Raw genomic sequence first — 72089 nt, 5'->3', positions numbered from 1 at the left:
TGGTGTATAGGAATCCAACTGATTTTTGTATATTTGTCTTGTATCATGCTACTCTGCTGAATCTTTCTATTAGTTCCAGTAGTTTTCTTGTGGAGTCTTTTGGGTTTTCTATATATAGTATATATCATCTGCAAAGAGGGACAGTTGTATTTCTTCATTATCAATTTGGATGCCCTTTATTTTCTTTTTCTTGCCTTATTGCTCTAGCTAGACTTCCAACACAACGTTAAATATGAGTGATGATAAAGGGCATCCTTGTCTTCTTCCTGTTCTCAGGGAATGTTTTCAGCCTCTCTCCCTTAAGAATGCTGTTGGCTGTTTGTTTTCTATAGGTGCCCTTTATTACGTTGAGAAATTTCCCTTTATACTATTTTGTTGAGAGTTTTATCAGAAATGGTGTTGGAATTTGTTGAATGCCTTTTTTTGTGTCCATTGAGGTGATCATGTGACTCTTTGTGTGGTGTAATACGTTGATTAACTTTCTAATATTGAACCATCCTTGCACGCCTGTTACGAATTCTACTTGGTCATGGAGTATTATTTTTTTACATATGATGCTGAATTCTATTAGTTAGAATTTTGTGGAGAACTTTTGCATCTATGTTCATGAGAGATATTGGTCTGCAATTTTCTTTTTTTGTGGTGTCTTTGCCTGGTTTTGGTATCAGGGTTATGCTGGCTTCATCAGATGAATTTGGAACTATACCTTCCTTTTCTCTGTTCTGAAATAATTTGAATAGTATTGGTATAAGTTCTTTGAATGTTTGGTAGAATTCTTCAGTGAAGCCATCTGGGCCAGGCTTTGTTTGTTTGTAGTTTTTGTTTTGTTTTTTAGCCTTTTCAATCTCTTCTGTTGATATGGGTCTGTTCAGATTTTCAACATAGATTTGTGATAGTTTGGGTAAACAATGTGTTTCTAGAAATTTGTCCATTTACTCTAGATTTTCAAATTTGTTGGAGTATGTTTTTTCATAATACTCTGTTAAAATTCTTTTAATTTCTTTTGGGTCTGTTGAAATGTTCTCCATTTCATTTCTTATTTGGGATATTTGCATCCTCTCCTGTTTTTCTTTTGTCAGTTTGGCCAGTGGTTTGTTGATTTTGTTGATCCTTTTGAAGAGCCAACTTTTAGTTTTGTTGATTCTTTCTATTGTTTTTCCATTCTCTATTTCATTTATTTCTGCTCTGATCTTCATTATTTCTGGCTTTATCTATCACTTCTGGCTTCTTTTGCTGTCCTCTTTCTATGCGTTCAAGTTGTGTAGTTAATGCTTTGATTTTTTCCCTTTCTTCTTTTTTGTGATGTGTGCTCCCATTGCTATAAATTTACCTCTGATCACTGCCAAAGGTTTTGGTATGATGTGTTATCATTGTCATTTAATTCTAGAATTTTTTAATTCCATCTTTGATTTCTTCTATTACCCAGTGGTTTTTAAGCAACTTGTTATTTAGTTTCTATGTAATGGATTTCGTTTACTTGATCGTCACATTGTTAATTTCTACTTTGATGAAATTGCAATCTGAGAATATACTTTGTATTATCTCAATGTTTTAGATTTTGTTGAGGGTTGCTCTGTGGCCTACTATGTTGTCTATTCTGAAGAATGTTCCTTGTACGTTGGAAAAGAGTGTGTACTTTGCAGCTGATGGGTGGGCTGTTCTGTATATGTCATGAGTTCAAGTTGGCTGATTGCAGCCTTTAGATCTTCTGTATCTTTGAGTGTCTTTCTAGATGTTCTGTTCTTTACCAAGAGTGGTGTGTTGAAGTCTTCTGCTTTTATAGTGGAACTGTTAATTTCTCTTTTCAATGACATTAGTTTGTTTTATGTATTTTAGAGCCCAGTCATTGTGTGTGTAGACATTTATTATGATTATGTTTTCATGATGGATTGTCCCTTTAATCATTATATAGGGCCCTTATTTGCCCTCTGTGGTAGATCTTGTTTTAAAGTCTATTTTACCTGAGATTAGTATTGTACTCCTGCTCTTTTTTGGTGGCTCTTTGCTTGGTATTTTTTTTTGCAACCTTGATTTGTAATACATTTATGTCTTTGTTTCTATGGCATCTCTCTTGTAGACAGTATATTGATGGATGCTGGGTTTTTTTTTTTTTTTAATCCATTCTGTCACCCTCCGTCTCTTTATAGGTCAATTTAGGCCATTTGGAAACCTTGATGGCACAGTGGTTAAGAGCTATGGCTGCTAACCAAAAGGTTAGCAGTTCAAATCCACCAGGTGGTCCTTAGAAACCCCATGACGCAGTTCTACCCTGTCCTATAAGGTTGCTATCAGTCAGAATCTACTGGACAGCAATGAGTTTGGTTTGTTTTTAGGCCATTTATGTTCAGTGTAATAATTGATACATATGACTTTATTGTTGTCAGTTTGTAGTACTTTTTGTGGTGCTGAGAATTTCTTTGTTACTCTTACACTCCTGCACTAAATTCCTTTTTTTTGTGGTTTTTTAAAATTATTTTTATTGTGCTTTAAGTGAAAGTTTACAAATCAAGTCAGTCTCTCACACAAAAACTTACATACACCTTGCTACATACTCCCAATTGCTCTCCCCCAGTGAGACAGCCCATTCCCTCCTTCCAATCTCCCTTTTCATGTCCATCGCACCAGCCTTTTAACCCCCTCATCTCCCCTCTAGGCAGGAGATGCCAACACAGACTCAAGTGTCCACCTGATCCAAGAAGCTCACTCCTCACCAGTATCCGTTTCCAACCCATTGTCCAGTCCAATCCCTGTGTGAAGAGTTGGCTTTGAGAATGGCTCCTGTCCTGGGCCAAAAGAAGGTCTGGGGGCGATGATCACTGGGGTCTTTCTAGTCTCACGCCATTAAGTCTGGTCTTTTTATGAGAATTTGGGGTCTGCATACCACTGCTCTCCTGCTCCCTCAGGGGTTCTCTGTTGTGTTCCCTTTCAGGGCAGTCATTGGATGTAGCCAGGCTCCATCTAGTTCTCCTGGTCACAGGCTGATGTGGTCTTTGGTTTATGTGGCTCTTTCTGTCTCTTGGGCTTGTAATTACCTTGTGTCCTTGGTGTTCTTCATTCTCCTTTGATCCAGGTGGGTTGAGACCAATTGATACATATTAGATAGCCGCTTGCTGGCATTTAAGACCCCAGATGCCACTCTCCAAAGTGGGATACAGAATGCTTTCTTAATAGATTTTATTTTACCAGTTGACTTAGATGTGCCCTGAAACCATGGTTCCCAAACCCCAACCCCTGCTACGCTGGCCTTCAAAGCATTTGGTTTATTCAGGAAACTTCTTTGCTTATGGTTTAGTCCAGTTGTGCTGACATTGCCTGTATTGTCGTCTTTCCCATTACCTAAAGTAATTCTTATCTTCTATCTAATTAGTAAATACCTCACTCCCACCCTCCCTCCTCCCCCCTTTCATAACCATCAAAGAATATTTTCTTCTCTGTTTAAGCTCTTTCTCAAGTTCTTATACTAATGGCCTTATACAATATTTGTCCTTTTGCAAATGACTAATTTCACTTAACATAATGCCTTCCAGATTCCTCCATGTTACGAAATGTTTCACAGATTCATCACTGCTCTTTATCAATGCATCATATTCCATTGTGTGAATATGTCATAATTTATTTATTCATTCATCCCTTGATGGGCACTTTGGTTGCTTCCATCCTTTTGCTATTGTAAACAGTGATGCGATGAACATGGGTGTGCATGTATCTGTGTAAAGGCTCTTATTTCTCTAGGATATAGTCCAAGGAGTGGGATCACTGGATCTTATGGTAGTCTATTTCTAGCTTTTTAAGGAAGTGCCAAGTCAATTTCCAAAGTGGTTGTACCACTTTACATTCCCACCAGCAATGTATAAGTGTTCCAATCTCTCCATAGTCTCTCCAACATTTATTATTTTGTATTTTTTGGATTAATGCCAGCCTTGTTGGAGTGAGATGGAATCTCATTGTAGTTTTGATTTGTATTTCTCTAATGGCTAATGATCATGAGCATTTCCTCATGTATCTGTTAGCTACCTGAAGGTCTTTGTTAGTGAAGTGCCTGTTCATATCGTTTGCCCATTTTTTTAAATTGTATTATTTGTCTTTTTTTAGTTGAGTTTTTGCAGTATCATATAGGTTTTAGGGATTAGGGCTGATTGGAAATGTCATACCTAAAAAATTTTTCCCAATCTGTAGGTAATCTTTTTACTCTTTTGCTGAAGTCTTTTGATGAGCATAGGTGTGTGATTTTTAGGAGCTCCCAGTTACCTAGTTTCTCTTCTGCATTGTTAATAATGTTTTGTATACTGTTGACACCATGCATTAGGGCTCCTAACGTTGTTTCTTCCATGATCTTTATTGTTTTAGATTTATATTTAGGCCTTTGATAAATTTTGAGTTCATTTTTGTGCATGGTGTGAGGTATGGGTCTTGTTTCATTTTTTTGCAGATGGATATCCAGTTGTGCCAGCACCATTTTTTAAAGAGACTGTATTCTCCCCATTTAACTGACTTTGGGCCTTTGTCAAATACCAACTGCTCACGTGTGGATGGATTTATGTCTGGATTCTCAATTCTGTTTTATTGGTCTATGTATCTGTTGTTGTACAACTACCAGGCTGTTTTGACTACTGTGGCTGTATAATAGGTTCTAAAATCAGGTAGGGTAAGACCTCCCACTTTGTTCGTCTTTTTCAGTAATGCTTTGCTTAGCCGGAGCCTCTTTTCCTTCCATATGAACTTGGCGATTTGTTTCTCCGTCTCATTAAAAAAAGTCATTGGAATTTGGATCAGAATTCCATTATACCTGTATATCACTTTTGGTAGAATAGATATTTTTACAATGCTGTGTCTTCCTATTCATGAGCAAGGTATGTTTTTCCACTCATGTAGGTCTCTTTTGGTTTCTTGCAGTAGTGTTTTGTAGTTTTACTTGTATAAGTCTTTTACATCTCTGGCTAGATTTTTCTTCCTAAGTATTTTATCTTCTTGGGGGCTACTGTAAATGGTATCGATTTGGTGATTTCCTCTTCAATGTCCTTTTTGTTGGTGTACAGGAATCGAACCAATTTTTGTATGTTTATCTTGTAACCCCAATACTCTGCTGAACTCTTCTATGAATTTCAGTAGTTTTCTAGAGGATTCTTTAGGGTTTTCTGAGTATAAGATCATGTCAACTGCAAATAGAGATACTTTTACTTCTTCCTTGTCAATCTGGATGCCATTTATTTCTTTATATGCCTTTTTGCTCTGCCTAGGAACTCTAACACAATGTTGAATAAGAGTGGTGATAAAGAGCATTCTTGTCTGGTTCCCATTCTCAAGGGGAATGCTTTCAGACTCTCTCCATTTAGGATGATGTTGGATGTTGCCTTCATATAACTGCTCTTTATTATGTTGAGGAATTTCCCTTCTATTCCTATTTTGCTGAGAGTTTTTATCATGATTGGGTGTTGAACTTTGTCAAATACCTTTTCTGCATCAATTGATAAAATCATGTGATTCTTGTCTTTTATTTATATGATGAATTATATAAATTGTTTTTCTAATGTTGAACCACCCCTGCATACCTGGTATAAATCCCACTTAGTCATGGTGGATTATTTTTTTGATATGTTGTTGAATTCTGTTGGCTAGAATTTTGTTGAGGATTTTTGCATCTAAGTTCATGAGGGATATAGGTCTGTTATTTCCTTTTTTGTGGTGTATTTATCTGGATTTGGTTTCAGGGATATGCTGGCCTCATAGAATGAGTTAGGTAGTATCCCATCCTTTTCTATGCTTGAAATACCTTTAGCAGTAGTGGTGTTAACTCTTCTCAGAAAGTTTGATAGAACTCTGCAGTGAAGCCATCCGGGCAAGGGCTTTATTTTTTGGGGGGAGTTTTTTCATTACCTTTTCAACCTCTTCTTTTATTATGGGTCTATTAGGTTGTTCAACCTCTGTGTTAGTTTCAGTAGGTAATGTGTTTCTAGGAATTCATCCATTTCTTCTAGGTTTTCAATTTTGTTAGAGTACAATTTTTCATAGTAATCTGATATGACTCTTTTAATTTCACTTGGGTTTGTTGTAATATCGCCCATCTCATTTCTTACTCAGGTTGTTTGCTTCCTCTGCTGTTTCTCTTTTGTCAGTTTGGCCAACGGTTTATCAATTTTCTTTTCTGTTTTCTATTTCATTTAATTTTGCTCTAATTTTTTATTATTTGCTTTCTTCGGGTTCCTGAGAGTTTCTTTCATTGCTCTCTATTTGTTCAATTTGTAGGGATAATTCTTTTGATTTTGGCCCTGTCTACTTTTTGCATGAGTGCATTTATTGATACAAATTGACCTCTGAGCACTGCTTTTGCTGTGTCCTCAAGGTTCATATAGGAAATGTTTTCATTCTCCTTGGATTCTATAAATTTCTTTATTCCATAATGTGTTCTATAACCCAGTCTTTTTTGAGCAGGGTATTGTTCAGTTTCCAAGTGTTTGATTTCTTTTCCCTGCTTTTTCTGTTTTTGATTACTACTTATGGTCAGAGAAGATACTCTGTAATAATTCAATGTTTTGGGTTTTGCTAAGGCTTGGTTTACGACCTAATATATGTCTATTCTAGAGAATGCTCCATGTGCACTAGAAAAGAAAGTATATTTGGTTGTTGTTGGGTGGGTTGTTCTTTATATGTCTATAAGGTCAAGTTGGTTGTTGTGGCATTTAGATCTTCCGTGTCTTTATTGAGCTTCTTTTTGGATGTCCTGTACTTCACCAAAAATGGTGTGTTGACATCTCCTACAGTGATTGTGCAGCTGTCTATCTCACTTTTCAATGCTGACACATGTTGTTTTATGTATCTTGCAGCCTTGTCATTGGGTGAATAAATATTTAATATGGTTATATTCTCCTGGTTTATTGTGCTCTTATCATTATATAGTGTCCATCTGTATCCTTTGTGGTGGGTTTAAAGTCTATTTTGTCACTAATTAATACTGCCACTCTAAGAAACAGGTGAGCCTGGCCTTCTCAGATGGCCTGGAGGCCCCAGACAATCAGCTCTGGCACTACTCTTACCATCTTCGCTCTGGCTCTATGCTGAGCCACCTCAAAAGCTGCTTGGCACCATCCTCAAGAGGCTTGTGCCACCCAACCAGGGAACCCACCATACATCTCAACCCTCGCTTCAGAGAAAAACACTGCTTTCTTCAAGGAGAAGGCCCATTTCATTAAAATAGTTTGTAGGGTATCAAATCCCTGTATTGTCATTTGTTTTTTTTATAGGTTGTGCAAAGCACAGCCCAAATATATCTCTAAGCAAAGATACCTACCTGCTTGCTCCTTCTTGTCTCCTTGTGATATGTTAAAGGGTTAGTGGGGAGGTGTATAGTCTTTTCTATTAGAGAATAACCTTCAACCCACAGTTCAGAAATGTTAGCGTTGCACATAATTCTTCCCAGCCGAATCCTGGACTGTGGATAAAGGGACTTGAGTAGAGAAGGCAAGGTCATTGTCTAAGGTACGCTGAGGGTAAAGGTCAGGCTGGAATTCAGTCATGGCTTCCCATGATGATCCTGAACCCCATGACAACAGTACTGAAAAGAAGGAGTGGCCTGGAAATCAGTGCATAGTTGGCCCTCCCAGAGGCAAAAATGATTAATTGATGACTGATACATACATATGCCTGCAATCTGGAAGAAGGTTTTTAGGGGAGTGCCACAGTGCTCCATCCTTGAAGAGATGCTTTTGTGATTGGCAAAAGCAGTTTGTATGAAACAGGTCAAAACCAAAACACAGAAACTCCCCTCTCTGCTCCCTGGTTGGTAATAAGATCTTTCAAACAATCTGGGAGTCTGCTGTGGCCCTGTTGCCTGTTTCCCATCTCCAGTGCCTCTCAGCTACATGGAAGGAATGCCTCCTAGAATGAAGATCAGAATAGAAGGTAGAGAGGTTTGTCCCCCAGCCCTAAGACTGGCAGGGAAGGAAGCCAGTAGGGAAAGAATGTAAATGGTAGTATGAATACCTGGGACAGCACACCATGCTCCTGACCAGGGCATGATAATGGAGAAAAGCTGGGTTTTTCAGCATTAAAAAAAGTCCAGAGCTAGAAAGTCAACCCACAGCCTAAGTGCTCTTGGTGGAGGGAGGTAAGCAAACTCTGAGATTTATGAGCCTGACAAAGAACATGGGCCTAGCAATGCAGAAAGAGGGCAGATGTGGCATCCTAGCCTTCAGTGACCAGTGAGGTTTGGGGCCAGGAAGAAAGAACTGGGAAACAAAAAGACAAAGAGGTTGCCCTGAGCATGTGGGATGGACTACTATTTTGGCAACCACCTAGTACCCTTCGAAGGGTATCGTCCCTGCATCCTCCTCTGACCTACCGCACAGAAGCCAAGAGCTGGAGAAAGAGCAGGAAATGTGGCTTCTTGATGATGTGGTACAGGGGACTGTGGGATACCCCTGCCTCACTGGTTCCTAAGGATATCCAGGATCACTCACCATCCCGTCAAATCAGGAGGAAGTGGTGGCTGGACTCACTTCCTCTATAGGATTCCAATGCTTAGCACAAGGTATCCACTGAGAGGATGCAGGAAAAACAGGATGGGAAGAAGCATGGATGTATCCCTGTTGAGAATGGTGATTCTGTGCCTAAAGGGTGGGGACCCAGCCCCTACTGTGGCCACGAGAGGAGGTAGGATTGTGTGGTTGTCCTCCATTGTGTGATCTGATGTAATTACCTGTGTATGTGTTATAAATCCTAACCTCCATGATGTTAATGAGGTAGGACACAATCTACAGTGCTCGGTCGTATCTTGAGTCAATCTCTTTTGAGATATAAAAGAGAGAAGCAACCAGAGAGGAGGGGGACCTCATCGCCATCAAGCAAGAAGAGCAGGAGGGAAGCACGTTCTTTGCACCCAGAGTCCCTGCACTGAGAAGCTCCTAGTCCAGGGGAAGATTTATAACAAGGACCTTCTCCGAAGCCAACAGAGAGAGAAAGCCTTCCCCTGGAGCTGGCACCCTGAATATGGACTTCTAGCCTCCTAAACTGTGAGAGAATAAATTTCTTTTTGTTAAAGCCATCCACTTGTGATATTTCTCTTATAGCACCACTAGATAACCAAGACAGGCACTCACCAAAAACTTGAAAATGTATTCCCTCTGTCTGTCCTGGATTACATCTGGAAGAATGTAGCACAAGCACCACTTGTATATAAGGGTAAAAGTTTCCAAGGTAGCAGACAACTGGCTTCTAGAAGCATAGGCCTCAGGAATAGCAACTTCATCTAACACAGATGACCAAGGGGCTTTGTGAAATCAGAATAATGGGAACCTCTAAAAAATTTAGCATACATACACACACATTCTGAGAGCACAGTGCACATCTGGGTGATTCAGATCAGATGAAGCTACAAGTGTGGCCAGTTTATCCAAAGGTCATGGACAAACTAATTTCGTAGAGTAACGGCAGGGGGACTAAGAATGTGGCTGCTGGAAGAAGGAAAAACAGTAACTGATTGTCAGGGTCACCTTTGTAAAGGCATAAAACCAAAAAAGCAAACCAGTGGCCATCAAGTGGATTCCCACTTATGGTGACCCTATGTTTTCAGAGTAGAACTGTACTCCATAGGGTTTTCAAAGACTGTGACCTTGCAGGAGGACATCGCCAGATCTTTCTTCTGAGGTGCCTCTAGGTGGATTTGAACCACCAACCTTTCAGTTAGTACCTGAGTGTTTAACCATTTGAGCCACCCAACTGGTTGCCGTTGATTCTGACTCATAGTGACCCTATAGAATACAGTAGAACCGCCCCATAGGGTTTCCGAGAAGCAGCTGATGGATTTGAACTGCCCACCTTTTGGTTAGCAGTCGAGCCCTTACCCACTGCACCACCAGGGTCCTTGAGCCACCCAGAGACTCCATAATGTATGTTGACTCCTCTAAGTACACTGCAAAGCTGTAATTTTCCCCTTAGGGCTCAATAACTGGCGGTATACGAACTCAAGAAGTTGTAATGGGAAAGATGATCATGTCTCCAGCTGGACACTGATGGTCTTGGTTCCTTGGTCTAAAGCTTGTGAGCAATTTCTGACAGAACTTGGCCATTGAGATCGAATCGTGGAGTGGATAATGATATTCCTATTTGAAATGAGAGCAAATCAATCTGGGAAATGGGGATACCAGAAAGCAAGCAGCTCTGCTTGAAGACAGACATGTAAGACTGGGAGATAAAAGATTCTGAAACTGAAGAGAAAAGAAACTTTTTGCATAAATAAGATCCATTTAGGGGCCGTTATTAGGAAAAAAAAAAAAAAAACGTGAAGAGTGCAGAAATGGGCCTAGGGAGGACCTCTCGTCTATGATTGCAGGGGAGGGTGTCATATATACATGTGATGAAGTAGAATAAGAATGTAATTAGAGAATATGTGGAAGATCAGAAGCTGAAAAATCCAGGCAGTAAGGATATTGGTCAGTTTTGAAACGAATATATTCAAATGGAACTGGGGTGAGCTATTCTCTCCACATTTATTTCCTTTTCAGAGAGCGTTTTTGAGAAGATTGACAGCAAACTGCTGACATCCTTCACTTCCATGATGGAACTATTTGCAGAAATTTTGTGATTGGGCTAGAACTAAACTGTTTTCTTAAGATCTGTATGATCTTAATATTCACCTAACAGACCGGGCTTTGTTTTTCCTCTCACTGCTTAATCCCGGAAGGCCACTGCTCCTAAGGAGGGTGTATTAGTTATCTAATGCTGCTTATGAAATTGCCCCAAAACTTAGTAGTCTAAAACAACAAATAGTATGTGAGTCAGGAATTTGGGAGTGGCTTAGAAGGGTGCTTCTGACATTAATGAGGTTGCATTCAAGACATCTGCCCACCTTTTGATTAGCAGTCGAGCCCTTACCCACTGCACTACCAGGGTCCTTGAGCCACCCAAGGACTCCATAATATACGTTAACTCCTATTAAGTACACTGCAAAGCTGTAATTTTCCTCATAGGGCTCAATAACTGGCGGTATATGAACTCAAGAGCATAAAACATTTATTTATTTAGCATAGTGCCTGGCAATTTGGTAGCGGTCATCTGAAAGCTTGACTGGAGCTACAGGGTCTGCTTCCAAGTTCATTCATATGGCTTATGGCCAGAGGCTTCAGGACCCCAACACGTGAGCCTATCCATTGAAAAAAACTGAATATCCTCACAACTGGGCACTCTCTTCCATAGAGGCCAGTCCAGAGACCGCCCTTGGGGGTCCACAGTTACACTGAGGAGCCCAAGGGGACAAATAACAGAGACTCCTGGGGAGGCTCCGTTCACACAGGGGTGCTCCATGGGGGCGGCTCTCCACACCTCCTCAGGAACTCTGTGGAGGGGCCAGAGGCAGCAGACACTTAGGATCATTCTCCTACACAGGGGCACCTTGGGGGCGGCTCCCACACAAACACCTCAGAGTCCCCGGAGGGCCGCCCGCCGCCCTACCCCTTGGGGTGCCCGCCAGGTCCCCGCTGTCCTCGCTCCGCCTTACCCGGACGTCCGGGCGTGGGACGCGGCTAGCGGGTTGGCGGGCTGTACACCACGCGTTTCGCGGCACCCTTTGCAGCTTGGCAGGCCTGCGTACTGGGTCCCAACGCCGGGAGCAGAGGGCGCAGGCGGAGCTGCAAGCTGAAGGGGCGGTGGCGTCGGCGCGCGCGCCCGCAGCACTCCCGCGCTCCCCGGCCCTGGCCGCCAGCCGCTGCGGCGCGCACGGCACCCCCATCCCCCGTCCAGCTGGCCACTGGCGCTGGGGAGCTAGCTGCGGAGGGACTGCTGGTGGGTGGCGGTCTGGCCAGGCTTCGGCGTCAGGCTACCTTGAGTCCTCGGCCCAGGTGCCAATGGGCGTCCCCCGCCAGCGCCCGGCACTGCGGCGGGGGAACTGAGCCAGCCGGGCCGCCCGCGGCGAGGTCAGTGTGAGTCCTGAGAAGGTGGCCTAGGAGGGGGGCGTCGCAGGGGGCCGAGGCCGCTCACAGCTCCTGCCCGCGCCAAGGCTAGGGCGGGGGTCCGGTGAGTCCTGTCTCAGGCATCTGCCTGAGGGGGCGAAAATGACTCTGTCAGCCGCCCCAGCCAGGACCCTACTTCCCCCACCAGGCTGTGCTGCCCACCCAGGCTTCCGTGCCCCTGCTCCTGGGGCGCTTAACTTCCCAGTATGCCACCACCCCTCTGAGTGCCCAAGAATTCGCTGTTTTCTGAGACTGTTGGTTTTCCATCTCCAGCAGTAAAGCCATACCCTATTGTAACCCACTTTTTGCTGCGGCAACCTTGTGCGTCTGACTATCCAGTCGGCAGTTCTGAGAGCTATAAAGTGCATTACATTAAACTAGATGCTTTGTAAAAAACTGAGGGTAACAAAAACAATATTAAAAGTCTTAAGCCCCTAATACTAATTATAAAGCTTTAAGTGGGGTTTTTAAGTGAAGAAATACAGATGATATGCTGAGGACTTTTTTATTAAAATTACATTCATCCTCAGGTTTATAGCAATGGTCATATCTGTTTATCCATTCTAACAGAAGACTGGTCCCCAGTGCTCTCAGTCCAATCAGTTTGTCTCAGCATTATTAGCATGCTTTCCAGCTGCAAAGAAGAGAGACGACCACCAGATAATTTTTATGTTTGAACATGTAACAAGAATCCAAAGAAAACAAAGTGGTGGTATCGTGGTGACACTTGTTGATGGCACTGTTATCATCCTCCTAGTAGAAGACAGTCCCACTGAGAAAATGAGCACTTTGATCATTCAGTCTTTGAACTTTAACCTTTGACTGAAAGTGACCTATAGGCAATGAAGACTACTTCCTTTTACTGCATTTTTAGTTGCGTGCATTCTGGGCGCATGTTGATCGCTGGTTCAGTTCAGGCAACTGACATGCTTTTATTAGTCATACAGTATTAATGAAGGTGTCAGGAAATGTCAAATATAATTCCATTTTTTATTATTATTTTTTTTAAGCTTTTCGAAAAGTTCCAGGTCCTCGCGTATTGTGTAGTAACGACAACTTCCTTGGCAGTTTTGGGACATTCATTGCCGGCAATGGACGTTGTAAAAGGAAAAGTTTTCACTTACTCCTGCCACCAAATGATTAATGCATGATAAGGGCCTATGAAATGAACTTATTGGTTATAATGGGATTATAAATAAAGTGAGGTGCTGGGAGCCAGGCTGCAAGGGCGGCCCCTCTGCACCCACTGCCCCCAGCATAAACATCGAAGAATTCCTGAAAAGTCAGGAGGAGCCAGGCTGCAAGGGCGGCCCCTCTGCACCCACTGCCCCCAGCATAAACATCGAAGAATTCCTGAAAAGTCAGGAATATCTCTGTCATCTGTGTTATGTTTCTGTTTCATTTTCAGCCTGTGTATAGCAGAATGTATAAGCATAAAATTCCATTATAGATTTAGGGACCTTTGGAGGGGGGCGTCCTACTCATAATCCCCTGGTGAAATCCCGGGTAGGGACAGCCCGTGTATTACCTGGGGATCAACATGAAGTTGTCTTAGGGGGAAAACGAATAGCTCAACTATGGAAAACAAAAACAGGATGGTGGAATCCTGGTATTTACCAAGGCCCTTTTTGTGATTAAACCACCACCCACACATGATCCCATAAAAGTGGAAAAACAAAAGGCAGTGAGTTCTCTCAGCCAATTTCTCAGCCAATTACAGGTCAACCTTCTCGTCTACCCCGCTCACTGCTGCGCTTGACTGGTCTTTGGGTATAGAGATTGGGCTAATTGTCCTTGGCATAATCGTGGACAAGATGACGTAACCCAAAGTGTCTGGACTTCAAAAATTTGGCCACCCTGGACAAAATAGACAAAGCCTATGTGGCAATGGTTTTGCAAAAAGATTAATTATTATAAAAACTGTGGAAGGAATTGCAAGATTAAGCATAAAGTGTAAAGCAGTATGAAGTCAATTGTTACTTTGTGTAAAAATAAATCAACAAAATATTCTCTTCAATTAAACAAAAACTCATTGTACTTGTGTGTGTATGCGGAACTGTACTATGTGTCACTTGGAAAATTATGTCTCTGGGAAATGATGTTTATGATTATATCTTGTACTGCCCCTTTATTGATCATGCGATCTTATGCTTTTGTAAGCTTATGATATAAAAGACCATGTAAAAAATAAAGAAGAGGCTTCTTTTTCTGCAAAATGAAAATATAAGACACACTACCTCTCATTCTTTTTCGCCGAACTCTACCCCTCCTCTGGTAACCCTGTTCATTGCTGAGGCTGGCCCCCGGCAGTGAGGGATCAAACATCACTTTGAAAGTTACTCCAACTGTTTATATTTAGAGTCTATGGACTGTGATTCTATGGTTAGCAACATGAATTAACATGCATCTTAAAGGACTATAATGAAAGATCATTGCATATTTATTGAATTGTTTATATGTGCTGCCAAATTGTTTTGACATGGAAGGTTTCCAGTAGCATTGGCAGAGAGGTACAATCTGTTATCCCTATGGTGAAAATAAACTCATTTGTTGTATATACTTCCTCGAATCTCTAAAGTAAAGGTATGAGTAATATAGGGTATGAATGGTCTAATCAAGGCTTTATTTTGGAAGTTAAAAAAAACGGCAGTGATGATTGAATTGCTGCAGTCCATAATTTGGGCTTGTAATGTGTACAATGAAGATTTTTCCAAGTAGATTACACCCTGTTACTTCCTGCTAGCCATCAGCATAAGCCCTACTCCCTAAACAGTATTTCATTTATGTTTGAAAATCCATAAGCATTTTTGTTTGCAATCTCGTTTCTTTTGCTGTTTTAAGTCAAGTTTGAATGTTACAATACTTTAATTGAAAACTTTTGTCAACTTTTATACTTGTAAATTGTCTTCACTTGTAAGTATCACCTTGTCCTTTAATACTGTACCATAAAATAAGAAATACATTTTTGACAGAGGCTTAATGTTTAAAAAAAAAAAAATTTGCTTTAAGTGAATGTTTACAAATCAAATCAGTTTCTCACACAAAAACTTATATACACCTTGCTATATACTCCCAATTGCTCTCCCCCTAACGAGACAGCCTGCTCCCTTCCCTCCACTCTCTTTTCATGTTCATTTCCCCAGCTTCTAACCCCCTCTGCCCTCTCATCTCCCCTCCAGGCAGGAGATGCCAACATAGTCTCAAGTGTCCGCCTGATCCAAGAAGCTCACTCCTCACCAGCATCCCTCTCCAACCAAATGTCCAGTTCAATCCATGTCTGAAGAGTTGGCTTTGGGAATGGTTCCTGTCCTGGGCCAAGAGAAGGTTTGGGGGCCATGACCACCAGGGTCCTTCTAGTCTCAGCCAGACCATTAAGTCTGCTCTTTTCACGAGAATTTGGGATCTGCATTCCACTGCTCTCCTGCTCCCTCAGGGGTTCTCTGTTGTGTTCCCTGTCAGGGCAGTCATCGGTTGTAGCCAGGCACCATCTAGTTCTTCTGGTCTCAGGCTGATGGATTCTCTGGTTTATGTGGCCGTTTCTGTCTCTTGGGATCGTAATTACCTGGTGTCCTTGGTGTTCTTCATTCTCCGTTGATCCAGGTGGGTTGAGATCAATTGATGCATCTTAGATGGCCACTTGCTAGCATTTAAGACCTCAGACAACACTCTCCAAAATGGGATGTAGAATGTTTTCTTAACAGATCGCTCTGCCCAGTATTTTAGTCTTGCGTTGATACCTGATATTATTGATTTTCTAACCAAAGAACTCCCTTTAGTATTTCTTGTAGTTTTGGTTTGGTTTTTAAGACTTCCCTAAACTCCTGCTTATCTGGAAATATCCTAATTTCACCTTCATATTTGAGAGACAGTTTTGGTGGATATAAGATTCTTGGCTGGCAATGTTTTTCCTTCAATTTTTCAGATAAGTCATCCCATTGCCTTCTTTCCTGCATGGTTTCTGCTGAGTACTCCAAGCTTATTCTTATTGTTCTCCTTTGTAGGTGACTTTTCCTTTATCTCTAGCTGCTCTTAAAATTCTATCTTTATCTTTGGTTTTGGCAAGTTTTGATTGTAATATGTCTTGGTGACTTTCTTTAAGATCTACCTTATGTGGAGTTCGATGGGTACCTTGGATAGATATTTTCTCATCTTTCATGATATCAGGGAAGTTTTCTGTCAACAAGTCTTCAACAATTCTCTCTGTACTTTCTGTTATCCCTCCCTGTTCTGGTACTCCAATCACTCATAGGTTATTTCTCTTGATAGACTCCCACAAGATTCTTAAGGTTTCTTCAATTTTTCAAATTGTTTTATCTGATTTTTCTTCAAATATATTAGTGCCAAGGGCTTTATCTCCAAGTTCAGGAATTCTGCCTTCCACTTGCTCAATTCTGCTCCTCTGACCTCTATTGAGTTGTCTACTTCTGTAATTTTATTGTTAATCTTCTGAATTTCTGATTGCTATCTGTCTGTGGATTTTTCCAGCTTATTAAATTTTTCATTATGTTCCTTAATAATCTTTTTAATTTCTTCAGTTGCTTTATCTGTGTGTTCCTTGGCTTGCTCTGGGTATTGCCTTATTTCCTTCCTGCTGTCTTGAAGAGTTCTGTATGTTAATCTTTTGTTTTCTGCCTCTGGTAAATCCAGGAAGGCACTTTCATCTAGAAGATCCCTTGATTCTTTGTTTTTAGAGCTTGTTGAGGCGATCATGGTCTGTTTCTTTATGTGACTTGATATTGACTGTTGTCTCTGAGCCATCTATAAGTTATTGTATTAGTTTATTTTGTTTGCTTACGGTGTCATAGCTTCCTGCTTTGTTTTGTTTTGATATGCCCAAATGGGTTGCTTGAGTGAGCTAGCTTGATTGTTTTCACCTTTGGTGCTCTGACGTCCTGTTCCCAGATGGCTAGAGCTCTTATCAGGTATATCAGTCTAGGAGTCCATTCACTTTTCTTGTATGAATTCAGCTCAAGTGTCCAGGTAGCTGATCAACAAGTGTGTGGTACAGGCTCTGTCCTACAGACTTTAGAGGGGCAGGGGTGATTTGCGTAGGTACCAGTATCTGGTTGTAGCAGGGGGACACACTCTGAAAAAGGCAGGGGACTGAGAATTGTCCCCCATGTGTCTCTGAGCAAAGCGTGTCTCTGTTCCCTAGAGCGTACAGGGGGGTGCGTTCTGCAGATGGATCACGGGCACACAATATTTTTGTTTGTAAGGACTGGGAGGTACCAGTTATCCTTGGACCCCTCTCGTGGGTGGCTGGGTGACCTGAGTGGAGCCACCAGGTCTTAGGCCCCTGAAGTGGGCAGGTGAGGACGCTGTTTAATAGGCAAAGCAACGTCAAACATCAAACACCCACCTCTTGGCTGCACAGCTGAAATGGTTGGAGCCTGCCAACAAGGGCCTATTCTCCTGAAATAGGCCCACACAGGTCCATGCAAGGGGAAAGGTACTCAAAGTCCATGGACCATTTATGCCTGGACTGGAGCTGCTTCTGTCCTGAGCTCACCCGCTTAGTGGAGCGGACAAATTATCTTTTTCTTCAATTGAAATTTATTCCTTCTCCAAGGTCGGGAGGATCACTCTAGGCACTCAACAGGGCCTATCTCAGGCCCAGGGTAATCACCCCCTGAATCCGGCCTAGGAGCGGGGGAGGGGGGGACGGTATAATATATGCAAGTACTTAGCTTTTGCCAAGAGCACTGTTCTTCTCTGGTTCCCGAGGTTTGAGTAGGCTGTGTGGCTGGCTGCTTCTCCCTGAGGAAACTGCGGCCAAACGCTAGTACCAGCCCGCCGCTGCCTCTCCCAGGAATGGTGCCTGAGGGCTCCTAGCAATTCAGGTCTGGTAAGTCCTCTCCTGTTCTGAACCATCTCCTCCTCCCCCACCCTTCAGATTGTTTTCTAAGCTTGTCTTTGATGTTCAGGGCTCCTAGCTTTTCATAAATATACTCGTTTCTCTTGTTTTTTCAGGTCTTTATTGTAAGAGGGCTCTCCGGAAGCATCTGTCTATTCTGCCATCTTGGCTCCGCTTCTTGTATAGGTCTTTTACGTCTCTGGATAGATTTATTCCTAAGTGTTTTATCTTCTTGGGGGCTATTGTAGATGGTAGTGATTTGGTGATTTCCTCTTCAACGTTCTCATTGTTGGTGTAGAGGAATTCAACTGACTTTTGTATGTTTATGTTGTATTCTAATACTCTCCTGAAATCTTCGTTTAGTTTCAGTAGTTTTCTTGAGGATTCCTTAGGGTTTTCTGTGTATAAGGTCATATCATCTGCAAAAAGAGATACTTTTACTTCTTCCTTACCAATTTGGATACCTTTTATTTCTTTTTCTAGCTTAATTGCTCTAGCTAGGACCTCCAGCACAATGCTGAATAAAAGTGGTGATACCGGGCTTCCTTGTCTCCTTCCCGTTCTCAAGGGGAATGCTTTCAGTCTCTCTCCATTTAGAATGATGCTGGCTGTTGGCTTTGTATAAATGCCCTTTATTATGCTGAGGAATTTCCCTTCTCTTCCTATTTTGCTGAGAGTTTTTATCATGCATGGGTGTTGGACTTTGTCAAATACCTACTCTCTGCATCAACTGATAAGACCATGTGGTTCTTGGCTTTTGTTTTATTTATGTGATGGATTACATTGATTGTATTTCTAATGCTAAACCATCCCTGCATACCTGGTATGAATCCCAGTTGGTCATGGTGAATTTTTTTTTTTTTTTGATACATTGTTGAATTCTATTGGCTAGAATTTTGTTGAGGATTTTTGTATCTAAGTTCATCAGGGATATTGGTCTGTAATTTTCTTTCTTTTTTTTTTTTTTTGTGGTGTCTTTCCTGGTTTTGGTGTCAGGGTTATGCTGTCTTCATAGATTGAGTTTGGGAGTATTCCATCCTTTTCTATGCTCTGAAATACCTTTCATAGAAATGGTTTTAAATCTTCTCTGAAATTTTGGTAGAATTCTCCACAGAAGCTATCAGGGACAGGGCTTTTTTTTTTTTTGTTGGGAGTTTTTTAATCACCTTTTCAATGTCTTTTTTTGGTATGGGATTATTTTGTTGTTCTACCTGTTTGTGTTAATTTAGATAGGTATTGTGTTTCTAGAAATTTGTCCATTTCTTCTAGGTTTTCAGATTTGTCAGAGTAGAATTTTTCATAGTATTCTGTTAAGCCAAAACCGAACCAAACCCATTCCCATCAAGTCATTTCTGACTCATAGCGACGCTATAGGATAGAAGCACCCCACGGGGTTTCCAAGGAGCGCCTGGTGGATTTATACTGCCAACCTATTGGTTAGCAGCCGTAGCACATAACCACAGGGGTTCCTACTATTCTGATTCTTTTAATTTCAGTTGTGTCCGTTGTGATATTGCCCATCTCATTTCTTCTTTGCATTATTTACTTCCTCTCCTGTTTTCTTTTGTCGATTTGGCCAATGATTTATTGGTTTTGTTGATCTTTTAAAAAAGAATCAGCTTTTGTTCTTGCTAATGCTTTCAATTTTTTTCTGTTCTCTGTTTCATTTAATTCTGCTCTAGATTTTATTATCTGCTTTCTTTTGGTGCCTGAGGGCTTCTTTTGCTGTTCTCTTTCTATTTGTTCGAGTTGTAGGGATAACTTTTTAATTTTGGCCAGTTCTTCTTTTGGATGTGTGCATTTACTGCTATAAATTGAGCTCTGAGCACTGCTTTGCTGTGTCCAAAAGCTTCTGGTAGGAAGTGTTTTCATTCTCATTTGATTCTATGAATTCCTTTATTCCATCCTTAATTTCTTCTATAAGCCAGTAGTTTTTGAGCAAGGTGTTTTTCAGCTTCCATGTGTTTGATTTTTTTCCTTGCTTTTTCTATTGTTGATTTCTACTTTTATGGCTTTATGTTCAGAAAAGATACTTTGTAATATTTCCACATTTTGAATTCTGTTAAGGCTTGCTTTGTGTCCTAATATGTGGTCCTTTTTGGAGAATGTTCCATATGTGTTGGAAAAGAAAGTATACTTGGCTCCAGTTGGGTGGAGCGTTCTGTATATGTCTATGAGGTCAAGTTGGTTGATTGTGGCATTTAGATCTTCCATGACTTTATTCAGCTTCTTTCTGGATGTTCTGTCCTGCACCGAAAGTGGTGTGTTGCTGTCTCCTATTATTACTGTGGAGTTGTTTATCTCCGTTGTCAAAGTGGTTAGAGTTTTTTTTTTTTAATGTAGTTTGGAGCCCTGTCATTGGGTGCGTAAATGTTTATTATGGTTATATCCTCCTCGTATATTGACTCTTTAATCATTCTATAATGTCCTTCCTTATCCTTTGTGGTAGATTTTACTTTAGAGTCTATTTTGTCAGGAATTAATATTGCCATTCCTGCTCTTCTTTGATTGTTGTTTGCTTGATATATATTTTTTCCATCCTTTGAGTTTTAGTTTGTTTGTGTCTTTAAGTCTAAGGTGTGCCTCTTGTAGGCAGCATATAAATGGATGGTGTTTTTATATCCATTCTGCCACTCTCTGTCTCTTTATTCGTGCATTTATTCCATTTACATTCAGCGCACTTATTGATAGGTATGAGTTTAGTGCTGTCATTTTGATGTCTTTTGTGTGTGTGTGTGTTGTTGACAGTTTCTTGTTCCACTTAATGTTGTGCTGAGTAGTTTTTCTTCATATATTGTCTTTTCTTCTTTTTCATTGTTGTTGCTTTTGTTTTTGCTGAGTCTTTATGTTTTTCTTGTTTTTTATTTTGATCTGTAGGATTGTTAGTTTCCTTTGCAGTTACCTTAATATTTACCCCTATTTTTCTAAGTTTAAATCTAACTTTTTTCTCTTTATATCACCTTGACTTCTGCATATGGAAGATCTATGCCTACATTTCTTAGTCCCTCTTTATTGTTTTAATGTTGTCATCTTTTACATAATGTCATCTCTGTTTTCTTGTTTTCAGCATTTTAGCTTTGATTTATTTTTGTGATTTCCCTATCTGGGTTGAGATCTGGTGGCTCTGTCCTGTGTTCTAGTCTTGAGTTTTTATCTGATGTTATTGATTTTCTAACCAGAGGACTCACGTCGTATTTCTTTTAATTTTGATTTGGTTTTTGCAAATTCCCTAAACTTCGGTTTATCTGGAAATGTCCTAATTTCACTTCCATATCTGAGAGACAATTTTGCTGGATATATAATTCTTGGCTGGCAGTTTTTTCCTTCAAGGCTTTATGTATCTCATCTATTGCCTTCTTGCCTACATGGTTTCTGCTGAGTAGTCCAAGCTTAGTCTTAGTGACTCTCCTTTGTAGGTGACTTTTTGTTTATCCCTTGCTGCTCTTAAAATTTTCTCTTTCTCTTTGGTTTTGGCAAGGGTGATTATAATATCTCTTGGTGACTTTGGCTTGGGATTTACCTTGTGTGGGGTTCAATGAGCATCTTGGATAGGTATCTTCTATCGTTCACGGTATCAGGGATGTTTTCTGCCAACAAATCTCCAACAATTCTGTATAATCTATTGTCTCAACTCCCTGCCCTCCGCCCATTCGCTTATTCCAATCACTCATAGGTTGTTTCTCTTGATAAAATCCCACATAATTCTTAGGGTTTCTTCATTTTAATTCTTTTATCTGGGTTTTCCTCCAATAAGTTGTTGTCAAGTGCTTTGTCTTCAGTCTCACTAATCTGACTTCCATTTCCTCAATTCTGCTCTTATGACTTCCTATTGAGTTGTGTAATCCTGAAATTTTATTGTTAATCTTCTGAATTTCTATTTGCTGTCTCTCTGTGGATTCTTGCTGCCTGTTAAATTTGTCATTATGCTCTTCCCTAATCTTCTTCAATTCCTCTAATGCTATGTCTGTGTGTTCCTTGGCTTGTTCTGCATTTTGCTTGGTCTCCTTCATGATCTCTTGAAGACGTCTGTATATTAATCTGTGTTCTATCTCTGGTAGTTCCAGGAAGTTCTCTTTTTCTGGAATATTTCTTGATTCTTTGTGTTGGGAGCTTACTGAAGCCATCATGGTCTGCCTCTTTATGTGATTTGATATTGACTGTTGTCTCCAAGCCATCAATAAGTGATTGTATTTATTTATTTTACATTTGCTTACTGTGTCCTAGCTTCATGTTTTGTTTTGATAGGCCAAATAGGTTGCTCGAGTGAGCTAGTATGATTATTGGCAGCTTTGAAGCTCTAATGTCCTGTCTCAGATGGTTAGAGCCATTACTACGTATAAGAGCCGAGGAGTCCATTTACTTTTCTTGTATGGATTCAGCTCAGGTGTTGAGGTAGTTGGTATCAAATGTGTGGTGCAGGCTCACACCTACAGTCTTAGAGGAGCGAGGGTGATTGGTAAGGCACAGGTATATGGCTGCAGTAGGGGGTCATGTACTGAGAAATGCAGGGGACTGACAACCACCCCTGAGTGTCTGTGAGGAAAGCATGTCCCTGTTCCCTATAGCACCTAGGTGGGTAGGTTTGGGAGCCAATTATGGACACCCAATGCTGTTGGCTGTAAAGACAGGGAGTCACCGCTTATCCTTGGACGACCCCTTTTGAGGGTGGATATGTGGCATGGGTGAAGCCACCAGTCCTCAGGCCCCTGATGTGGGAAGGTGAGGACCCTGCTTAACAGGCAGAGTGGTGTCAAACATCACAAGTCTGCCTCTCCACCATATAGCTGAAACAGCTGACATTAGACTTCACATATATACCCTGTTGTACTGTGCTAATGAAGGCCTACACTGTTGAAGTGAGCCCACACAGGTCTATGCAGGTGTGAGAGGCATTCAAAGTCTGTGGACCACTTATGCCTGTGCCTAGGCAAAGAAGCTATTTTGGCCCTAAGTTCCCAGCTTAGGGGAGCTGACAGATTATTTTTTACTGTTTGTAAATTTCTTCCATCTCCAAGGCTGGGAGAATGCCTCATGGCACGCAACGGGTCCTACTTCCAGCACAGGGAAAGTGGTTATCATGGAAGCTGGCTCAGGACCCAGTGCAGAGTGGGGAAGGGTCAGAAAATGGGGAACTTTTTTCAAAGGGGTGCTTTTTGGATTCCACAGTAGATTAGACACTAGTACTTATCCTATGTGGAGAGCACCACTTTCCATTGATTTTGGAGGCCTGAGTGAACTCTCCGCTGCTTGCTCTGTCTCTCCTGATGTGGAAAACACATCCTGAATGCCACTGCTTGTCTCATCATGCTCTCGCCAGTGGACCTGGTCTGAGGGGTGCCAGTTCCCATCAGGTCAGGTCTTGCAACTCCTCACCACTTCTGAACTGTCTCTTCCTCCCCCGCCGCTCAGTCCAGTTCTTTAACTTTGTCTTTGATGTTCAGGGCTCCTAGATTGTCCTATATAATCAATTTACCTGTTTTGGGGGATCTTTGTTTTAACAGGGACTGAGTCTGACTACTCCACAATCTTGGCCCTGCCTCCCAGGACTAGTTTTCTTAATAATTTAATTCCCTCTAAAAGATAATCTTCTGTTTAAAGAAAAAATAACATTGCATTGTGGAATTTATAATATGCGTAGATGTCAAAATATGGCAACAGTACCAAAAGGCTGGCACGAAGGTTCTTACATATGTGAAGTGGTATAATATCACTTGAAGGTAAACAGTGATAGCTGGAACACACATCCAATGCATTCTCTAAAGCCAAAATCACCTGGATACTAAAACCAGGCAAAGACATCACAAGAAAACTACAGACCGACATCCCTCATGTATATAGATGCAAAAATTCTTTTTCTGATTTATTTTGCTTTTGTCATTGTTAATGTACACAGCAGAACATACAGCAATTCAACAATTTCTACATGTACAATTTAGTGACACTGATTGCATTCTTCAGGTTGTGCAACCATTCTCACTCTCTTTTCCAAGTTGTTTCTCCTCCATTAACATAAATTCACTACTCCCTAAGTATCCCATGTAGTCTTTTGAGTTGCTGTTGTCAATTTGATCCCAGTGCTCAAGGCAGACATTCTTTACTATTGCTTGGTTTTAAGAAGGCTTCAGGGGATATTTTTTGGTTTAGGTTTAACGTCTAAAGATTATCTCAGGGCAAGAGTTTCAGGGGTCCATCCAGCCTTCATGGCTCCAAAACTATGGATTCTATGAAAATTTGAAATGATACTCTGCATTTCTGCCCCTTTGATCAAGATTCTTCTACAGAATCTTTGATTAAAATGTTCAGTGATGGGGTGGGACCAAGACAGCTGACTAGGTAGAAGCTTCCGCTTATCTCTCTTGCAACAAAGACTCGAAAAAACAACTGGATCGATTACATACAGGACAGTACGAACCCTGACAATCAAACACAGAACTAAGGAGTTGACCTGAGTGACAGGGGAGCGAAATGCCACACGATGAAGCAGCAACCGCTTCCAGAGCTAGTGTGCCATGCCACAGCCTTGAGCCCTTGCAGTTCCCTGGTACCAGAGTGATGTAGCTGATTGTGGCTTACTGCAATGGGGCATGCATGGATGCAGGCCTAACCTCTCAGACCAACCTCGGAGGGGACCCAGCCAGCTCGTGCAGGCTGCACACTGATTCGGCTGACAGGCAAATGAAAAACCATGGGGAAGCAGCATTTGTTTTGGAGCCTGGAGCACAGCGTCCCAGACAGGAAACCCTGGTGCTGGGCTTGGACTAAGCATGGAGGAGGTGATTGTGGCTTCCTGAGATGGTGCAAGCACGGGACGCAGCCCTAACCCTCTGGGGCAGTCTCAGCGGGGATCCAGCCAGCGCACAAAAGCTATACACCCCTCTGGAATCTCAGGAAAAACAGTCCTCACCAAACAAGATAAGTAACTTTGTCTATGTTGCCACGCTACTCTCTACTGTCTATCTGATCCCTCCCCTCCCTGCCCCACCCGGCTTCATTAACATTGGAATTTTCTGGGCCAGAGAGTGAAGTGCACTGCCGGTTTATTTTTTCCTCTTTCTTTTCTACCCCATTCTCCTGGCCCGAGAAAAGCAGCATTTAACAATCAAAGGAAAAATCCTTCCCTGACTTCCCTAAACTGGAATAACAATACAGAACCAGCTCCATCCAGGCATAAGAGACTCACAGTCTTTGGCTTTCATCCCTACAGGGAACCAGGTGGCTATTATAATGCAAAGGCAATTCTAATAGAGATCTGACTGTAATTGTATAAGCTGAGCAGAGGAAGGACGAGTTTTGAAGGTCAGATACCTCTCTACCTATTAAACAGAGCTCTCATTGATCCACATGAGGGAACTCTGGGCTGAGGCTCCAGCCACACCACCTAGCCATCTGCTAATGGGGTCTGAGGATAGTGACACCTACCAATCTATAGAGGTACAAGCATTGGGTGCCTAAGGTACAGCTATAGAGCCTACACAAAAGAGCGCTCTAGAGAATAAAGCCACTCCGACCTCACTGACAGTTGGGGGAAGGCTGTCAGCATTCTACCCTCCTCGGAATGTGACCCCTGCTGCTACTAGAAACTGGCGCATACAACCATCACCACTACTCCTCTAAGTTAATAGGTGAGAGCCTACACCACACACTAGGTGGCCTGCTATCAGGACACTTGAGCTGATTCTATTCAAGAATAGTGAATGGACTCATAGGCTTATATACCTAGTAACAGCACAGACCAGCTGGTAACAGGATATAGGGATTCAAAAGCTACAGCAATCAAGATGGCACAATCTAGTAGCCCATCTGGGTGTACTGTAACAAAAGAAAACAAGAAGATAAGACTCAGTGTTCAAATAAAAAAGAAAACATTACAATATCTTATTGATGGCTTGGAGACAGTAGTCGGTATCAAATCACATAAAGCAGCAGTCCATGCTTCTACAAACCCCCCAAATTAAAGAAACAAAATCATTCCCAGATGTAGATACATTCCTGGAATTGCCAGATGTAGAATGTAAAAAACTAATATACAGAATGCTTCAAGACATCAGGGATGACCTCAGAAATGAAATAAGGCAATCTATGGAACAAGCCAAGGAACACACAGATAAAGCAGTTGAAGAAATCAAAAAGATTATTCAAGAACATAGTGAAAAATTTAATAAGCTGCATGGATCCATAGAGAGGCAGCATTCAGAAATTCAAAAGATTAACAAATTACAGAATGAGACAACTCAATAGGAAGTCAGAGGAGCAGAATCAAGGAATTGGAATGCAGAGTGGGAAAGATGGAGGATAAGGCAAATGTTACCAATACATTTGAAGATAAATCAGATAAAAGTAATTTAAAAAAAGACAAAACCCTAAGAATCATGTGGGACTCTATCAAGAAATATAACTCGCGTGTGACTGGAGTTCCAGAACAGGAAGGGATAACAGAAAATACAGAGAGAATAGTTGAAGATCTGTTGGCAGAAAACTTCCCTGGCATTGTGAAAAATGAAAGGATAGCTATCCAAGATATTCTTCGAACCCCATACAAGATAGATCCCAAAAGAAAATCACCGAGACATATTATCATCAAACTTGCCAAAAGCAAAGATAAAGAGAATTTTCAAAGCAGCCAAGGATAAAGAAAAAGTTACCTACAAAGGACAGTCAATAAGTTCAGACTACTCAGCAGAAACCATGCAGGCAAGAAGGCAATGGGATGACATATATAGAGCACTGAAAGAGAAAAACTGCTAGCCAAGGATCATATATCCAGCAAAACTCTCAAATATGAGGGTGAAATTAAGACATTTAGAGATAAACACAAGCTAAGAGAATTTGCAAACACCAAACCACAACTGCAAGAATTACTAAAGGAAATTCTATCGTCAGAAAATCAATAACATCAGATACCAGCAACACAAGGTCACAGAACAAAACATCCTGATATCCACTCAGAAAGGGAAATCACAAAAACCAAATATGATTAATTAAAAAAAAATTGCTCAAAACAGGGAATCATTGATGTCATTATGTAAAAGATTACAATAATCAAAAAAGAGGGACTAAATAGAGGAGGCATTGATCTTACATACAGAGAAGAAACTAAGGCGATAATAAGGAGATACAAGTTAGGTTTTTACTTTGTCAAATAGGGGTAAATATTAAGGTAACCACAAAGAGGTCTAACGGTTCTGTACTTCAAAATAAAAACCAAGATAAACAAAATGACTCAGCAAAAATAAATTCAACTACTGTGAAAAGGAGGAACACACATTTTACAATGAAAAACTTCTCAGCACAAAAAAGTAAGTGGAAAAATGAAATTGTCAACAACACACAAGAAAAGGCATCAAAATGACAGCACTAAACTCATACTTATCTATAATTACACTGAATGTAAATGGACTGCATGCACCAATAAAGAGACAGACTTGCAGACTAGATAAAAAAACATGATCTGTGTATATGCTGCCTACAAGAGACACACCTTAAACTTAGAGACACAAATAAACTAAAACTCAAAGGATGGAAAAAAATATATCAAGCGAACAACAATCAAAAAAGAGCAGGAGTGGCAATATTAATTTCTGACGAAATAGACTTTAAAGTTAAATCCACCACAAAGGATAAAGAAGGACACTAAATAATGATTAAGGGGACAATTTACTAGGAAGATATAACCATATTAAATATTTATGCACCCAACAATAGGGCTGCAAGATTCATAAAGCAAACTTTAACAGAATTGAAAAGTGAGATAGACACCTCCACAATTATAGTAGGAGACTTCAACACACCACTTTTGGTGAAGGATAGGACATCCAGAAAGAAGCTCAAGAGAGACACGGAAGATCTAATTACAACAATCAACCAACTTGACCTCATAGACTTATACAGAACAATCCACCCAACAGCTGCAAAGTATACTTTCTTTTCTAGTGCACATGGATGGAACATTCTCTAGACTAGATCACATATTAGGTCATAAAACAAACCTTTGCAGAATCCAAAACATCGAAATACTCAGACCATAAGGCCGTAAAAGCAGAAATGAATAACAGAAAAACCAGGGAAAAGAAATCAAATACTTGGAAACTGACGAATACCCTGCTCAAAAAAGACTGGGTTATAGAAGACATGAAGGAGGGAATAAAGAAATTCATAGAATTCAACAAGACTGAAAACACTTCCCATCAAAATCTTTGGGACACAGTGAAAGCAGTGCTCAGAGGTCAATTTATATCAATAAATGCACACATACCTAAAGAAGAAAGGGCCAAAATCAAAGAACTGTCCCTACAACTTGAACAAAGAGAAAGAGAGCAACAAAAGAAACCGTCAGGCACCAGAAGGAAACAAATAATACAAATTAGAGCAGAATTAAATGAATTAGAAAACAGAAAAACAATTGAGAGTTAACAAGGCCAAAAGCTGGTTCTTTGAAAAAAATTAACAAAATTAATAAACCATTGGCCAGACTGACTAAAGAAATACAGGAAAAGAAACAGATAACCCGAATAAGAAATGAGATGGGCCATATCACAACAGATCCAACTGAAATTAAAAGAATCATATCACATTATTACGAAAAATTGTACTCTAACAAATTTGAAAACCTAGAAGAAATGGATGAATTCCTAAGAACACACTACCTACCTAAACTAACACAAACACAGATAGAACAACTAAATGGACCCATAACAAAAAAAGAGATTGAAAAGGTAATCTAAAAACGCCCAACAAAAAAAAACCCTGGCACTGACAGCTTCACTGCAAAGTTCTACCAAACTTTCAGAGAAGAGTTAACACCACTACTACTGAAGGTATTTCAAAGCATAGAAAAGGACAGAATACTACCTAACTCATACTATGAAGCCAGCATAACCCTGATACTGAAACCAGCTAAAGACAGCACAAAAAAAGAAAATTACAGACCTATATCACTCATGAACATAGATGCAAAAATCCTCAACAAAATTCTAGCCAAAAAAATTCAACAAAGTATGAAAAAAATAATCCACCATGACCAAGTGGGATTCATACCAGCTATGCAAGGATGGTTCAGTATTAGAAAAACAATTAATGTAATTCACCACATAAATAAAACGAAAGACATGAACCACATGATTTTATCCATTGATGCAGAAAAGGCATCTGACAAAGTCCAACACCCATTCATGATAAAAACTCAGCAAAATAGGAATAGGAGGAAAATTCCTCAACATAATAAATGGCATTTATACGGAGGCAATAGCCAACATCATCCTAAATGGAGAGAGCCTGAAAGTAGTCCCCTTGAGAACGGGAACCAGACAGGGATGCCCTATATCCCAGCCCTTATTCAACACCGTGCTGGAGGTCTTAGACAGAGCAGTTAGGCTAGACAAAGAAATAAAGGGCACCCACGTTGGCAAGGAAGAAGTAAAATTATCTCTATTTGGAGACTATATGATCGAAAACCCTAAGGAATCCTCCAGAAAACTACTGAAACTAATAGAAGAGTTCGGCAGAGTATCAGGTTACAAAATAAACATAGAAAAATCAGTTGGATTCCTCTATATCTACAAAAAGAACACCAAAGAGGAAATCACCAAATCAATACCATTTACAGTAGCCCTCAAGAAGATAAAATACGTAGGAATAAATCTTATCAAAGATGTAAAACACCTATACAAAGAAAACTGAAAGGTACTACTGCAAGAAACCAAAAGGGACCTACATAAGTGGAAAAACATACCTTACTCATGGATAGGAAGACTTAGCATTGTAAAAATGTCTATTCTACCAAAAGCCATCTATATATACAATGCACTTCTGATCCAGATTCGAAGGACATTCTTTAATGAGATGGAGAAACAAATCACCAACTTCATATGGAAGGGAATGAAGCCCCCAGATAAGTAAAGCATTACTAAAAAACAACAACAAAGTGGGAGGCCTCACTCTACCTGATTTTAAAACCTATCATACTGCCACAGTAGTCAAAACACCCTGGTACTGGTACAATAACAGACATAGAGACCAATGGAACAGAACTGAGAATCCAGATATAAATCCATCCACATATGTGCAGTTGATATTTGACAAAGGCCCAGTGTCAGTTAATTGGGGAAAAGATAGTCTTGTTAACCAATGGCGCTGGCATAACTGGATATCCACCTGCCAAAAAAGGAAACAGGACCCATACCTCACAGCATGCACAAAAACTAACTACCACTTGATCAAAGACCTAAACATAAAATCTAAAATAATAAAGATCATGGAAAAAAAATAGGGACAACGTTAGGAGCCCTAATACATGGCATAAACAGAATAAAAAAATTACTAAAAATGCCAAAGAGAAAGCAGATAACTGGGGGTCCTAAAAATCAAACACCCATGCTCATCTAAAGACTTCACCAAAAGATTAAAAAGACCACCGAGAGACTGGGAAAACATTTTCAGCTACAACATCTCCAACCAGCATCTGATCTCTAAAACCTACATGACTCTGCTAAAACTCAACCACAAAAAGACAAGCAACCCAATTAAAAAATGGGCAAAGGATATGAACAGGCACTTCACTAAAGAATACATTTAGGTGGCTAACAGATACATGAGGAAATGCTCTCGATCATGAGCCATTAGAGAAATGCAAATCAAAACTACAGTGAGATTCCATCTCACTCCAACAAGGCTGGCACTAATCCAAAAAACACAAAATAATAAATGTTGGAGAGGATGTGGAGAGACTGGAACGCTTATGCACTGCTGGTGGGAATGTCAAATGGTACAACCACTTTGGAAATCAATTGGGCACTTCCTTAAAAAGCTAGAAATAGAACTACCATATGACCCAGCAATCCCACTCCTCGGAATATATCCTAGAGAAATAAGAGCCTTTACATGAACAGATATATGCATATCCATGTTTACTGCAGCACTGTTTACAATAGCAAAAAAGATGGAAAACAAGGTGCCCATCAACGGACGAATGGATAAATAAAACATGGTATATTCACACAATGGAATAATATGCATCGAAAAAGAACAGTGATGAATCTGTGAAACATTTCATAACATGGAGAAACTTGGAAGGCATTATTCTGAGTGAAATTAGTTGTAAAAGACAAATATTGTATATGACCACTATTATAAGATCTTGAGAAAAAGTTTCAACTGAGAACATGCTCTTTTGTGGTTACAAGAGCGGGGAGGGAGGGATGATGGGAGGGGGTATTTACTAAACAGATAGTAGAGAAGACCTACTTTAGGTGAAGGGAAGGACAACACTCAACACAGTGGAGGTCAGCACAACTGGACTAAACCAAAGCAAAGCAGTTTCCTGAATAAACTGAATGCTTTGAAGGTCAGCGAAGCAGGGGCAGAGGTTTGGGGACCATGGTTTCAGGGCACATCTAAGTCAATTGGCATAATAAAATCTATTAGGAAAACATTCTGCATCCCCACTTTGAAGAGCGGTGTCTGGGGTCTGAAGTGCTAGCAAGCGGCCATCTAAGATGCGTCAATGAGTCTCAACCCGCCTGGATCAAAGGAGAATGAAGAACACCAAGAACACAAGATAATAACGAGCCCAAGAGACAGAAAGGGCTACATGAACCAGAGACTACACCATCCTGAGACCAGAAGAACTAGATGGTGCCTGGCCACAACCAATGACTGCCCTGACAGGGAGCACAACAGAGAACCGCTGAGGGAGCAGGAGATCAGTGGGATGCAGACCCCAAATTCTCATAAAAAGATCAGACTTAATGGTCTGACTGAGGCTAGAAGGACCCTGGTGATCATGGTCCCCAGACCTTCTGTTGGCCCACGACAGGAACCACCCCCGAAGCCAACTCATCAGACATGGATTGGACTGGACACTGGGTTGGAGAGGGATGCTGGTGAGGCGTGAGCTACTTGGTTCAGGTGGACACTTGAGACAATGTTGGCATCTCCTGCCTCGAGGGGAGATGGGAGGGTAGAGGGGCTTAGAAGCTGGCAAAAGGGTCACGAAAAGAGAGAGTGGAAGGAGGGAGTGGGTTGTCTTACGGGGGGGGAGAGTAATTGGGAATATGTAGCAAGTTGTATATAAGTTTTTATGTGAGAGACTGACTTGATTTGTAAACTTCAACTTGAAGCACAATAAAAATTATTAAAAAAAAAAAATGTTCAGTGATGGTGGCCAGACACCATCCAGTTCTTCTCATCTAATGGCAAAGTAGGCAGCTCTTGGACCTTGTATGACTGATTGGAAGCTTTTAAGACTATAGGCACTATTCAGTGAACTTGGGTGTACCACAGAAGGACTAACCACGTTATCAGGCCAATTAACTGAGATGTCCCATGAAACCATGACCCTAAACCTCCAAACCAAGGAACTAAATCTCATGAGGTATATGGTTGTACCTAACCAGCTCCAGCAGCTATACTTTTTTTTTTTTCTGGTCATTGTTGTAAATATATCTATCACTCAATTTTTGCCAATTCTGCTTTTAACATGTGTACAACTTATTGACAATTGCATTAATAGCTTGTGCAACCCGACTGTTGATGCAAAAATTTTTGACAAAATTTTAGCAAGTAAAATTATGACTAAACAAGTGTCTTAGGCAGTGTTCTCTAGGGAAGCTTTGTACCAATAAAACTTACAAATATATACAGAGAGAGATTTATATCAATTCACGTAGCCACAGGGGCTGATGAATCCAAGACTGGCAGGACAGAGAGCAGGGCTCTTGCTCACAGGCTACAAAGATCAACAAATCCCAATATCGCCAGACAAGACAGCAGGAAAGCAGCTAGCTCAAGTCCAGGGAACCAAGGTCAAAAGAACAGGTGCCAGCTGCAGGATACAAAGCAAGCAAAAGCCCACGAGCTCCACCAGAATGTCCACTTACATTCTATGCAGGGCACAGGCCAAATGAATCTCCCTTTCAACTGACTGGGTACTCACAACAGATCCTATCAGAGGTGATCACATTATATCAAATCTCATTATGGAAATGATCACAACATCATACAGCTGCCAAACCACTGAGAATCATGGCCTAGCCTAGTTGACACACAGCCTTAACCATCAAGACAAGGTTTATTGCAGAAATGCCGGTTGTTTTAACATTTGAAAATAAGCACTCATCATGCCTGCTGGTGGAGGACTGGAGGCTGGAGGAAGAACAAATACCCTCTTCAGAGATTATCAGCCCAAGAATTGTTTGGCTGTCAGACCAGTCTCACTGAAAGGCATTTTCAAGGAAACGCAGAAAGCATGGGGTATTAGAAGCATATCACAATATTGAAAAAGCCAAGTAGGTAACGTAAATGTGTAGAATAAGGGCAGACAGTAGAAATACTGGGTCCTGGGACTGAATTCGAAAATGCCTACCCTGCCTAAAGATTTCTAGAATCCAGGCTGAAAACAAAACAGCACAAAAAACTTCTCCAGTCAAACAGCATGCATTCAGAGTAGATGAGTAGATCTAACCATGAGCAACTAGTTTGTGGCCCTTAGTTGAAAGTGGCCACCGACCCATCTCTGCAGGTAGTCATCTCCCTGAGGAGGCAAAGGCTGGAACAAAGGGCAGCTTTGGAAAACCAGGCCTGGGAGAGGCCTCCAGAGGTGAGGCTCATTCCTCCTCCTCCATAGGAGTGTTTACAAACTCTTCTCATGCACACAGCCTGGAGGCATCACTTTCTTGTTCCCACACTGTCATTTAAAGATACTGCTGCTTCGGTCTTTTCCTGTCACATCAGCCTTGGTCCCCTTCCTGCACCTCTGATTACCAATCACCCATTACTTATAACATCAAAGCTCTCCATTTCCAAGCTTTAACCTGACTCTGCCTGCCCTAACCTCTTGTGTACTTCTCAGGTAACTTTCTAGTACAGGTGAAGGAGCTCGTGGAGGGTCCTCTGCCCTGGCTACTCTTTCTTATAAGGTGCCCTGTGTGCTTAAACACTCAGTTTCTGGGGAGTTTCAGACTGTTGTAACAGAGAGAGCTGAGTCATCAGGCTGCTGTACAGTGTGGACAGTGGAGAGAGAAGGGGAGTGCAGACACTGCCTGTGGCCTGGCCATGGCATCTTTAGTTGCAAGCTCTGAAACCCTCAGAGATAACCCGATGCCCTCATCTACAGACTGAATCACCACATAAACTTCCCTAGGACAGCTACAGGGCTTTGATACCACACCTGCTTTATGACACGGGAGGCCTTTGTGATGCGGTCGATGACTATGAGGTGGAGATGACAAGGCTTAGCGCTGAGAATCATTAGGCGCCAGTATCCTGGATGCCTAGATAAAGGGAGGACTGGTTTCCTCATGCTAATGAGGCGAGACCATGTTGTGCCCTACTTTCATTTGGTGGCACGCTGGATATCCCTTATATAAATATGCCTCTGTTTTCTGCCTTATAATAAATATTTGGCAAATGAAAAAGAAATACCATGGATTCAGACTGGAATCTAACAGGAGTGCCCATAAGGTAGGGAAACAGTCTGAACACTATTGATCAGTTAAGTCTCAGACAAGAAGCTTTTAAACCCCCAGTTTCTCTCCTTTTCCCCCACCTGAGAGTTTTTTTTTTTTTTAAATCAAACCTTCAGTTATTCTTGTATAGTCACTTACTTCTTAGAACCTAGAACAATTCCTTGCCAACCCTCCATGTAATGTACTCTAATTGAAAAGCCAGGGACATTAGCTGACTTGGGTTGAGGGGTCAAAGATATAATGTCTACCTTACCGGACCTCCCAGTTTGGGTGATTTTTCTAGTTGGTAGCTCTTTAAGACCTTTGTAAGCTGAAGCTTTTGGCTACTGGAACCATTCACCCTTTAATCTGTTCCACTCTTCCGCCTGTGTCATCCTAAGCTGCCCAAAGAACTTCTCCTAGAAATGGGGTATAAGGCATGGAGTCTGGAGGAGCCTAGAAGTGAGTCAAATAAGCAGAAAAGAGAAATGTTGGGGTAAAAAAGGGGGACTAAGGAAAGGAAATGTAGGAGAAGTATAAAATATAGAAAGATATATAAAAGGGATTAGAAAATGTTTATTGGTTTTATCCCATTTTGGGCATGAAAAGAAATTTGTGTCAAAGCTTCACATTCTAACCTTTTTTGTCTTCAAGCAACATCAAAGGGTCAGCCAAAGGGCCAGAGATGCTCCATCAAGAGGTAAGGTCCCAATCTCTCCTCTGATTCCCCTTCACCGTGAGCGAGGTTCTCATGGATACTAACCCTAACCCTTGGTGCCAGGAGCGAGCTACTCTAACCACTAAAGGCTGAAGTTCCCCAAATTGAGAATTTCTAATAGAAACTTCCTTGGATGGGAAATCAGAGCCTGGACATGTCCAGATTTCTCTACCTTAACCTACTGGGAATGAGGAAATAGGACAGAGGTCCCTAACTGTGTTATTTACTAGTTTTTATGACACTGTGGAAGTCATTCCATGTCTCATCCTTATTATCCATAAAATGGGCATAACACTGATGATCCTGCTGCACTCACACTGTGATTGTGAACATCAAATGAGATTAGGAATGAGATGCACAGTACAAATGTTTAAGTTATACACAGACATGCCTTGGAGCCTGACTCTTGAAGCCTTTAGTCTCCTTTACTGAGAGTCAAAGTCCTCACTACTAGCTTCCTATAGAATGCCCCTACCCTCTCCTGTCCATGTAACACTGTTTCCTGGTTTTTCAGCTAGGAGACCTTCCAAGGAAGAAGCTGAAAAGCTCCAAGAGGGTCTCGCTGTCCCAAAAAGGTGATCTCTTGCTCTCTGTTCTTTGTTGTCTCCCAAGTCCCAGCCTGGGCTGTGATGATTTCTCAGTTTGGCCAGGGACAAGGAAGAGGAGAGGGACAACGCATGGGAGGGAACCATACATGAATGAGGCTGGTTCACTGGTTGAGAGATGCCAAGACAGAAGTGATCAGACATCACAGGAGAGAACCGTCTCCCAATCTGCTCTGTGCTAGAGTCACATTATTACTGGACTTCAGGTCTGACTAGTATGTAATTTATAAAAGATTCTACATGAAGTGGAACTCAGCAAGGAGACAAGTTGACAAGTTATTCGGCCTAGAGTCTGGATTTTGCATAATTAAGTCATCACTGTCATATTCCTTTTGCTTCTACAACCTTTCAAAGGCAGATCCCTCTGAGTCTGGCTTGGCCTGGAAACATAGGGAGGTCACTCACTAGGACAGTCTTCAGACAGAAGCCTGTCATCTTATCCTCCTAATAAGATCTCCAGAGGACAGGACTAGTCCCCAAGAGATGGTGTATATAGCATCAGGGACAATACACAGTCCCTAGAATACAGTGTTCCCACAAAGATGTCATTATCCACAAATATGGTTAACAGACATTGTTTTCATAGCCCCAAATGAGACTGACTCTAGGTTATACTTGGTGATGTGCCTGGTGATGGCCATTCTGCTAACTACCTGACATCCTCACCTGCTTTGTTCCCTTCTAGTTCAGCTTCTCAACAGAGTTCAGCAGAGAATTCACCCTACCTCCCAGTCCTATCTGAGGGCCCTGCCCACCCAGCAGCTGTCTGAGACCTTGCCCGACAAGACCAAGAGCCTCAGCTCAGCCAGGCCTAACAAGCAAAGTGGTAGATTCCCAGGGGTAGGCCCAGGGCTTACAGGCCTAGGGGAAAAGAAAGGCCAATCCCCCAGACCACACTCTTCCAAGGAGGCAGATGACACTGCATCAGTAACGGTTGCCATGCGTCCCTTTCCAGGCAGGCCTGGCTTCCTCAAGAAGGACGTGTGTTGCAGCTCCTATATGCAGACCTCTACACGGCTCTGGACATTCAACAATTGGTGACAGGTAAAAACACCCTGATCACCCCTACTTCGGCAGGGACCTCACAACACTCTTCTTGCCTAGAAATTCTGTCCATCTCTGCAGTGTCTAAGCTGAGTCTGCAACTGCGTTCCAAGAACTCCAGAGAACTTTTACCGGCATCCGTAACCTCCACACTGTTACAATTAACGGATCAGAAATCCTTAACCCAGACGGCTGCCCCGTCAACCAGTGTGGTGATTATCCAAGATCACTGGGATCAACACCTGCAGCTAGGGAAGGGATTTCAACTGCCAGATGTGCCCAGGAACCCAGGAACTATACCTTCTTTAAGCCTTGAGAAGACCAGAGTTCCTGTGAACCAGGAAGAGAGGATGTATAGCAACCACAAATTTTTCCATGGGAACCAAGGCCAGCAGCCCTTGAGATCCCATGTCTCTCTGCTGTTCCTGACCACAGACTTCACGAATCTGACACATGCTATAGCCAAGCATACGGTCACTATCTTCCCTGCCCACCTCCCATTACTCAGTCCTGAACTTCTCAGGTTTCTTGAGGTCCATGTAAAAAAATGGATGCATTTCCAGAGGTGGGGACTCCTCAGACATATGGAAGAGTCCCTGAGGCAGCTTATGCCACACACTCCAGTAACTTTCACCAAGAATGATAATTTGAATGCTTGTGTTGAAACAACTGGGACCATTTCCCACAAGACTTGGGGTTCCTGTATGCTCAGCCAGCCTACTCAGGTCTTCTGGCTTTTTAAATGGTCCATCAGGGACCAAGAACAAAACTGCCACTGCCAGAAAACCCCAAACCCTCTGACTCTGGCCTTGCCCTCTCCAGCTCTTAAAGTTCTAAATAGCCTCTATCTACAGCCTGAGAGACAGGGGGAAGACTCAGGTGATCGTCTGAAGCAGAAGCACAGCCAGCTATTCTGCAGCTTCTCTTGTCTAACCAGTGAGTCTCTGCTTGTCACTGACATTGAGTTTCAAGGGATTTCCACAAACAGGTACATACCCCAATTTCCCTTGAATGTTCCTTTTTTCTCCAATGAGCACTTCTTCCTCCCGCTCTTGCCAAATAATCCACCCCGGTCAGCTTCACCTTCTTCCACATCTGTCCCAAATTTGGTGTCTCCAACTGACCATCAACGAAATCAGATCAATATCCCATTTCGGGCTCTGGCCAAGTTCAAAGTGTTGGAGTGGAACCTGCTGCAGAGGCAGCTCCAGGTTAGGTGGGAATTGCCAGCTGCTTTGGAGAGATCTCAGTATGCCCAGAGTCTCATGCAAATTAAGCCCGGTGAAACAGCCCAGTCTCCAGAGACCCTGGGATCTTCCTGGTCCAGGAAGCCCATCTCACTCCTCAGGGGGGAACTACCCTTCTTCCCGGACCATGCCCAGAGGCTGCTGGAGTTCCACCTCCAAAAGCAGTTAATTCCCCAGCACGGTGGCATGTCTCAGAGGATCAAGCAGTCCACTGCATTGCTCCTGTCCCCTGCTTACCAACAGCCTCTGCCCTCGAGCAGTAAAGCCTTGGACAATGTAAATGTCCCCTGGTCTGCAGCCTCAGAGGTCAGTGGAGTTAGTGACATGACCTCACTCACATTGGCCCCAGTGTCAGACTCCATGCCACACTTGCTCACCCAGACCAAAGCAATACTGCAGAACCACATCGATTCCAAATGTTGGCAGACCCTCCAGGGCACTGTCATTGCCCATATATTTATCTGCCAGGACTGCGGAATTCCGGGGAGTATGGAGGTAGCTCAGTACCCCTGTACTCCAGAAAACAAGCTCTTAGAGCTGCAGGCAGCAACTGATCCTGAGATACATCAGAAAGTTATGCCCTCACAGACCTCACCAGGTGTTGTCATTGACCACATTAAGCTGTCCAGATCCCTGCCCAAGGGACCCATGGAGAAGCGGGAACTAATTTACAGGAAAAACATCTAGCCTTCCTATCAGGGCTGCCTGATCTCTATTATTTGGCTCCCTCCAAGGCCACGGGCCTGCCAATCACTAGCCAATCTGAAGTCGCAGAGATAATGCCTGAGCCTGTTGAAATCATACCAGAGCCTCTGACTGAGATGATCTCCTACAAAGAACAATGCAGAAGTCCTGGGCCAGGTCTTCAAGACGACGAGACTGGTGCAGACGGTGCACAGGAGTTCCTTGCTGAAGTGCAGGAGGAACAAACAAAGGAGATGGTGCATCTAGAAAGTCAAACAGATGCTGCTATTCTAAAGGCACTCAAAACACCCACCTTGACCAAACTAAATTTCCATCTGAGTAAAAAGGTCCTAGAGATACAGATGGGAATTCCCAGAAAAGCAAGGGAGTCTCAGAACCAAACTGTAGTAGTGTCAGAGAAATTACCCACACAGGAGGCATCTGGGAGTCTAAACAGTGAAGGGAAAACATGGCTCCAGAAACTTCACATCCCACCAAACAGTCCATATGCCCCAGATCCAGAAATGATCTGCCTCAGAAAACAGCTGATTTTTGAGCTAAAGACAGTACAGCAGAGGAAGAAACAAGGCAGTTCCAGAGCAGGGCCCCATGGTTCTACCCACCAGGTCTCCAAGATCGCACATCTCAGCAGGGACACGGCAGATGTCCAGGAGCTTTGTGCTCAGCTAGAAACCAGAGTGAACAGCTCCAGCCTGGAAGAGGCCTGCTGCCCTGAGTCCCCAGACCCCGGCCCGACCAAGGACTCAGCCCAAGTACCCACACTGGCAGAGACAGATTCTTATATTACAAAGGCACTCAAAACATCCATCTTGACCAAACTAAACTTCCATGTGAGAAAAAAGATCCTAGAAATACAGTTGGGAATTCCCATAAAAGTAAGGGCATCCCAGAACCAATTTGTAGCAGTCTTAGAGAACTTACCCACACAGGAGGTGCTTGGGATTCTAAACAACCAAGGGAAAACATCCCTCCAGGAATTCCTCATCCCAACAGACAGTCCACATGCCCCAGAACACGAATTAATCTGCCTCAGAAAACAGCTAATTGTTGAGCTAAAGGCAGTACAGCAGAGAAAGAAACAAGCTAGTTCCAGAGCAGGGCCCCATGGTTCTGCCCACTGGGTCTCCAAGATCTCACAACTCAGGGAGGATACCGCAGATGCCCAGGAGCTTTGTGCTCAGCTAGAAGCCAGAGTGAACAGCCCCAGCCTGGAAGAGGCCTGGTGCCCTGAGTCTCAAGGCATCAGCAAGACCAACAACTCAGCCCAAGTACCCACAATGGCAGTGAAGAAAGAGTACCCACGGAAACCGAAACCACAAGGGGACACTACAGAATGGAATCCAGGGTTTGGGCTGCCCTCACCCACAGAAAACAGACCCCCTGCTGAAGACCAGAAGCCAGCAGGGTTATCTGTGAACAGGACACCCCGAGGTCCCTGGCAAAGGAGTCAGAGCTTTGATATTACAGCCTCCTGTCAGCAGAGTCCTCAGTACTGTCCTCAGTTTAAGCTCCCAAAACTACCTCCAGGGGCTCCTGAGGGGGAAGACTCTGAGAAGAATGATATGGAGGACAGTCTAAGCAACCTGAATGTCATTGCAGAACCAGGCAGGATTCCTGGGACTGCCCAGCCTGTGGTGCCCCAGGCTTCACAGGGCCGGTCTTCGCTGGGCCCACTAATTCAGGGTAAGTCTCTGCAGGACAAACCTTTGTGGAATGAGACCCCAGAGGAGGGAATGAGACTAGCCCATACTCAAAAGAGCCCTGGCCTTCCAGAACCTGGCTTAAGAAATAAGGTGAAGTGCATTTTTAGCTGTATTCATTCCAAGACAGTAGATGAGAAATCCATGTTTTCCTCAGAGGAGAAAGTGACCAAAACACGAAAAAATCGTCTTAAGAAGAGCCTGGCCCCAGCCAAAGGCCTGTGGGACAAGCTAAGACAGAGAAGACAACAAAGGATCCAAAGCCCAATTTCTCCCCACTGAGAAACAGGTGAGCCTGGCCTTCTCGGATGGCCTGGAGGCCCCGGACAATCAGCTCTGGCACTACTCTCATCATCTTTGCTCTGGCTCTATGCTGAGCCACTTCCACAGCTGCCTGGCACCATCCTCGAGAGGTTTGTGCCACCCAACCTGAGAACCCACCATACGTCCCAACCCTTACTTCAGAGAAAAACACTGCTTTCTTCAAGAAGACCCAGTTCATTAAAATAGTCTGTAGGGTATCAAATCCCTGTATTGTCATTTTCTTTAATGTACAGGTTGTGCAAATCATAGCCCAAATATATCCCTAGGCAAAAATACATGCCTGCTTGTTCCTTCTTGTCTCCTTATGATATGTTAAAGGTTAAGCGGGAGGTATACACTCTTTTCTATTAGAGAATACCCTTCAACTCACAGTTCAGATGTGTTAGCATTCCACATAACTCCTCCTAGCCCTATCCTGGACTGTGGATAAAGGGACTTGAGTAGAGAAGGCAAGGCCCTTGTCTAAAGTACACTGAGGGTAAAGGTCAGGGTAGAGTTCAGTCATAGCTTCGCATGATGATCTTGAACCCCATGACAACAGTACTGACAAGAAGGAGTGGTCTGGAAATCAATGCATTGTTTGCCCACCCATAGGCAAAAATGATTAATTGATGACTGATACTTTTTTTTGTTTTTTTTGATACATACATACACCTGCAATCTGGAAGGTTTTTAGGGGAGTGCCACAGTGCTCCATCCTTGAAGATGTGCTTTTGTGATTCGAAAAAGCAGTTTGTATGACAGAGGTCAAAACCAGAATACAGACTCTCCCCTCTCTGCTCCCTGGTTGGTACTAACAAGATCTTTCAAACAATCTGGGAGCCTGCTGTGGCCCTGTTGCCTGTTTCCCATCTCCAGTGCCTCTCAGCTACATGGAAGGAATGCCTCCTAGAATGAAGATCAGAATAGAAGGTAGAGAGGTTTGTCCCCCAGCCCTAAGACTGGCAGGGAAGGAAGCCAGTAGGGAAAGAATGTAAATGGTAGTATGAATACCTGGGACAGCAGGCCATGCTCCTGACCAGGGCACGATAATGGAGAAAAGCTGGGTTTTTCAGCATTAAAAAAAGTCCAGAGCCAGAAAGTCAACCCACAGCCTAAGTGCTCTTGGTGGAGGGAGGTAAGCAAACTCTGGGATTTACGAGCCTGAGAAAGAACATGGGCCTAGCGATGCAGAAAGAGGGCAGATGTGGCATCCTAGCCTTCAGTGACCAGTGAGGTTTGGGGCCAGGAAGAAAGAACTGGGAAACAAAAAGACAAAGAGGTTGCCCTGAGCATGTGGGATAGACTACTATTTTGGCCACCACCTAGTAGCCTTCAAAAGGTACCATCCCTGCGTCCTCCTCTGACCTACCACAGAGAAGCCAAGAGCTGGAGAAACAGCAGGAAATGTGGCTTCTTGATGATATGGTACAGGGGACTGTGGGATACCCCTGCCTCACTGGTTCCTAAGGAAAGCCAGGATCACTCACCATCCCATCAAACCAGGAGGAGGGAGTGGCTGGACTCACTTCCTCTATAGGATTCTACTGCTTAGCACAAGGTGTCCACTGAGAGGATGCAGAAAAACCAGGATGGGAAGAAGCATGGATGTATCCCTGTTGAGAATGGTGATTCTGTGCCTAAAGCATGGGGACCCAACCCCTATTGTGGCCACCAGAGGAGGCAGGCACAAGCCCTATGCCTGCCATGCCAACATTTTCTACATGTTTTACTAATGCATCCCCGAAGGAGATCAAAGGAGGTCTTGTGGCAGGCACATCCTCCCTGCCTGGTGGGAGCTGGACAGAGAGCCATGGAACAGAAAGAGAAACAGAGGAAGGCAAGTGTGAAGGGAAGTGACTCAAAAGGGTCAAAACAGTGTCAGGTGGGGAGCAAGGGTTAGTGTGCACACATCCTGACATACGGTGGAGCAGGTCCTTCCCGTGGTCTCTGCAGGCTCCCACCTGCCCCACCCCAGCATGGGCTCATGCTGCTGTGCCAAAGGGCTGGGCCAGTGAGATGAGCTGGAACCAATACCTGCAGGATTATGAGTTCTCAGCAAAATCAAGAGCTGAGAAGAGACAGAGTGAGAGCCCGTGAACTCATGGAGGATGTTGTTGAGGGGAGGTAGCTTTGCTCATCATATCCCACAACCCTAGCACAGCCCCTACCTTTCTCCTCCCCCCAGAGCTTGAGAGAGTTAAAATAAGAGCAAAATAAATGCTTCAGGGCAGGGCACAAACTCCAAAAATGTAATATACCCCAGAAGTGGTGGTAGATGCTTGGAATACATCACTGCTTGCTCGGGATCTTTGGAGTTCACCTCTGGACCTTTGACGTAACATGTCATTGTGAACAGCCCTGACCTTCTACAGCCCTTCCTTTGGGCTTTCTGGGGGTCTGGGTGAGTACTTGAGAATTCTATAAACGTAACTTAGGGTACTGAGTAATAGCAGTAAGAGAAGTATGTCTTCTCCAAACATCATTCTGCCTGTGAATCATTGAGTCCTTGAGGACAGGGACCATGCCTGACTCATTTTGTACATGCTCACCCTGTCCCATCCAGGGAAGTCCAAAAACACACTGAGCACAGGGGTGAGAGGGTAAGACCCCACTGAGATGCTATTTTCTGCACCACGAGAGAGGTCGCTGGGCCTGTGCTGTTTTACTGGCCATCAAGCCCTAATGCTCTACCTGTGCTCAGGGGCCTATGGCATTAGCCAGGGCTATCATGAAAGAAAGGTCAAGAAGGTTCCTGTGTCCACCGTAGGGATAGGAAAGGAGGACAGGCAATCTTGAGCTAGAGTAGAAAAATGGAGAAAGGGCACCATGCAGACAGGTAAGGTGCTGGGAGACAGAACCGAATCCCTGACACACCTGGCTGGGCTTGCAAAGAGATGTCCATTCCCATCCCCAGAGACACTGAAGTCAGGCCCCTGAATACTTCGTCTGTATGAGAGCACAGGGGAAGAAGGGGCCCTGAGAAGGAGACAGAGAAAGATATCCATTCCAAAAAGGAGGGAAGGGTTCTGCCAACAGCCTCCCTTCCCCGATTTGTATGTCTCCTCCACAGTAACTTCTCTGGGTCCATGGCCAGGCAAGGGGCATGCTGGGGGCTTTCCAGAATGTTTTCCTTCCAAGGTCAAGCCTGTACAGAGGCCACAGGGTCAAGACCCTGGGCAGATAGTCTTACCCATGGGAATCCAGACCACAGGAAGGGAAACCTATCTTTGAGGTAAATATTACTGGCAGCTGCGATACACTGGGGGGTGGGAAGGATGATTAAAGACAGACGTCAGACTAGGATCTCACTACACACAGTGAATAACACATGGACACACAGATACCCAGTCACACATTCAAAGATGCCACACAGAAATACTACAGAGTAGTAGACTCACAAACACAAATGCAGTTCAAATTCATCCTTCAAAGCCCTTTTCCTCTATAAATTCTCCTAGACCATCTCAGAACCAGACCTGCCTATCCCTCCTCTAAACTCTGCTTCGTAATTTCTGTTTCACTGCTTGTTCTTTAATAGGGACAGCCTTGGATTCACGTGCATACCCCTAGTCTCAACAACTTCTCTGTGTGCTCTTAAAAAAATGTCAAGGGCTTGCAGTAGATCTACTGCCCTCATCCTTCACCTATGCACCCATCTCCACAAGGGCCACCAATTTACTACTGCCTCCATCCCTGCAGGGCCCTGCCCCCCAGCCCCTTCAACACAGCAGATAGACACACCTGCCACGGGCACTCTCAAGGCACCATGAAGATGCAGGCCTTGGTTCCCCAGGAGGGAGGCCATGACGCATGGCATGACTACATGTGTTATTCTAGCCCAAATTTTAATGTTAACTAGGATTCCACACCTGTCAACCCTAACCCCTTCTCCAAACCTATTCCCAGGGACAACTCTAAACCCGCAGTGCTTTTAAGTGCAAACTTTGGAACAACTGTACCTCAGGAAGGTAAGAAATGAATTCTTCCAAAAGCCTGAGTGAGCTTGGAAGTGGATTCTTCCACCTTCAAGCCTCCAGATGAGAACACATCCTGGTGAACACGTTGATTGCAGTCTTGTGAGACCATAAGCAAAGGACTAAGCTAAGCCCTGCCTATACTCCTGACCGCAGAAAATATGGCATAATAAGTGGGTATGGTTTTAAGCCACCAAGTTTGTGGTATGTTCTTATGCAGCAGGAAATAGGGAAAAAATAGGGAAAGAGAAGGCATCTAGGGAACCCTTCTCCTTCAGCTCTCTATAAAGATAAGTAGCTCTGGAGGGTCCACAGCCTTCCTAATAAGCCATGGCTCCCTTGTCCTGCATGTTAAATGGAAAGTAACCTTGAGTGCCTTCATCGGATAATTGATATGAGAGTGGCATATGTTGGAAAAAGCTAAAAACAACAACAAAACTGCAGAAGAAGGTGGGAAGGTTTTCCCTAGCAGCAATAATGTAACGAAAACTTGAAAAAAAACCCGTAGGTTTAACAGGTAGCTCCAGATTTTCTTTGAGCTCAGAAGGGAGGAACAATCTAAATAGGATCACAAGGAGAAAATGCTCAATAAATACTTGTTGAATAAATTTTGCAGAGATGATTGGAGAAAACAAAGTGCTTACTTGAGATCATAGTGCCAGTATCCCCAAAGGGGCTCATCAGACCAAATCTTCAGAACTTGTTTCTAGAAACTACACAGTCACCAGCTCATCATATCCACTCTGCTTCCTCAGAGGTGGAACCTAAGTTGTGAATCAAGGCTAGGAGGGATGAGAACAGGTAACCCATACAGTAGCTATGGGTGATTTCTCTGAGCATAGGAAGGGCTGCTAAGTTTTGGGATTTAACCAGTTTCCACAACCACAGTGATAAGAGGTCAACATTACCTGCATTTATCCTATGTCCTGTGGCACTCTGTCCTAGCCTGCAGGAAAGCAGCTGACCTAAAGGCACTGTTATGGATTGAATTGTGTCCCCCAAAAATGTGCATCAACTTGGCTAGGCCATAATTCCCCGTATTGTGTGGTTGTCCTCCATTGAGTGATCTGATGTAATTACCTGTGTATGTGTTATAAATCCTAACCTCCATGATGTTAATGAGGTAGGACACAATCTACAGCACTCGGTCGTATCTTGAGTCAATCTCTTTTGAGATATAAAAGAGAGAAGCAAGCCAAGAGGAGGGGGTCTTCATCACCATCAAGCAAGAAGAGCAGGAGGGAAGCACGTTGTTTACACCTGGTATCCCTGCACTGATAAGCTCCTAGGCCAGGGGAAGATTTATGACAAGGACCTTCCCAAAGCCAACAGAGAGAAAGCCTTCCCCTGGAGCTGGCACCCTGAATTTGGACTTCTAGCCTCCTAAACATTGAGAGAATAAATTTATCTTTGTTAAAGCAATGCACTTGTGATATTTCTCTTATAGCACCAGGAGGTAACTAAGACAGGCAGTAACCAAAAACTTGAAAATGCATCTCTTCTGTCTGTCCTGGATTTGATCTGGAAGAATGTAGCGCAAGCAGCGCTTGTATATAAGGGTAAAAGTTTGCAAGGTAGCAGACAACTGGCTTCTAGAAGCATAGGCCTCAGAAATAGCAACTTCACCTAACACAGATGACCAAGGGCTTTGGGAAATCAGCGTAACTGGAACCTCTAAAAACTTTAGCATACACACACACACATTCTGACTGCACAGTGCACATCTGGGTTATTCAGATCAACTGAAGCTACAAGTGTCACCAGTTTACCCAAAGGTTATGGACAAACTAATTTGGTAGAGTAACGGCAGGAGGCTAAGAATGTGGCTGCCCAAAGAAGGAAAAACAGTAACTGAGTTTCAGTGTCACCTTTGAAAAGGCATAAAACCAAAAAACCAAACCAGCGGCCATCAAGGGGGTTCCCACTTACGGTGATCCTATGTGTTTCAGGGTAGAACTGTACTCTGTAGTGTTTTCAGAGACTGTGGCCTTGCAGGAGGACATCGCTAGATCCTTCTTCCGAGGTGCCTCTAGGTGGATTTGAACCACCAACCTTTCAATTAGTACCTGAGTGTTTAACCATTTGAGCCACCCAACCCGTTGCCGTCGATTCCAACTCATAGTGACCCTATAGAACACAGTAGAACTGCCCCATAGGGTTTCCAAGAAGCAGCTGGTGGATTTGAACTGCCCAACTTTTGGTTAGCAGTCGAGCCCTTACCCACTGCGCCACCGGAGTCCTAGAGCCACCCAGGGACTCCATAATATATGTTAACTCCTATAAGTGCACTGCAAAGCTATAATTTGCCCCTTATGGCTCAAAAACTGGCAGTATATGAACTCAAGAGTATAAAAACATTTACTTCTTTAGTATAGTGCCTGGCAAGTTGGTAGCACTTAGTAAATATATGTGGCTCTCTGAGGTGATTACTGGGAAGGGAGAATGGGGATGAAGGAGGAAGTTGTAATGGGAAAGATGATCATGTCTCCAGCTGGACACTGATGGTCTTGGTTCCTTGGTCTAAAGTTTGTGAGCAATTTCTGACAGAACTTGGCCATTGAGATCGAATCGTGGAGTGGATAATGATATTCCTATTAGAAATAAGGGTAAATCAATCTGGGAAATGAGGATACCAGAAAGCAAGCAGCTCTGCCTAAAGACAGACATGTGAGATTGGGAGATAAAAGATTTTGAAACTAAAGACATAGGAAACTTTTTGCATAAATAAGATCCATTTAGGGGCAGATGGGGGGAAAAAAGTGAAGAGTGCAAGAAATGGGCTTAGGGACGTCGTCTTGTTTATGTTTGCAGGGGGGCAAGTGTCATATGTGACAAAGTACAAGAATGAGAATGTGATCAGAGAATATGTGGAAGATCAGAAGCTGAAAAATCCAGGCAGTAAGGATATTGGTCAGCTTTGAAACGAATATATATTCAAATATAACTGGGGTGAGCTATTCTCTCCATATTTATTTCCTTTTCAGATAGTGTTTTTGAGAAGATTTACAGCAACCTGCTGACATCCTTTACTTCCATGCTGGAACTATTTGCAGAATATTTGTGATTGGTCTAGAATTAAACCGTATTCTTAGGATCTGTATGATCTTAATATTCACCTAACAGACCGGGCTTGGTTTTTCCTCTCACTGCTTTAATCCCCAGGAAGGCCACTGCTACTGAGGAGGGTGTATTAGTTATCTAATGCTGCTTAAGAAATTGCCCCCAAACTTAGTAGTCTAAAACAAAAAACACTATGTGTGTCAGGAATTTGGGAGTGGCTTAGAAGGGTGCTCCTGACTTCCATGAGGTTGCAGTCCAGACATCCGCCAGGGCAGCAGTCATCCGAAAGCTTGACTGGAGCTACAGGGTCTGCTTCCAAGTTCACTCACATGGCTGAGGGCCAAAGGTTTCAGGACCCCAACACGTGAGCCTATCCATTGAGCAGACTGAATATCCTCACAACAGGGCACTCTCTTCCACAGAGGCAAGTCCAGAGGCCGCCCTTGGGGGTCCGTAGTTACACTGAGGAGCCCAAGGGGACAAATACAGAGAGACTCCTGGAGACGCTCCGTTCACACAGGGGTGCTCCATGGGGGCGGCTCTCCACACCCCGTCAGGAACTCTCTGAAGGGGCCAGAGGCAGCAGACGCATAGGATCACTCTCCTACACAGGGGCACCTTGGGGGCGGTCCCCATACAAACACCTCAGAGTCCCCGGAGGGCCGCCCGCAGCCCTACCCCTTAGGGTGCCCGCCAGGTCCCCGTGTCCTCGCTCCCGCTTACCGGGATGTCCGGGTGCGGGACGCGGCTCCGGGGCTGACGGGCTCTACACGGCGGGCCTCCCGCCTTCATTGGCCGCTCGGCGGGCCTGCGTACTGGGTCCCAACTCCGGGAGCAGAGGGCGCAGGCGGAACTGCAGGCTGAGGCGGCCGCGGCGTCGGGGCGCGCGCCGCAGCACACCCACCCGCCCCGCCCCCCGCCGCCCGCCGCCCGCCTCTGCGGCGCGCGCCCTCCCCTCCCCGCCTAGCTGGCCACCGGCGCTGGGAGCAGGGCGCTAAGGGACCGCAGGAGGGCGGCGGCCTGGCCGGGACTCGGCATCGCGCTCCCATGAGCCTTCGACCCAAGTGCCAGTGGACGTCCCCAGCCAAAGCCTGGCACTGCGGCAGGGGTACTGAGCCAGCCTAGCCGCCCGGAGCAAGGTCAGTGTCGGTCCCAAGGAGGTGGCCCAGGAGTGGGGCGCCGCAGGGGCCCGAGGCCGCTCACAACTCCTGCCCACGCCAAGGCTAGTGCGGGGGTCCCATGTGTCCTGCCGTGGGCATCTGCCTGGGGGGGCGAAAATGACTCTGTCAGCCGCCCAGGCCGGTGCCCTACTTCCCCCCCAGACTCTGCTGCCCACCCAGGCTTCTGGGCCACTGGTCATCTGGCGCTTACCTTCCTGACTGCCATCCGCCCCTCGGAGTGCCCAAGAGTTCGTTGTTTTCTGAGACTATTGGTCTTCCCTCTCCAGCAATAAACCCATACCCTTTTGTAACCCACTTTTTGCTGCAGCAACCTTGCCCCTCTGCAGTTCTGGAGCTATAAAGTGCATTACATTAAACTAGATGCTTTGAAAAAAACTGAGAGTAATAAAAAGAATGTTAAAAGTCTTAAGCCCCTAACAAACTATAAAGCAGTAATTGAAGAAATACAAATACGCTGAGGGCCTTTTTATTAAATTTATATTTTATGTAAATTAAAAAAAAATTTGTTGTGCTTTAAGTGAAAGTTTACAAATCCAATCAGTCTCTCACACAAAAACTTATATACTTCCATACTATAGACTCCCAATTGCTCTCCCCCTAATATTTTTTTTAATGAGATATCCCACTCCCTCCCTCCACTCTCTCTTTTGGTGTCCATTTCGCCAGCTTCTAACTGCCTTTACCCTCTCATCTCCCCTCCAGGCAGGACATGCCAACATAGTCTCAAGTGTCCACCTGATCGAAGAAGCTCACTCCTCACAAGCATCCCTCTCCAGCCCACTGTCTAGTTCAATCCATGTCTGAAGAGTTGGCTTTGGGAATAGTTCCTGTCCTGGGCCAACAGAAGGTCTGGGGGCCATGACCACTGTGGTCCTTCTAGTCTCAGACCATTAAGTCTGGTGTTTTCATGACAATTTGGGGTCTGCATCCCACAGTTCTCCTGCTCCCTCGGGGGTTCTGTGTTGTGTTCCCTGTCAGGGCATTCATTGGTTGTAGCGTGGCACCATCTAGTTCTTCTGGTCTCAGGATGATGTAGTCTCTGGTTTATGTGGCCTTTTCTGTCTCTGGCTCATAATTACCTCATGTCCTTGGTGTTCTTCATTCTTGTTTGATGGAGGTGGGTTGAAACCAATTGATGCATCTTAGATGGTGGCTTTCTAGTGTTTAAGACCCCAGAGGCTACACTCCAAAGTGGGATGCAGGATGTTTTCTTAATAGATTTTATTATGCCAATTGACTTAGATGTCCCCTGAAACCATGGTCCCCAAACCCCGCCCCTGCCACGCTGGCTTTCGAAGCACTCGGTTTATTCGGGGTACTTCTTTGCTTTTGGCTTAGGCCAATTGTGCTGACCCCGCCTGTATTGTGTGTTGCCTTTCCTGTCTCCTAAAGTAGTTCTCATCTACCATCTAATTAGTGCATGTCGCTCTCCCATCCTCCCTCTGTCCCTCCTCTCATAACCATCAAACAATATTTTCTTCTCTGTTTAAACTATTTCTCGAGCTCTTATAATAATCGTCTTATACAATATTTGTCCTTTTGCAGCTGACTAATTTCACTTATCATAATACCTTCCAGATTCCTCCATGTTATGTAATGTTTAACAGATTCATCACTGTTCTATATCGATGGGTAATATTCCCTTCTGTGAATGTACCATAATTTATCCATTCATCCGATGATGGGCATCTTGGTTGCTTCCATCTTTTTGCTATTGTAAACAGTGCTGTAATAAACATGGGTATGCATACATCTGTTCTTGTAAAGGCTCTTATTTCTCTAAGATATATTCCAAGGAGTGGGATTGCTGGATCCCATGGTAGTTCTATTTTCAGCTTTTTAAGGAAGCTCCCAGTTGTCTAGTTTTTCTTCTACATTGTTAGGAATATTTTGTATACTGTTTATGCCATGTATTAGGGCTCTTAACATTGTCCCTATTTTTTCTTCCATGATCTTTATTGTTTTAGATTTTACATTTAGGACTTTGATCCATTTTGAGCTCGTTTTTGTGCATGGTGTGAGGCATGGGTCTTGTCTCATTTTTTTGCAGATGGATATCCAGTTATTATTATTTTTTTTATCCAGTTATGCCAGTACCGTTTGTTTAAAAGACTGTCTTTTCCCCCATTTAACTGTTTTGGGGCCTTTGTCAAATATCAATTGCTCATATGTGGAATGATTTATGTCTGAATTCTCAATTCTGTTCCATTGGTCTATGTATCTGTTGTTGTACCAGTACCAGGCTGTTTTGACTACTGTGGCTGTATAATAGGTTCTAAAATCAGGTAGAATAATGCCTCCCACTTTGTTCCTTTTCAGTAATGCTTTACTTATCAGGGGCCTCTTTTCCTTCCATATGAAGTTGGTGATTTGTTTCTCCATCTCATTAAAGAATGTTGTTGGAATTTGGATCGGAAGTGCATTTAATGTATAGATCATTTTTGGTAGAATGGACATTTTTATAATGTTAAGTCTTCCTGTCCATGAACAAGATATGTTTTTCCACTTATGTGCGTCTCTTTTGGTTTCTTGCAGAAGTATATTGTAGTTTTCTTTGTATAAAACTTTTACATCTCCGGTAAGATTTATTCCTAAGTATTTTATGTTCTTGGGGGCTACTGTAAATGGTATTGATTTGGTGATTTCCTCTTTGATGTTCTTTTTGTTGTTGTAGAGGAATCTAACTGATTTTTGTGTGTTTATTTTTTATCCCTGATATTCTAGCTGAACTCTTCTATTAGTTTCAGTAGTTTTCTTGAGGATTCCTTAGGTTTTCTGTGTATAACAGCATGTCCTCTGCAAATAGAGATAATTTTACTTCTTCCTTGCCAATCTGGATGCCCTTTATTTCTTTATCTATCCTAATTGCTCTGGCTAGGACTTCCAGCACAATATTGAATAAGAGCAGTGATAAAGGTCATCCTTGTCTGGTTCCCATTCTCAAGGGGAGTGCTTTCAGGCTCTCTCCATTTAGGATGATGTTGGTTGTTGGCTTCGTATAAATGCCCTTTATTATGTTGAGGAAATTTCCTTCTATTCCTATTTTGCTGAGAGTTTTTATCATGAATGTGTGTTGAACCTTGCCAAATGCCTTTTCTGCATCAATTGATCAAATCATGTGATTCTTGTCTTTTAATTCTGTGATGGATTACATTAATTGTTTTTCTAATGTTGAACCATCCCTGCATACCTGGTATGAATCTCACTTGGTCATGGTGATTTTTTTTTTTTTTGATATGTTGTTGAATTCTATTGGCAAGAATTTTGTTGAGGATTTTTGCATCTAAGTTCATGAGGTATATAGGTCTGTAATTTTCTTTTTTTGATGTGTCTTTACCTGGCCTTGGTTTCAGGGATATGCTGGCTTCATAGAATGAGTTTGGAAGTATTCTGTCCTTTTCTATGCTCTGAAATACCTTTAGTAGCAGTAGTGTTAACTCTTTTCTGAAAGTTTTATAGAACTCTGCAGTAAAGCTGTCAGGGCCAGGGCTTTTTTTTTGTTGGAAGTTTTTGGATTACCTTTTCAATCTCTTCTTTTGGTATGGGTCTATTTAGTTGTGTTTTTACCTCTGTTGGTGTTAGTTTAGGTAGGTAGTGTGTTTCTAGGAAATCATCCATTTCTTCTAGGTTTTCAAATTTGTTAGAGTACAATTTTTCATAGTAACCTGATGCCATACTTTTAATTTCAATTGGCTCCGTTGTCATATTGCACATCTCATTTCTTATTTGGGTTCTTTGCTTTTTCTCCTGTTTTTTCTTTTGTCAGTTTGGCCAATGGTTTATCAATTTTGTTGATTATTTCATAGAACCAGCTTTTGGTCTTGTTAATTCTTTCAATTGTTTTTCTGTTTTCCATTTCACTTAGTACTGCTCTATTTTTTATTATTTGTTTTCTTCTGGTGTTTGAGGGTTTCTTTGTTGCTCTCTTTCTATTTGTTCAAGTGGTAGGAATAATTCTTTGATTTTGGCCCTTTCTTCTTTTTGGATGTGTGCATTTATTGGTATAAATTGACCTCTGAGCAATGCTTTTGCCATGTCCCAAAGGTTCTGATAGTAAATGTTTTCATTCTCATTGGATTCTATGAATTTCTTTATCCCATCCTTAATGTCTTCTCTAATCCAGTCTTTTTTGAGCAGGGTATTGTTCATTTTCCAAGTGTTTCATTTCTTTTCCCTGCTTTTTCTCTTATTTCCACTCTTATGGCCTTATGGTCAGAGAAGATGCTTTGTAATATTTCATTGTTTTGAATTCTGCTAAGGCTTGCTTTATGACCTAATATGTGGTCTATTCTAGAGAATGTTCCGTGTGCGCTAGAAAAGAAAGTATACTTGTTTGCTGTTGGGTGGAGTGTTCTGTATATGTCTATGAGATTAAATTGGTTTATTGTGGCATTTAGATCTTCTGTGTCTTTATTGAGCTTCCTTCTGGAAGTCCTGTCCTTCACTGAAAGTGGTGTGTTGAAGTCTCCTACTATTATTGTGGAGCTGCCTTTCTCACTTTCAAAGCTGATAGAGTTTGTTTTATGTATCTTGCAGCCCTGTCATTGGTGCAAAAATATTTATTATGGTTTTATCTTCTTGGTGTATTGTCCCTTTAATCATTATACAGTGTCCTTCCTTATCCTTTCTGATGGATTTAACTTTAAAGTCTATTTTGTCAGAAATTAATATTGCCATTCCTGCTGTTTTTTGATTGTTGTTTACTTGATATATTTTTTCCATCCTTTGAGTTTTAGTTTGTGTGTCTAAGCCTATGGCGTGTCTCTTTTAGGCAGCATATAGATGGATCCTGTTTTTTTTATCCATTCTGCCATTCTCTGTCTCTTTACTGGTGCATTTAGTCCATTTATATTTAGTGTAATTTTGTATATGTATGAACGTAGTGCGGTCATTTTGATGTCTTTTTCTGTGTGTTGTTGACAGTTTCTTTTTCCCACTTAATTTTTTCTACTAAGTAGTTTATATATTGTCTTTTCCTCATATTCGCTGTTGATTTTGTTTCTGCTGAGTCTCTACTTTTTGTCATTTATTTTATTTTGATATGTAGAATAGTTTGTTTCCTTTGTGGTTACCTGAATATTTACTCCCATTTTTCTAAACTGAAACCCAACTGCTGTTTCTTTATATCACCTTGTCTTTCTCTCCATATGAAAGATCTATGACTTCATTTCTTAGTCCCTCTTTATTGTTTTAATGTTGTCTTCTTTTACAGAACAACATTGCTATTTCCCTGTTTTGAGCATTTTTTTTTTCTTATCTTGATTTATTTTTGTGATTTCCCCATCTGGGTTGACATCTGATTGCTCTGTCCAGTGTCCTAGTATTGGGTTGATACCTGATGTTATTGATTTTCGAAACAAATAAGTCCCTTTAGTATTTCTTGTAGTTTTGGTTTGGTTTTTATAAATCCCCTAAACTTCTTTTTCTCTGGAAATGTCCTAATTTCACCTTCATATTTGAGAGACAGTGTTGCTGGATATATGATTTTTTTTTTCTGATTCAAAACAAAATTTAATGAAATCTCCAGTCACTTAGATCAGTAATGTTTTCAACGGTTACTAGTACGTTGTGTGCAAATATAAAGTTAAAAATGATTACAGTTATCAAAAACTTTAGGTTTTATTTCCACCATTCCCCATTCCTTTTTTAAAATACTTTTTATTGTGCTTTAAGTAAAACTTTACAAATCAAGTCAGTCTGTCACATATAAGCTTATATACACCTTACTCCATATTCCCACTTACTCTCCCCCTAATGAGTAAGCCCACTCCCTCCTTCCAGTCTCTCCTTCCGTGATGATTTTGCCAGTTTCTAACCCTCTCTACCCTCTTATCTCCCCTCCAGACAGGAGATGCCAACACAGTCTCAAGTGTCCACCTGATACAAGTAGCTCACTCTTCGTCAGCATCTCTCTCCAACCCATTGACCAGTCCCTTCCATGTCTGATGAGTTGTCTTCAAGAATGTTTCCTGTCCTGGGCCATCAGAAGGTTTGGGGAGCATGACCGCCGGGATTCCTCTAGTCTCAGACAGACCATTAAGTCTGGTCTTTTTATGAGAATTTGGAGTCTGAAACCCACTGTTCTCCTGCTCCCTCAGGGGTTCTCTGTTGTGCTCCCTGTCAGGGCAGTCATCAGTTGTGGCCGGGCACCATCTAGTTCTTCTGGTCTCAGGATGATGTAAGTCTCTGGTTCATGTGGCCCTTTCTGTCTCTTGGTCTCATAGTTATTGTGTGACCTTGGTGTTCTTCATTCTCCTTTGATCCAGGTGGGTTGAGACCAATTGATGCATCTTAGATGACCGCTTATTAGCATTTAAGACCCCAGACGCAACATTTCAAAGTGGGATGCAAAATGTTTTCATAATAGAATTATTTTGCCAATTGACTTTGAAGTCCCCTTAAGCCATAGTCCCCAAACCCCCGCCCATGCTCCACTGACCTTTGAAGCATTCAGTTTATCCCGGAAACTTCTTTGCTTTTGGTCCAGTCCAGTTGAGCTGACCTTCCGTGTATTGAGTTTTGTCCTTCCCTTCACCTAAAGTAGTTCTTATCTACTAATTAATCAGTAAATAAACCTCTCCCACCCTCCTTTCCTCCCCCCCTCGTAACCACAAAAGTGTGTGTTCTTCTCAGTTTATACTATTTCTCAAGATCTTATAATAGTGGTCTTATACAATATTTGTCCTTTGCCTCTGACTAATTTCACTCAGCATAATGCCTTCCAGGTTCCTCCATGTTATGAAATGTTTCACAGATTCATCACTGTTCTTTATCGATGCGTAGTATTCCATTTTGTGAATATACCATAATTTATTTAACCATTCATCCGTTGATGGACACCTTGGTTGCTTCCAGCTTTTTGCTATTGTAAACAGAGCTGCAGTAAACATGGGTGTGCATATATCCGTTCCTGTGAAGGCTCTTATTTCTCTAGGGTATATTCTGAGGAGTGGGATTTCTGGGTTGTATGGTAGTTCTATTTCTAACTTTTTAAGAAAACGCCAGATAGATTTCCAAAGTGGTTGTACCATTTGACATTCCCACCAGCAGTGTATAAGAGTTCCAATCTCTCTGCAGCCTCTCCAACATTTATTATTTTGTGTTTTTTGGTTTCACGCCAGCCTTGTTGGAGTGAGATGGAATCTCATCATAGTTTTAATTTGCATTTCTCTGATGGCTAATGATCGAGAGCATTTTCTCATGTATCTGTTAGCTGCCCGAATATCTTCTTTAGTGAAGTGTGTGTTCATATCCTTTGCCCACTTTTTGATTGGGTTGTTTGTCTTTTTGTGGTTGAGTTTTGAAAGAATCATGTAGATTTTAGAGATCAGGTGCTGGTCAGAGATGTCGTAGCTGAAAATTCTTTCCCAATCTGTAGGTGGTGTTTTTAATCTTTTGGTGAAGTCTTTAGATGAGCATAGGTGTTTGATTTTCAGGAGCTCCCGGTTATCTGGTTTCTCTTCATCATTTTTGGTAATGTTTTGTGTTCTGTTTATGCCTTGTATTAGGGCTCCTAACGTTGTCTCTCTTTTTTCTTCCGTGATCTTTATCGTTTTAGTCGTTATGTTTAGGTCTTTGATCCCCTTGGAGTTAGTTTTTATGCATGGTGTGAGGTAGGGGTCCTGTTTCATTTTTTTGCAAATGGATATCCAGTTATGCCAGCAGCATTTGTTAAAAAGACTATCTTTTCCCCAATTAACTGACACTGGGCCTTTGTCAAATATCAGCTGCTCATATGTGGATGAATTTATATCTGGGTTCTCAATTCTGTTCCATTGGTCTATATGCCTGTTGTTGTACCAGTACCAGGCTGTTTTGACTACTGTGGCTGTATAATATGTTCTACAATCAGGTAGAGTGAGGCCTCCCACTTTCTTCTTCTTTTTCAGTAATGGTTTACTTATCCGGGGCTTCTTTCCCTTCCATATGAAGTTGGTGATTTGTTTCTCCATCACATTAAAAAATGTCATTGGAATTTGGATCGGAAGTGCATTGTATGTATAGATGGCTTTTGGTAGAATAGACATTTTTACTATGTTAAGTCTTCCTATCCATGAGCAAGGTATGTTTTTCCACTTACGTAGGCCCTTTTTAGTTTCTTGGACTAGTACTTTGTAGCTTTCTTTGTATAGGTCTTTTACATCTTTCGTAAGATTTATTCCTAAGTATTTTATCTTCTTGGGGGCTACTGTGAATGGTATTGATTTGGTGATTTCCTCTTTGTTGACGTAGAGGTATCCAAGTGATTTTTGTGCATTTATCTTATAACCTGAGACTCTGCCAAACTCTTCTATTAGTTTCAGAAGTTTTCTGGAGGATTCCTTAGGGTTTTCTGTGTATAAGATCATGTCATCTGCAAATAGAGATAATTTTACTTCCTCCTTGCCAATCCGGATTCCCTTTATTTCTTTGTCTAGCCTAATTGCTCTGGCTAGGACCTCTAGCACAATGTTGCGTAAGAGCGGTGATAAAGGGCATCCATGTCTGGTTCCCGTTCTCAAGGGAAATGCTTTCAGGCTCTCCACATTTAGAGTGATGTTGGCTGTTGGCTTTGTATAGATGCCCTTTATTATGTTGAGGAATTTTCCTTCAATTCCTATTTTGCTGAGAGTTTTTATCATAAATGTGTGTTGGACTTCGTCAAATGCCTTTTCTGCATCAATTGATAAGATCCTGTGGTTTTTGTCTTTTGTTTTATTTATATGGTGGATAACATTCATGGTTTTTCTGATATTAAACCAACCTTGCATAAAAAAATACCTGGTATAAATCCCACTTGGTCGTGGTGGAGTATTTTTTTGATATGTTGTTGAATTCTATTGGCTAGAATCTTGTTGAGGATTTTTGCATCTATGTTCATGAGGGGTATAGGTCTGTAATTTTCGTTTTTTGTGGTGTCTTTGCCTGGTTTTGGTATCAGGGATATGGTGGCTTCATAGAATGAGTTAGGCGGTATTCCATCATTTTCTATGCTTTGAAATACCTTTAGTAGTAGTGGTGTTAACTCTTCTCTGAAAGTTTGGTAGAACTCTGCAGTAAAGGCTCCGGGCCAGGGCTTTTTTTTGTTGGGAGTTTTTTGATTACCATTGCAATCCCTTTTTTTGTTATGGGTCTATTTAGTTGTTCTACTTCTGATTGTGTTAGTTTAGGTAGGTAGTGGTTTTCTAGGAATTCATCCATTTATTCTAGGTTTGCAATTTTGTTAGAGTACAATTTTTCATAATAATTTGATATGATTCTTTTAATTTCAGTTGGGTCTGTTGTAATATGGCCCATCTCGTTTCTTATTGAGTTATTTGTTTCCTTTCCTGTATTTCTTTAGTCAGTCTGGCCAATGGTTTATCAATTTTGTTAAGTTTTTCAAAGAACCAGCTTTTGGCTTTGTTAATTGTTTCAATTGTTTTTCTGTTCTCTATTTCATTTTGTTCAGCTCTGATTTTTATTATTTGTTTTCTTCTGGTGCCTGATGGATTCTTTTGTTGCTCGCTTTCTATTTGTTCAATTTGTAGGGACAGTTCTCTGATTTTGGCTCTTTCTTCTTTTTGTATGTGTGCATTTACCGATATAAATTGACCCCTGAGCACTGCTTTTGTTGTGTCCCAGAGGTTTTGATAGGAAGTGTTTTCATTCTCATTGCATTCTGTGAATTTCTTTATTCCCTCCTTAATGTCTTCTATAATCCAGTCTTTTTTCAGGAGGGTATTGTTCAGTTTCCAAGTATTTGATTTCTTTTCCCTAATTTTTCTGTTATTGATTTCCACCTTTTATGGCCTTATGGTCTTAGAAGTTGCTTTGTAATATTTCGATGTTTTGAATTCTGCAAAGATTTCTTTTGTGACCTAATATGTGGTCTATTCTAGAGAATGTTCCATGTGCACTAGAAAATAAGTATACTTTGCAGCAGTTGGGTGGAGTGTTCGTATAAGTCTATGAGGTCAAGTTGGTTGATTGTAGCAATTAGATCTTCCGTGTCTCTCTCGAGCTTCTTACTGGAAGTCCTGTCCTTCTTCGAAAGTGGTGTGTTGAAGTCTCCTACTATTATTGTGGAGGTGTCTATCTCACTTTTCAGTTCTGTTAAAGTTTGTTTTATGTATCTTGCAGCCCTGTCATTGGGGGCATAAATATTTAATATGGTTATATCTTCCTGGTCAATTGTGCCTTTAATCATTATGTAGTGTCCTTCTTTATCCTTTGTGGTTGATTTAACTTTAAAGTCTATTTTGTTAGAAATTAATATTGCTACTCCTGCTCCTTTTTGATTGTTGTTTGCTTGATATATTTTTTCCATCCTTTGAGTTTTAGTTTGTTTGTGTCTCTAAGTCTAAGGTGTATCTCTTGTAGGCAGCATATAGACGGATCGTGTTTCTTTATGCAGTCTGAGACTCTCTGTCTCTTTATTGGTGCATTTAGTCCTTTTACATTCAGCGTAATTATAGATAAGTATGTGTTTAGTGCTGTCATTTTGATGTCTTTTTATGTGTGTTGTTGACAATTTCATTTTTACACTTGTTTGTGCTGAGACGTTTTTCTTTGTAAATTGTGTGTTCCTCATTTTCATAGTATTTGACTTTATGTTTGCTGAGTCGTTATGTTTTTCTTGGTTTTTATTTTGAGTTATGGAGTTGTTATACCTCTTTGTGGTTATCTCAATATTTACCCCTGTTTTTCTAAGTAAAAACCTAACTTGTATTGTCCTATATCGCCTTGTTTCCCTCTCCATAAGACAGTTCTGTGCCACCTGTATTTCGTCCCTCTTTTTGATTATTGTGATCTTTTACATATTGACTTCAAGGATTCCCTGTTTTGAGCTTTTTTTTCTTTTTAAAATTAATCTTATTTTGTTTTTGTGATTTCAGTATTTGAGATGATATCAGGATGTTCTGTTCTGTGACCTTGTTTTGTGCTGGTATCTGATATTATTGGTTTTCTGACCATACAATTTCCTTAGCATTTCTTGTAGCTTTGGTTTGGTTTTTGCAAATTCTCTAAGCTTGTGTTATCTGTAAATGTTTTAATTTCACCTTCATATTTGAGAGAGAGTTTTGCTGGATAAATGATCCTTGGCTGGCAGTTTTTCTCCTTCAGTGCTCTCTATATGTCATCCCATTGCCTTCTGACTGCATGGTTTCTGGTGAGTAGTCTGAACTTAACTCTTATTGATTCCCCTTTGTAGGAGACCTTTCTTTTGTCCCTGGCTGCTTATAAAATTTTCTCTTTATCTTTGGTTTTGGCAATTTTGATGATAATATGTCTTGGTGATTTTCTTTTTGGATCAATCTTAAATGGGGTTCGATGAGCATCTTGGATAGATATCCTTTCGTCTTTCATGATGTCAGGGAAGTTTTCTGCCAACAGATCTTCAGCTATTCTCTCTGTATTTTCTGTTATCCCTCCCTGTTCTGGGACTCCAATCACTCGCAAGTTATTCTTCTTGATAGAGTCCCACATGATTTTTAGGGTTTCTTCATTTTTTTTAATTCTTTTATCTGATTTTTTCCAGCTATATTTGGTGTCAATTCCCTTTGCCTCCAGATCCCCTACCCTGCATTCCAATTGCTCGAGTCTGGTCTTCTGACTTCCTGTTGATTAGTCTAATTCTGTAATTTTACTGTTAATCTTTTGGATTTCCGAATGCTGTCTCTCTGTGGATTCTTGCAGCTTATTAATTTTCTACTACGTTCTTGAATAATCTTTTTGATTTCTTCAGCTGCTTTATCAGGGTGTTCCTTGGGTTTTTCTGTAGATTGCCTTATTTCATTTCTGAGGTCATCCCTGATGTCTTGAAGCATTCTGTAAATTATTTTTTTATATTCTGCATCTGGCAATTCCAGGATTGTATCTTCATTTGGGAAAGATTTTGATTCTTTAGTTTGGGGAGTTGTAGAAGCAATCATGGTCTGCTTCTTTATGTGGCTTGATAACAACTGCCGTCTCTGAGCCATCTTTAAGATACTGTAGTCATTTATTCTATATTTGCTCACTGAGTCTTATCTTGTTTTGTTTTTTTTTCAATATACTTAGATGGGCTACTAGATTGTGCTGTTTTGATTCTTGTAGCCCTTGACTCACTTATGTCCTATTACCAGCTGGTTTGGGCTGTTACCAGATATATAAGCCTAAGAGTCCGTTCACTATTCTTGAGTAGAATCTGATTTTGGGTCATCAAGTGTGTGGTACAAACTGTCACCTATCCACCTTGAGAAGTAGTTGTGATAGTTGTGTGCACCAGATTCTAGTAGCAGCAGGGTTTCACACTCCAGGGAGGGCAGGATGCTGACAGGCTTCCCCCAAGTGCCAGTGAGGTAGGTGTGTCTCTACTCCTAAAGTACTTTGGTGGGTGGGCTCTGCAGCTGTACCTTAGGCACCCAATGCAAGTATCTCTACAGATTGGTAGGTGCCACCTTCCTTAGACCCCTAAGGCAGGAGGTTAGGTGGTTTGGGTGAAGCTTCAGCCCTCAGTTCCCTGTTGTGGGTCAATGAGGGCTCTGTTGAATAAGCAGAGATATCAGACCTGGGAAACTTGTCTTTCAAGTAATCAGCTAAAGCAATTACAGTCAGATCCCTATCAGAATTGCCTCTGCCTTATAATAGCCACATTGTTCCCTGTAGTGATGAAAGCCCAAGACTGTGGATCACATATGTTTGGCTGGAGCTGGTTCTGTGGTTTTAGTCCAATTAGGGAAGGATTTTTGGTCCCTGGGTTTTTTGTAACTGCTTCTCTCAGGCCAGGAGAATGGTTTAGGAAAAGAGCGAAAAAAAAAAAAAAAAAAACAGAACAAAACGCAGTGCACTTCACTGTCTCGCTGAGGAAATTCCAGTGTTAATGAAGCCGCCTGGGAAGGGGAGGGGATGGTTCAGATAAATAGGAGAGAGTAGCACCCCGGAATATAGACAAAGTTAGTTATCTTACTTGGGATGACTGTTTTATCTGAGATTCCCGAGGGGCGTGTTGACTGTGTGCACTGGATGGGTAGAGATTGCCCTCGAGGGTCAGGTCTGGGTCCTGTGTTTGTGCTGTCTCAGAAGCCATGGTTAGTTCCTCCGCTACCAGACCAAAGCCTAGGGCCAAGGTTCCCCGGCTGGGATGCCACACTCCAGGCTCCAAAACCAGTCACTGCCTCCTGGTGACTTCTCCTCCTATCAGCCGCTTCACTGCGCTGCCTGTGTGCACTGGCTGAGATTCCCCCGAGGTCACTTCTGGGGGCTAGGGCCACGTCTCATGTTTGCGCCATCTCAGGATGCCATGCTCAGCTCCCCTGCATCCAGTCCAAAGCCTGGCACCAAGGTTTCCTGACTGGGACGCTGGCTTCCGGCTCCAAAAACAGTCACTGCTTCCCCGTGGTTGTTCGTCCTTAGTCTCCGTCACTCAGGTCAACTCTTTAGATCTGTATTTGATGGTCAGGGTTCGTAGATTGTCATGTACGTGATCGATTCACTTTTTTTTCAGAGTCTTTGTTGCAAGAGTGATCCGACGTAGTTTCTACCTAGTCAGCCATCTTGGCCCTGCCTCTATGATGTGAATGTAATATCAGAAAATTGCAAAGAGAGAATTATAATTTATTTCCTAAAGATGCAGTTTTGTTGGTAGCACTCTCCCCACCACCACCCAAGATACATTCTTTATATCATCCAAACCCCCAAAACCAAACACACTGCCATCGTGCCACAGCTGTATCCATGGGTGTTGATTGTCGATCCAAGTAAAATGAAATCCTTGGCAACGTCAATCTTTTCTCCCTTTATTGTGATGTTGCTCTTTGTCCAGTTGTGAAGATTTTTGTTTTCTTTATGTTGAGGTGTAATCCATACTGAAGGCTGTGGTATTTGATCTTCATCAGTAAGTGCTTCAAGTTCTCCTTACTTTCAGCAAGCAAGGTGGTGTCATCTGAACAGTGCAGGTTGTTAATGGGTCTTCAGCTAATCCAGATGCTCTATTCATCTTTATATAGTCCAGCTTCTCGGATAATTTCTCAGCATACAAACTGAATAGGTATGGTGTAAGGGTACAACCCTGACACACATCTTTCCTGTCTTTAAACCACGCAGTATCCCCTTGTTCTAGCCGAATAACTGCTTCTTGATCTATGTACAGGTTTGTCATGAGCACAATTAAGTGTTCTGGAATTCCCATTCTTTGCAATGTTATCCATAATTTGTTATGATCCACAGAGTCGAGTGCCTTTGCATAGTCAATAAAACACAGGTAAACATTATCCTGGTATTCTGTGCTTCCAGCCAGGATCCATATGATACCAGCAATGATATCCCTGGTTCCAAATCCTCTCCTGAATATGGCCTGAATTTCCGGCAGTTCTCTGTGGATATACCGTTGCGGCCTCTTTAGAACAATCTTCAGCAAAATTTTACTTGTGTGTGATATCAATGATATTGCTTGATAATTTTTGCATTCGATTGGATCACTTTTCTTGGGAAGAGGCATAAGTATGAGTCTCTTTGAGTCAGTTGGCCAGGTAGCTCTCTTCCAAGTTTTTTAGCTTGGAAGAGTGAGCATTTCCAGGGCTGCATCCATTTGTTGAAACATCTCAGTTGGTATTCTGTCAATTCTTGGAGCCTTGTTTTTTACCAATGCCTTCAGTGCAGCTTGGGCTTCCTTCTTCAGTACCATTGGGCCTTGATCATATGCTACCTCTTGAAATGGTTGAACTTCAACCAGTTCTTTTTTATATAATGATTGTGTGTATTCATTCCATCTTCTTTTGATGCTTCCTGCGTCGTTTAATATTTTCCCCACAGAACCCTTCACTATTGCAACTTGAGGCTTGAATTTTTTCTTCAGTTCTTTCAGCGTGAGAAATGCCTAGCATGTCCTTCCCTTTTGGTTTTCTATCTCCAGCTCTTTGCACATGGCATTATAATACTTTACTTTGTCTTCTCAAGCCCTCCTTTGAAATTTTCTGTTCAACCCTTTTAGTTCATCATTTGTTCGTTTTTCTTTAGCTACTCAGTGTTCAAAAGTAAGTTTCAGAGTCTCTTCTGACATATATTTTGGTCTTTTCTTTCTTTCCTGTCTTTTTAGTGACCTCTTGCTTTCTTCATGTATGATGTCCTTGATGTCATTTCACAACTCATCTGGTCTTCAGTTATTAGTGTTCAACATGTCAAATGTCTTCTTGAGATGGCCTCTAAATTCAGGTGGGTTATACTCAGGATTGAACTTCGGCTCTTGTGAACTTGTTCTAATTTTCTTCAGTTTCAATTTAAAGTTGCATATGAGCAACTCATAGACTAAATATAAGTGAACAAATATATCTCTGTACCTGAATTGAAATGAATAAACAAAAAAGTGTTTGCCATAATTTTATAACATATGGGACAGGGAGACAATAAGGATAATGTGTGTGTAAATATTAGAGTGAGGGTGTTGTGGATTGAATTTATCTCCGAAAAATGTGTGTTGTGAATCCTAAACTCCATGTCTGTTATTATAATCCCAGTGGGGAATGTATTGTCTTTGTTATGTTAATGAGGCAGAATTAAAAAAAAAGAATTAGTATAGATATATCTTGAGTCAATCTCTTTTGAGATGTAAAAGAGATTAAACAAGCAAAAGTAGCAGAGATGGGGGAAGAGAGATGCCAAGCCACATGAAGATTGCCTAGGAGCAAAAGCTCTGAGGAGGCAAGGACCTTCCTCCAGAGCCAACAGAGAGAGAAAGCCTTCCTGTAGATCTTGCACCCTGAATTCAGATTTCTAGCCTCCTAAATTGAGAAAATAAATTTCTGTTTGTTAAAGCCATACACTTGTGATATTTCTGTTATAGCAGCACTAGATAATTAAGACAGAGGACAAGTGGAGATATATAAGTAGTTATGCTCGTCATGAAGTGCATTGGTACAGAGGCTAGGGCAAAGAACTCTTAAGATTCTAAGAATCAAAGATTGGGATCTAAACAAAATCCTCCTTCTTCCTAAAGAGTTCAGTGCTGTAAATTTTTCTCTTCCATTTTTCTGGAGGGCAATATGATTCCGATGATCCTGATAGATAGTTCTGAATACTAACCTTATATTACTCTTTGGTGATGAATGAGGCATAATCTCAAAGTCTCATTTGGCAGTTATTATGAATCACTGGTCTTGATTTCTTATGATGCTGATGCCCAAGGCCATCAAGCATTTTGCATTGGTTGGTTGATATGACAGAAACAATTTGCACTCTCAGCATAGATGCTAAGGGTCTGATTAGAAATAAACAACCACCATGACCTCCCACTAGATTCATATCTCAGAGTTTTCAACTCTTAGGAAAAGAAGTATTTAGAATTTTCTTTTTTCCCCATTGGTTCTCAAGTATTTAACATTATCACATAAGTGTAATTTATTGCTTTCATTTCATTATGGATTTCAAACAAAGATGTGACAGATATTGTTAGACCTCTAGTGGACTTCTGCTAAGTTATTTAAATTTTTCAAAATTCAAGTTTTCAGGAAATGTTGAAGATATAGGGGAAATATATTTTCTAAAGTGATTTCCTACAGGGAAAATAAAATAACCTAAGATATTAGAATTAAAAGATTTTTTATTTTTCCTCAATGAAATGTTCTAACAGTATTTAGATATTATGTACTCATAAAGCAGCAACACTTGGAATATTTTCGTTCAGAGGCTGAATGAAAGCATCTTTCAGATATTACCTTGAGTTCCTAACAAGCGTACCATGGCGTGATAATACCCTTTTTCATTTAAAAGTAAAAGAAAATTGTTTTAAAAAACTGGAAGCATATGCATTATACTGATTATTTTACTTCTCTGTAAAGACTGATTTGCATTGTTAGGTATAAAATTTGTATTGTGAAATACTCAAAATATTTAGTAAATGTTATATAATTTTCTTATAATAATTACAATTAATAAATACAATAATTGCAATAATTTGATTAGTTGAGTTTACCTCATATGTTTTAGTTACTGATTGATGGAGGGCTTTAATCTGTTTATTTTTAAATCATTTTTGCAAATTGGAGTGCTAAGTGCAAAAATTTACTAAAAGAATAATTCATAAACCCTGTGGAAAATTTTGCATATAAATTATTACATAAGGACCCTTGGTGGCACAATGGGTGATGTGGTTGGCTGCTAACCAAAAGGTCAGCAGTTCCTACCCAGCAGCCTCTCCATGTGAGAAAAGACATGATGCTCTGCTTCTGTAAAGTTACAGCCTTGGGAATCCTATGAGGCAGTTCTACTCTATCCTACAGGGTTGATAAGAGTCGGAATCTTCTTGATGGCACACATAACAACAAAAATTATATAACTATAAACCAAGAAATATGAGACAATGCAAAACACAATTTTCTAATTTCAAGAATTTGACAATCTTGGTAGAGATATCTACAATCATTCATTAACAGCAAACAATACCAGAAAGACATTATTACTGTAGAAAGTGTGATGACCTAGAAATGTGCCTAATGATAACCTGGGGTGTTCAAATATGCATTGAGAAATAGACCTTTGAGTTTTTTGTTGAAAGGGGTATAAAATTTAGAAAGGCATGATGGAATCAAGAGGCCATTTCAGGGTAGGGAAGCAGCATGAATGAAGGCAAGGCCATAGACATGAGCCCAGTTTTGTTGCAATATTCTATTAACTTCCCCACCCAGCAAAGTTTCTAGCATATCATGATAGTTATTAAAATATTAATACATTTTGTTTATGCATTATACATTTTATTTGAACCACGTTTAACCCTATTCTTCTTCTTAGGTACAATGCCTCACTTAAATGTCATACTCTTGAGATATCACCATAGAGTTGTCTTCACTAAATACAAATTTTGTAAGGTGTGGCTGAAACTGCTAATTATTCTTTATATTCACTCTCCTTTCTTCCTCAATAATATGTGTCCTGAATCTTAGTCTGGCACATGGTCACATAGAATAAGCACTGCATTTCTCAGCATCCCTGGCGTTCGGGTTTGCCAAAGTGACTAAATCTAGCCAAAGGGATATTAGTGGATATTAGTGTCACTTCTAGGTAGTGTTCTTCAAGTGAGGGGGTGTTCTTTTCTCCTTCACAGCTTTCTTTCTGCTGACTGGGTGGTGGAAATGAATGATGAATCTGGAGCTATTCTCTAGGACGATAAGGTAAAATCCACTATGTTAGAGCCAGCAGAGGAACAAGATAAAAGCAGCTTAGGTCTCTGATGAGCCAACAAACCAGCCCTGAATTGTCTTCTAGTTTAAGGCACTCTGATGTGTGGGTGTGTGTGTGTGTGCATGCACACGCGCAGGTGCATGTGCATATCTCATAGCCATACCTAAAAAAAAATTAATACAGAAGGTAAAAGACCAAAAGTGCCAGGCAGCCTTTCTAGCTGCCATCTTGCTGGCTGAAGGCCGTCTCCCAAGAAAGCAAAGAAGGAGAGGGAGACGAGGCCACAAGAGCTAAGAAGGCCCCACACCCCTTTGGAAAGACACCACTGCAGCTGGTACAGTAAGAAACTTACAGGTTACTTAGACTATCGTTATGGCATTCGTTATGTCAAGCTCTCAGTTGCTCATTTTGGAAAGAAGAAAACATGCTGCGAGGTATTAGGCTCACATATCCCCCCGCCCCTTTTGAAGGTGAGTGGCCATATACATCTATGCCAAGTTTTAACTTAATTCCTTAGATCAGAATATTGTAACTCTTTCTTTATGTGTTTAAAAATGGTGAAATTTCTCAAAGCCTCCACGGAAGTACAAACCCCGATGAGACAGGACTTGAGGGCAGAGTTGGCACACAACCCCCCAACCAGACAGAAATCAGTAGTGTTTAACACTTCTCTAGCAATGTAGATCCAAAAAATTTCATCCCTCAACAGGGGATCAGAGGGAGTGTCTATTTTAGGGATGGGAATTTCCCAGGCACAACTCTCTCTAGTACCTAATAACATACCCATCTAAGCTAGTATCAAAAGCACTTTTACTTTTTAACCCTAGAAAATCTTAACTTTAGGCTGTGGATGGGTTGGGCTTTCCACTCCTTCTTGTCAGTATTGGCTGGACAGGGCTGGACTCAGGAATGATGGGTCTTCGGTTTACTCCTGCAAACTTCATGGCTGTATGAGTACTGAGTAGTACAGTGAAGGATCCAGTCCACTTGAGCAGTAAAGGGAGGTCCTTCTACATCTGGAAAAGCACCTGATCCCTGGGCTGGAAAAGGTGTGCAGCTATCTCAAAAGGGAACTTCTGCCAGATTCACACTGCCTGATGTAACTGAGAAAGAATTTTGGTTAGAGAAAGCAAGTATTGAGACAACATTACATTAGGGTTTTCGGTGGAGGATTGTGGGGAGAGTTGGTTGAGACAATTTGGTCTCCCATAAAGTATCTCAAAAGGACTCATTTTGTGTTTTCCCCAGGATGCAGTACAGACTTGGAGGAGAGCCAGTGACAGAACATCTGTTCAGGGCAGCCTAGACTCTTGACACAGTTTACTAAGATGACATTTTATGGTCTGATTCATTCATTCAACCTTTCCACAAGATTGAGGTCTCCATGCTGTGTGGAGTTTCCACTTTATTCCGAAAGCAGTCGAAACCTGTCATACCACTCTGTAGCTGTCTCAGTCCAGCAGGGAAAAGCTTTTACCCATCCTGAAAAAGAATCTATACACACCAGTAAATATTTCATCAGATGTTCAGTTTTGAACACTTCACAAAAGTCAATTTGCCATATTTCACCTGGAAAGGGTCTCATTCCTTGAGCGCTGGAAATCTTGAGCCCATGAGTCTTTGGATTATTAACCGTGCAAAGTAAGCAAGTGTCAACTGCATGATAATGAGCTTTTTTCTCAAGACATGTTTTGATATCTAATCAAACATGGTTTCTTTCCCAAAATGTGAATCCTGATGTAAATAAAAAATTAAAAACTTGATTTTTGGGGATGAAAATCTTACCATCAGGGATGTGTTTCTGGCCCTGACTCTGGGTGGCACAAAATATTGAGCTGTCTGTAGATCTTCCTGAGTATATTGGGGATGTTTCCTTGTAGCATTGTGGTATTTCTTTTTGGTTGAGCTCGGCAGTGCACTACTGCCACCTTTTGAGGTTTTAGGACAGTGTCCAAAAGTTGCAACAGTTCAGTTCCATACTTAATTTTTTTTTCCCTCCTGCATTCAGGTGACTTTTTTCTTTCCATAAGTTTCCACGTGCATTCAGAGCTTTAAAAACAGAATTAGAATCTGTGTATCTTGTAATTCTCTTACCTTCTGCCAATTCCAAGGCTCTTATCATGGTAACAAATTCAGCTTTCTGGGGGGAGTTGTCCCGTGTGAGGGTTTGCTGGTGTTACTGTCAGAGACAAGTTTTTTCATCAAGAGGTTTCAGCATGCACTTTACTTAGGAAATCCCACCCCAATATGGGGGAACTGGGCATTCGGGCATGTATAGAAACTGGTGGGACAGTTTGGTTTTTCCTGTTTCACAGTGCATGGCTACAAAAATGGTCTAGTTACCTCTTTTCCAGTAACCCTGACAACCTCAGTACTGCTGGTCAAAGAAGTCCTTTAGGCTAATGGGTGAGTGCCGCCAAGAAGGCTGCTCCAGTATCATAACTTTTACCAGGGTGTCAGTAGGAGGGAAGTTAAAAGCTGTCTCCCCTGGTCTCTGTCATTCAGAGTCCTCCTCCTGCTCTTTCATAACTCTTTGAAAAAGCTTCTCCCCACTTTCAATTTTGTCTGGCCCTTTTCTATTCTTTCTTTTGGGACACTCATTTTTTTAGTGTCTCTCCTCCTTGCAAAATGCACATTTTTGGGGGGGAGGGGCGTCCTTACCTTGGTCTCATTGTTTTCCTCTAGTTGATTCTAGGCAGTGGCCAGTAGATTGGGCTGTTTCTTCATGTCCTGGTCTCTTTTTCTTAGCCTCCTCTACTCCCTCCCAATTCAGCAGTATACATATTCATTTATTTATTTTTCACCCCAGTTGCATACAGTGCTCTTCATTATACAGTCTTGTACAGTTGAAGGTGATTTATTAACAGAGGCAAAAGAAAGAAATGCTTAGTTTCATGAACTACCATAAATTCCCTGTCTCAAGGTCCTTGTTTCTAAAGCAGCACTTGGGAAACCAAGACCAGTTCAGGCAGAGTTTATTTTCTTCTTAACCACTTTTATCCCCAGCACTCAGAGTAGTCTAGAATACACAGGTGCTCAGCCTGCCTCTCTAACTCATTTCCTCTGAAGTGAAAATGTCATTCCCTTGTGGTTGCTAACATGTTTTTATATCTATGAAGGGCTTCCCCTGTCTTAAAACTCTGAAAATCTCCCTTCTATTTAATAGACTGTTCCTGACTTTACATTTTTCAGTAAATTTTTTAATAACATCTATCTTCCAGAGTTTCTTCTTTCTCCATCCATATTTATCCTTCATCTTCATACTTTTTCTACCTTCTGTTAAATCTCTGCTGTCATGCTTCAGAATGGGTTATGGACCCACATTATCTGAGGTGGCCCTTCTGCAGCAGGGACTGACACCTTCTGGAGTGGGTAAAGCCCTCCTGGGGGAACCGGGGTGAATTGTACCCAACTCCTGGTATGGGGAGTGGAGACCATATATGTCTCACCTCCTCCACCCCCTTTTAACACCTTGCAATCCTCATCCTCTGATACCACAAGAGAGGGGTCACTCATAGGTGCTGATGGGGGCTTTTTGAGGTGGGGGAATAAGAAGAACACTCAGTGGTTCTTCATCCCTTTCTCCATCTTCAGTTTTGGTCTGCAGAGGAAGGGCTAAAACAAAAGCTTTATCCTTTTTCTCATGCCATAATGTCATAAAACATTCTACGTGCAGCTTTTTTTTTTTTATCTCACTTGTTACTTCAAAAACAAAACAGATCATTCACAGGCCACCTGACTCCATCAGGGAGGTGGTATTGAGGCCACGCTTGATTACACAAAATTTTAAGATGTCTCTTTATTAGGGAATCCCCTCTGAAATAATTCCATTTCCTAGTGGACTGTCAGCCAGAACCTTACTCTCTGGGTACCCACTTTTAACTGTGAACCTCACAAGTCTCGTCTAACCTCAAGGGACCTAGTCACCCATTCTTGGGTGGAGTCTATGAGAATCGACACCCCTATGGCATTTACACAGGATTTACCACAGGATGCTTAGTTACCTACTTTGACAGGGAAACTTTCTGCCTCTGTCTGGAGCTCACTGCCATGGAGCCCCCCCACCCCACCCGCCACTGGACCTCTGGCCCACCACATTTGGAGAGATCTCAAAAACTAAATGGGGGGTACACCTTCTCTCTTCCTCGGCCCTTCCCAGGGCTCAGTCCTTAGGGAGACAGAACTAGCACCAGAGTAATTCGAGCACCATGTTGGGCACCAAAATTTGTTACCCAGTTCTGGTCCATTCCCTGGAGCAGCTGAACCAATGAAAAGTACTGCAGTCGGAAAGAGAGAGGAAGTTTATTAGGAGGTGACACTAGCAGGTAGTCTGACAGCAACACAGGCTGTCTTTATGGAGTCCCGAAAAGCAATTTTTTACATTAGACCTTACATATCACTTTTGCAAGCATTACCTAGCCCACAAATGGTCTAATGAGTACACACCACAAAACAATTATAAGAAACTCTTTATTAAGCTAAAGATATGCATACTGGACATCTGGACTCTAATTGTATGTTTGTAACAAGCAAAAAAAAAAAAAAGTTATATAAAAACGTCTTGGCTAGTGGAACTGGCCTGCCAAGTTTACTCTGACCGAGATAAGGAACAAGAAAGAAAGTTGCAGACCAAAAGTGCCAGGCAGCCTTTCTAGCTGTCATCTTGCAGGCTGAAGGCCATCTCCTAAAAGAACAAGAAGAGGAGGAAGACCAAGACCGCAAGAGCTGAGAAGCCCCAATACACTTTTAGGAAGAGGCCAGTGCAGCTGGTACAGTTTAAAAACTTACAGATTACTTAGCATATCATTATGGCATTAGTTATGTCAAGCTCTCAACTGTCCTTTTTGGAAAGGAGAAAACATGCTGCAAGGTTTTAGGGTCACAGAAATGATCCATATGGTTTAATGCACAGTCAGAGAATGTCACTTCTACATCTGTGATTCTATAATATGTGTGAAAAGAAAAAGCTTTTAGAATTAGAGGAAAATGAATATAGGATTCTTTGGGAAATGGAGGTGGTAGCAAGATACTAAAACTGTGAAGTAAGAGTGCTGCAAAAGAAATAATTAAAAATACACATAATGTATTCAGCCCTGTTTAGTCTATCAATCTCTTCTACCATAGAGTTACCATTTTGTGTATGGTAGTTATGTCTTACTAGCCATCACCTTCCCTCCTATTCCTTAATACAATTCTCTGCAAT

The sequence above is a fragment of the Elephas maximus genome, chromosome 17 (assembly GCF_024166365.1).
Source record: "Elephas maximus indicus isolate mEleMax1 chromosome 17, mEleMax1 primary haplotype, whole genome shotgun sequence".
Classification (NCBI taxonomy): Eukaryota; Metazoa; Chordata; class Mammalia; order Proboscidea; family Elephantidae; genus Elephas; species Elephas maximus.
The sequence above is the reverse complement of the archived record's forward strand: the minus strand, read 5'-3'. Positions refer to the sequence as shown.